The sequence below is a fragment of the Cupressus sempervirens genome, chromosome 4 (genome assembly GCF_028749045.1).
Source record: "Cupressus sempervirens isolate cs-2001-9-10 chromosome 4, ASM2874904v1, whole genome shotgun sequence".
NCBI classification, from domain to species: Eukaryota; Viridiplantae; Streptophyta; class Pinopsida; order Cupressales; family Cupressaceae; genus Cupressus; species Cupressus sempervirens.
The window spans coordinates 854,327,716-854,390,914 of NC_143121.1; the positions used below are offsets into that span (position 1 = coordinate 854,327,716).

Genomic DNA, 63,199 nt, shown 5'->3' on the forward strand with positions numbered 1-63,199 from the left:
GCTTCATGCCATTCTTTGTTGATATGCTCGTAGATGATCACAAGCCACTTGTTTTCGTTCATCCAGTAACACAAGCTCTTGAAGCCAAGCTATCCTATAGTCATCATCAGTGATAAGGCCTTTCATGGAGATTCTCAAGGTAGGAATCTCAACCTCTATTGGAAGCACAGCATCCGCCCCATACACCAACGCAAAAGGAGTTGTGCCTGTTGGAGTTCTAATGCTTGTCCTATATGCCCACAGGGCTGGATTGATCTGGAGATGCCAGTCTCTCCTTGACTTACTGACTGTACAATGAAGAATTTTGAGGATCGCCTTATTGGATGCCTCAGCTTGGCCATTACCCTGGGGGTAATAAATGGAAGACCAATGTTGTGTAATCTTGAATTTATTGCATAGTTCCTTGAGGTCTTTATTTTTGAATTGTCCTCCATTGTTAGTAATGATTGAGGATGGTATACCATATCTACAAATGATGTAGTTTGTGATCAAAAGTGCTACAGCTTTGCCATCAGCAATTGTGAGAGGGACTGCCTCTACCCATTTTGTGAAATAATCTATAGCGGTGATAATGAACTTATGTCCATTGGAAGAGGTTGGGTGAATCTTCCCTACCAAGTCAAAGGCCCATTGTTGAAATGGCCATGTTGTAGTAGAGGGAATCAGCTCTTTGGCTGGAGTGTGAATGAGATTCCCATGTAGCTGACACTGCTTGCAGGACCTAGCATATTTAATAGCTTCTTGCTCCATTTTAGGCTAGTAGTAACCAGCACGAAGGAGTTTGTGAGCTAGTGTCAGGCCATTGGAATGAGATCCACATATGCCTTTGTGAATGTCAATTAGTGCGCGTTTGGACTCGTTGGGTTCTAAACACCTAAGGAGTGTTTCGTCGAGACCTCTCCTATATAGATCGTTAGCAATAATGACATAATGTGAAGTGTTACGAATTAGGTAATGTTTCTCATTCTGGGTTAGACCTTCTAGAATGGTTTGATTATGAAGGTAGGAATAGATGTGATGGTAGCAGGATGATTCTTTTCCTATAATAGAATAGATCATCCTGGAATCAAGTGTGTCATAGGCTAGGTAGTGTAACGCTTCCACCAAGAACTCATGTCAGAGATCATTTTCTGGCATTTGTAGTAGGGAGGCCAGAGTGGCCATGGCATCAGTCGCTTTATTATCAGTGCATGGAACTTGTTGGAAGGTGATGTGTGCAAAATACTTTGTCAAGTCATCAACATGAGTTTGTAAAGAATTAGTTTCTCATCCTTTATTTGATACACATCATTTACTTGGTTGATAACAAGTTGAGAGTCACCGAAGATATCCAACTGATCTACTCTCCATTCAGCTGCAATTTTCATACCATTGATCAAAGCTTCATATTCAACAATGTTATTTGTACAAGGAAACAAAATCTTGTATGCTTTGGGAAATGAGTATCTCTGTGGTGTAATGAAAAGTAATCCAGCACCTGATCCTTGTTGTGTGAAGGACCCATCGAAGAACATAACCCATGTATGGTGAGTGAGTGTTAGAATTGACTCATCTGGAAAATCACTGTCTATTGGTAGAAGACTCTGTATGGGTGCCTCGGCCAGCTGGTCTGCAATTGTTTATCCCTTTATAGCTTTGCGTTCAACATATTGGATGTCAAACTCACTTAGTATCATGACCCATTTAGCTAATCTTCCTGTGAGAGATGCCTTATTGAGCAAGTACTTTAATGGATCAATTTTAGCCACAAGCCATGTAGTGTAGGCAAGCATGTAGTATCTCAACTTTTGGGAAGCAAAGACAACTGCCAAGCAAGCTTTCTCAATAATGCTGTAGTTTTTCTCATAAGAGACCAATGTTCGGCTCAAGTAATAAATAGCTCTTTCTTTTTTGTCATTGTCTTCCTGAGCCAACAGGATTCCCAATGATGTTTCAGTGGCTGAAATGTATAAAAGCAAAGGCTTCCCATGCATAGGAGGCATTAGGATTGGTGGATTGACAAGATATTATTTGATCTATGTTAAGCTTTGCTCACAATCTTGGCTCCAATTGATTTTCACACCCTTATGTAAGGTCTTTGTGAAGGGTTGTGATTTATCTGCCAATTGTGAAATAAACCTGCGAATAGATTGAAGCCTTCCCTATAGTCCTCTCATCTTACTAATGTTTTGAGGTGGTGGCATGTCCATTATTGCTTGTACTTTTTTTGGATCTACTTCAATTCCCTTTGCATAAAAAATATATCCTAACAATTCTCCTGATGTGACACCAAATGCACATTTCTTAGGATTGAGCTAAAGACTGAATTTTTCCATACGATCTAGGATGGGACCCAAATCTTGTAGATGAGTATTGCATTTAGCACTTTTGACCAAGGTATCATCAACATAGTCCTCCATGGTTCTATGCATCATGTCATGAAAAATTGTAGTAACAACCCACTGATATGTAGCTCCAGCATTCTTTAAACCAAATGGCATCACATTCCAACAAAAGGTTCCCCATGCACATGTGAAAGCCATTTTCTCTTGATCTTCTGGAGCAATTTTTATCTGATTGTATCCAAAAAAACATCCATAAGTGAGTATATCTCATAGCCAGATGTCATGTCCACGATCATATCAATATTAGGGAGCGAAAAGTCATCTTTAGGACATGCCAAGTTAAGATCACGAAAGTCTATACAAACTCTGATAGATTTATCGTGCTTGGACACAGGGACAATATTGGATATCCATTCAGCATAATCAATTGCACGAATGAAACCAGCCTTCAAAAGTTTCTCCAATTCGATTTTGATGAGAAATGCAACATGAGGATGCATTTTTTGAAGCTTCTATTTAACTAGTTTGATGCTTGGTGCTATGGACAAGTGATGCATGATAAGATTAGGATCCAATCCTAGCATGTTAGAATATGTCTAGGAAAAATTTATTTTCTTTCCCTTGAAAAAGGAAATGAATTGTTCCTTTTCAAGATAGACTAAGATGAGCTCTCAATTGAGAATATGAGCCATTAATGGGCTCTCTCAATGAGAAGCTCTCTTGTTGAGTGGCTTTGTCTAAATAGATAGGATGTATGCTCAATACGCTTCCAAAGGCTTCAATGGATGATTGTGGATTTTTGGTGTGGATAGATGGCTTTAGTATGGATTTGGCTCTCAAAATAGCATTATAACTTTACTTCATGGATTGTGTTATTTTGTAAAGGGGAAGGATCCAATTTATAGGCAAGAGGCTTGAGGGTTTGAGGGCTAAGATGCAAGGATGGGAAAAAGCTTATGGAGGGCTCAGATTGCATGAGAGGAGAGCACATGGATTGTGCTTCCTTACAACCAATCAAGGAGTGACACATGTCACATGGTGAGAGGATGGAGAAAAGGGGAAGGATGAGTCAACAAAGGAGCCTCAAGGGATAAAATCTTCATAAAGACCCTCATAATGACTTGTAAGAGCAATAAAAGGGCTTGTAAGAGTCATTTATGACCTAGTGGACTTCATAAAGTTTTATGGTTGAGATATTTTGAGGGTGATGAGAGCAAATTCGACTTGGACTTGATTAGGAAGGTTTTAAGCTTGCTTAGGCTTGTGCAAATGATTAGAGGATGGATTAGGATGGTTTAGGATTAGCTTAGGGATAGGCAAGTGGATGGCATTTAATGAGGGTGGGTGAAGGAGGAGATATTTGTTAACTTTGGCTTGGGTTAGTAATTCTTAACCCATGTTTAGGGAATGTGACAAGGTTAGGAGGGGATTAGGATTAGGTTTAAAGACATCTTCTAGAAGAGTCTAGACTTTGGATGAGGATAAAGACTTTCTAGAATAGTCTAGAATTTCCTAGGATGAGGATGAAGACTTTCTAGAAGAGTCTAGAACTTCTTAGGGTGAGGATAAATTAGATTTTTAGGAAATAAATAAAGTTTTATTTATTTCAAGGGTTTGGGTTGAGGAGATATTTATTAAAGCTTTTTTAATAAACATGAGGATTAATATTTAACTTTAATTAAATATTTTGAGTTGGGATTAGGGGTAGGAAATGATGGGATTAGCCTTTAATTAAAATTAAAGAAGGATTAGAAGATTTTGGAAGAGGTTATTGGTCATAAGGAAATTGGCCAAGTTTTGGGCAAAAAATAATTTTTTAATTTATTTTAGGATTTTTGGTCAATTTATTAATTAAATAATTAATAAATAAGGAAATAATGTTTAAATAAGATTTAAACATTTTTGGGAGGGATTCCTTAATTAAATATTTTTAATTAAGATAAAGGGATTTAATGGCATAAAAATAAATTAATTAATTAAATAATTAATTAATTAATTAATGATGATGTCATCGGGACTTTTTCAGAAAATAAAAATACTTTATTTTCTAAAGGTTTTTAGGTGTCTACAAGCACAATGTTGCAAAGATGCATTATCCATGTCATTGGAAGTAGGGCCTCTTAAGACAAATGGTGTCTTGGGTTTGTCGTTATCTTGCTTCCCCTTTATGGTAATAATGTCAAAGTATTCAAAATCTACAAGTTCAACCATGTGAATGACATTGTCATCATTGGAATACGTATAGTTGACCTTATTATAGGGTTCTAGTTTCGAAGTCTCTCCTTTTTTATAAGCTGGGAAAGGCTCTTTCAATGCCTTGTGGTCCGAGTTTTTGTTATGTCCATCTACCACAAGTTCACCAGCATCAATCATGTCCTGGACTTTATGACGCAAGCTTATACAGTTGCTGGTTTTGTGTCCCTTGTTTTGGTGATACTCACAAAATGATGTCTCATTCCACCATGGTGGACGTGGTTGTGGATCATAGGGATGAGGGTTATCCATTGGTGAGATAAGCTTGTGTTGTAGCAATGTTTTGTAAACCACATCCAAAGGTTCTCCCAAAGGTGTATACTCTTGCTTGGGTCATGTTGCCCATGAGTTTCTTGATTTGTTTCCAAATGTCTTATTGTCAGGGGGAGGCTTCTCAGCATTTTTGGATGCTTTGAGTCAGTCTGTGAGATTAAATGCTACTTTAGCAGGTTTTGGTGTGACATTATCAACAACCCCATCATGTACAATTTCTCAGTTCTTGTTGACATGTTTGGTTTTATTCATGTTGGAAGTGGAACCTTGTTTTATGTCTCTCTGAAGAGTGAGCTCACCTTTCTTGACCATAAATTCTTCGATACGGATAGCATGTGTAATCATGTCTTCAAAGGTACGTGGACCTTGTAGTTGGACTCTATACTCAAAATCAGGTAAGAGGTTATCAGTGAAAATGTCAAGGTTCTCTGTTTTTGGGATTTTACGGGAATACTTAGTGTAAAGTTGTCTACACTATTGGAGGAAAGTGAGAAAAGGCTCACCAACCTTCTGTTTAAGGTTGCATAGATCTCAAATATTTACAGAATGTTGAATGTTATGAGAATATTGCTAAACAAATGAATTAGCAATTTCGTCAAACATCTTGATACCAGGAGGTAAATGTGAGAACCACTCCAAAGCCTAACCACCTAGGCTTCTAGGGAATAAATGCATGACATACGTTTGATTGTGTATAAACTCCATAGACAAAGCACCAAATTCTCGCAAGTAATCTTGGGGATCAGTAGTACCAAAGTACTTGTCATATTTGGGTAGTTCTATGCCTCGTAGGAAAGGTGGCATGTTTATACTTTTGTCAAATGGGAATGAACAAAGAGAGTCCAATGTGTATGTCTTTGTGGGTTTCTCTTTCTCATGCATCATCTGAGCCAATTGGTCTTGCATAATTTTTAGTTGTTTTTGGAGTTTAGCGGTCTCATTTTCTTCTTCACGTGTGATAAAGGTCTCCACATTGAAATGTGAGGGCAGTTTACCTCCCTCTTGGGCAAGTTTGAGAAAGTACTTTTCTTTCTCTTTGTTGAGTAGGATTCCCATGACCTTCTGAAAGTTTTTATCTCTTCGACATTTTTCTATGTGTTCAGGAAGGATTTCCACCTCTTCCTGTTCCTCATCAGTGTCATATTCTTTCTCTTTCTCCTTAGCATCCCTAGGTTGTTCTTGATATCCAATATGACTACCCTGTTCAAGTTCATGATTAGTCATTATAGGAATGTGTTTAGTTTCTATATGTTGTGTTTCAAAAGGGTCTATGGAGAAAGGATCATACATTGTATTTGGGAATGTAGGACCTCTACCTATTTCAGTATCCTCTTGGTAAAAAGGATTCCTAATTTGTTGCAAATTGGAAAATGTTCGTTGAACTTGAGATGACCTTGCAGGTGAGGAAGACCGTGAAGATGCCTCACTAGCCAAACTGGATATAGATTACATAGCGAAAGGTAAGCTACCTCTACCATGATTATGACCCCTAGCATGATCATGTCTAAGGTTATTGGGATAAAACACATTTCCGCTTCTGGTTGTGACAGTCATAGGCAAGGACAAGAAGCTAGAACTTGGACAAGGACTACACTAAGACTGAGTTTCAAAAAGGACAAGATAATAGCAAGAATGTTGTTCACTAAGGCACAAATGGTGTGATTTGAAGGCTATAATAGTCAGAGATTATGACCACTGCGACACAAAGTATAACAAGCATTAAGACGAGGACCACAATTACTTATGAGACGAGACTAGTCAAGGTATAAGACACAAGTCTTTAGCTAAGTGAAGTGTCATTATTTTAGGACTGTTTGCAAATAGAGAGTGATAAAGGAACGTAGAAAAGGACAACATGTAGGCCACAGATAGCTAGAACAGACCCAAATTGGTAATGCTGATACAAAGTCTTGCGCAAAAAACCTTTACGGGTTGCACGAAGAATTTTTGTAGGTCGCATGAAGAAGTTTTTGTCTCGCGTGAAGGTCAGTAATAGTGTTTTAATTTTGCATGAAAATGTTCATAGGATCGCACGAAGATGCACAATAGCAATTTAATTTCGTGTGAGGACAATATGGCTTCACGCGAGTGTCAAATGATTTCGCGCGAAAGGGTAGAATAATTTCACAACAACAACAGATTTTGACAAAATTTTTGATCATTCCAATAACCAGGCAGATAAACAGGCACGTAGAACAACAAGCAAGTGATTTCAAGAACATCTAAAAATAATGAGCAAGGGAAAAAGCAACCTTGCGCATGAACAATCAAGTGACTTAGTTTGTGCTAATCCCTAAGAGAGCTATTTGTGTATGTTTTCAAATATTTTTGCAATCAAACATACATCCCTAGAAAATAAAAGGTTGCCTCTCTAAGGTTTTTAGTAATGGTTTGACTCTACAACTTTTATGACTCATAGGGGTGACCTCCAATCCCGGTGCACCGAGGTTTTGACATAGTCTGAGAACTTAATCTTCAAGAGCTGCTAGGGAGATCTGACAACCCACAATGAACCACACCCGTGGAGATTTCTTCCACAAGGACATTTATATAGTGGTTGTCACTACCATGGCAAAAATGGCTATTACCGCTCGAGGTTCCATCATCATAGTTTCCCCTGTAGAGGGATTTTTTGCTATGGTTAACCCTCTCTAAAGGTGAGCAACTAACAACAATGTACCACAAGGGGACTTAGCTTCCAAATTCAAGGTTTTGACACCTTTTCACCTTTAGCCCAATCAAAGCAGATAGATTAATTTGACATGCTAAACTAAGATTATCTCTTAAAGGATCTATGATATCAACTCCCAGTGATCTATCAACCTCTCTGTAGAAAGGATGCCTTAATCAAGAAGTTGAAGATTCATCTATCTGTGAGATGCTCAAAGTATCCTCCCCACAAGGAATCCGTCTTAGAGAGGAGTTTCACTAGGAACCCACTCCCTCAAGATCCACGAATAGTGTTCATGGGAGCTTAATTACTATGTGTGTACAAAATGTTAATTCCTGAAAGAAAATCTATCCAAAAGTAATCAAAGAGCACAAGGTGGTATACTTAAAACTTTAACTGATGTGAGGTGAGTCCAAAGATGTGGAACATTTAACCCCTCACACAAGCCAAAATGAGTCCACAACTTAGAAACTAGTGAGTTCTAGAAAGCACAAAAGGGTTGCCTTGTGGAGCATTTAATGCTTATGTCCTGTAGATCCCTCCCCTTTAATGTGGTGTTGATCTTGTAACCACAGGGTGGAACGAGGGGCCGGTGGATTAGCGAGTCCAATAACCCAAGATAGTTAATTAGATCTATCACTAATAACTAAGCCTGCTAGATGAAACTAATAGAGATCACAACCTAGTATCAAATTATGCATGTGTTATAAAATGAGAACATGGAAGGAAATACACACAAGCTTGACACAAGAGATGTTCATTTTAGCTCCAAATGAGTTGTTATCAGTCAAAGAGAATTACTTGGTAATCCTCACAACGTGCTTAGTAGATGTATTACCTGTTCTTAGCAACTTTATCACGCTTTTCCAATTGTCTTGCAAACTGTTGTTGTGTTGTTCCAAAAAAATTAGAAAACACAAAAACACTAGAAACCGTGAACAGTCAGCAAATAAACCGGAAAACACAAAAATCGATGCAAAAAGTTGCCTCTGTCAGCAGAATTTTGTGCAAAATTCTTGACAGTCCATGCAAAGAAGTTTTATGCCCTACGCGAAATTATATTCGACTCGCACAAAGAAATAGGTTCCGCGTGAAGTTTCGCATGCCCAAGAAAGAATCTCCGCGTGAAGATTTTGGATCCTCACACGAAAATGAGCAGTCTCGCATGAAGATTCCTAAATCTGTACAGAACAGTATGAATAGAGAACAAAAAAATGATTTAAAAAAAATAGAAAAAGGCTAGAAAAACTAATTTTTGGGCCCCACAATGGGCACCAGAGATGTATGCATGAATATGTGGCCTCTGCTAACACACACACTTCAACACGGTCTTTGTATGCAGATTCATCCTGGAATGAACATTGGATTGTTCATCTAAAAATTAGCCTACAAAGTGACCTATTGCCTTCTATCTAAAGGGAATTGCTTGTTAAATATCTTTAGATTCGAGGTGTTTTAGCAACAGACCCTGTAAGAACAAAGGATTTGAATGCAATTTAAGCTATATGAATGTGCAAGTAATCTAGATGAAGTACAAGCAATTAATCTAAGAAATAAAAGACATTAAACTAAAAATGTATGTATTATTAAGCTAGATGAATTTAAACTAAGAATGCAAGATGTATGTAAAAATATGAGCAAATGTGAGTATGAATTCGAGTAGCAATTTGATGCAAATTCTCTAAATTCATCATCCCAAAATGAAGAGATGAGGGTCTCTTAAATAGACTTTCCTGGAATCCATCAACGATTGAGATCGATTTCAATCAACGGTCTGGATTAAAGGTGAAGTTCAGTCATAAAGGGAGATTCCCAAATTAAAGGGAGTTAACAAATTTAATTTGAGTAAAATAAGGAGTTAACTGATTCAATTTGAGTAGAAAAAGGAGTTAACTCATTTAACTCATTTTTGGTCAATAGTGAACTGGAAATTTCCCTTTTTGAATTGAAGAGAGATTTTGGTGAAATATTTAATTTAATAAAATGAGATATGCTCTCATAATTACCTTTTCTATTTAGTTAAATAATCTTTTAATTAATTTAGAGGCACTTTTCTTATTTAATTAAATAACTTCATTTAATTAATTAGGAATGGCTTCCCATTTAATTAAATAATTTTGTTTAATTAATATGAAGTAAGTTCTCCATTTAATTAAATAATTTTGTTTAATTAATTAAAAATACCTTTCCCATTTAATTAAATAATTACATTTAATTAATCAAGATAGGCGTATTTATTAAATTAAATAAATTTAATTCCATAGTACATTAGCCTTAGGAGATAATTTAATTTAATAAAGTATAAATAGTTTAAATTAAATTATAATTAAATCAAGTAGGTTTAATGCGACTAATATGAGTACGTACTATAGGAATTAAATAATAAGCATGATGAATGCAGATTAGGGTTTTCTGCATCTGAGAATTAAGTCAAGTAGCGAATAGCAGAATAAGAATTGCCTATTAGAATAGGACTTTAGGATTGATCAAAAATAGACCAGAATTGGTTGAGATGGCAATGAGCCAATTTTGGGATATTACAATGGGTAATAGACATGAAGAAATGATATTAGATGTGCATAAGCTCACAAACACTCAATTGGACATGATGAGTCAACTAATACTTGCAAATCAGGAATTGAATCAGAAGGATGTGGAAATTGCAAATCTAAAATCATAGAAGGACATTCTAAACATAGATGAAGAAGACATGTCTATGGATGAAGAGAAAAGGGTAATGGCTACTAGACATGAAGAAAGGATATTAGATGTGCATAATCTCACAAACACTCAACTGGACATGATGAGTCAACTAATACATGCAAATCAGGAATTGAATCAGAAGGATGTGGAAATTACAAATCTAAAATCATAGAAGGACATTATGAACAATGAATTGAAAAATGAGAGAGAATCCATGGAGAGATTCAACAAACCAAAATAAGAAATGAAGTACTTTAAAGAACTTATGAAGTCATCAAGTTGTTTTGATGGGTCAAGACATTCATACATTGAGAAAGAAGAATCATCCATGAATGGAGAACTGAGGAATGCAAAGTCAAAACCAACATGCTATCACTATCGAAAACTTGGTCATATTATAAATATTTATAGAAGAAAACAAGGTATGCAAAATTCTAAACCTAAGTTTACTACTTCTACTACAAGAAAAAAGGGCATCAAATACATGAGTGTAAGTCAAGATTGAGGAATACATCTACTACACCTAAATTTGGAGGATATTTCTACAACTATCAGAAATATGGGCATATAGCATATGAATTCATATCAAAGACAAAAAATTAGTGAACAAATAAGAGGAAGAATTATGAACCTAATGATGCATGTTCCAAATGTCACAAGTCTTGACATCTAAGAAAGAATTGTAGGACTTTAGTACATTCAAAAAATTAGACAAAAGACAAAGACAAAGATGAAGTTTACATTGAGAAAGTGAAGAATGAAATGAACAAGAAATGGAAAAAGAGAGCAGAAGATGGAAATAGCGGAGAAAATAGAGTTGAGATTGCCCAATCCAATGGAGAAGGTGATCATGTCATCTCAAAGTAACAAAGAAAGGTATCTATGCAACTATATACTTAATTGATATATCATACATGAGTTCCTTACATGTAAATGTGTCAAAAGTTCATATCTACATATACAAGATGCATAAGAACAAATTTGTGAGAGGCTGTCAAGTTTAGTAAAATTGTCGAAGTTGATCAAGCATTGCAACATAGACCAATCATTTCAAAAACGATATGGTAGAGACCAAATGACATGGAAGAGATCAAGTTGTAGAAATAATTTCACAATATTAATGGAGACCCTAAATCGATCGAAAGAATGTATATAATGAATTTTAAAGACATTATTATGTACCTTGCATAGAAATTTTTGAGAGCACAGAGTGATTTGGAAATTTTAGCAACTAGCAAACAATTTGAGAGTGATTTGGATGAAGAAGCTTGAATGAGTGAAGATCTAAACTGTACTAAGTATCTTGAGAAGAAAGAACTTCAAAAGCTAAATATGATCATGGAAGCTTCATCAACCACTAGAATGATCCAAGAGGTTAGTAAAATCCAACTAGTGAATAATGACACTTGTCCTCAACCTAAGCTTTGTGCTATTCCAAAGATTTCTATGAAAGGAGACTCTATGGGTACACTATCTTTGATACCACCTAAATTCATTATGATCCATGATGTCAGAAGTTGTTATATGTGAAAATTTGGAGAGGTGGGAGATTATGAAATTAGAGAACTTTATGAAAAGTTGTGTAATGAAGGAATTTTGAAGGATAAATTTTAAATTGTTGAGAGAAAAGGGTTAACTTGTGTCGTAGAATTCCCAAAAAAATTTCAAAGTTGAATGGATAAAAATTATTTTGAGCAAAATTTATGAAATGAGGTATTGTTTACAAAATGGACCAATGTAGATCTCAAAGAAAATAACTCACAGGGTTACAAGTTATCCAACCCTAGACAAAAAGAAAACCATGTGACATTTAAGCCATGAAGAAGTTGAGGCTAACATGTGAGCCATGTTGAATGGATGAGGTTTGTCCATTACAAACATTTTTGATCCACTAATTAAATTTTTAGTGAGATTTATTGCTCAAAAATTCTATCAATCAAGCATATTGAATAGTGTGCCTTGTATGGTTGTGGATCAAGTGTAGAAGATTGTAATGAAAGATCATGAGTATGATCTTGCAAAGCTATAGAAGTCATAAATTGTACAAAATATGACATCAATAAGAAAAGAAAATAATTTAGTGTGTAAGTTTGGATCCTTGATTGTTTGTATTTTCTTTTACGTCCAAAAGTATTTTCCTAGTATTTGCGATGTTGTATGGGAGCAAGACAAACTAGTGACAAGAAAGGTAAATGAGTATGTTACTCAAGTAGGAGAAAATTTTAAAAATATAATCAATGAGTACTTTGATGAGCTTAAGAAAGGGATGAAAAGGAGAATGAGGATTCCTGAAGAATTGGTCACAAAATATTATAGTGACATATGTTTTCTTGTCGATATGGACAACAATTTTGTATAGGTAGTTAAGCTGAGGAAGGCTTGGTTACAAAGTTTTGAATGTGAGATAAATAATGATGTAGTGAGTGAAAAAATTGATGTACTACTAAAAGAAGAGATAGATATTGAGGTTGAACCTTTTGGGAGATATGAAGAAGAAAAAGAAAGAATAACAATAAATATCAAGATATCTTCAAAGGAGAACAAAGGGGAAAAAAATGATTGAAGATATAAAAGCTAAACTAGGCACACTAGGCAAGGGAAAAGAACCATTACAATTGACACAAGGTCTTGGTTAAGACAAAGAAAAAGACAACGGTGATGAGGAAGAGGAGGAAGAAGAAGATGAAAAGGGGGAAAGCATTTCCATTGTAATGCCACCAAGAAAGAAGGGTCAAAGAAGAAAGAAGAATCTGATAGTGACATCTCCACCATGAAATAATCTAAGGACTAGGGCAGCTTCTAGTGTTGAGCAGTCTATAAATAAGAATGTAGCATATGCTATAGAACCTAGTGCCCCTAGAACCAAAAGATGGAGATTGTTTAAATCCTAAGATTATTAATGAGGTATGTGTAGACTTAAGGAGATCACTAGGTTTATCTTGTTTCATATTTGTAAAATATGATGCACTAGATAATGATGATAAAAAAAAAATTAAGGAGGCTATGGTAGAAATGATCTCAAATTTCAAGTTATCTCCTAGTGAAATAGATAAGAATATACCTCAAGATCTATATGATAGATTAAACATAAGATAGGAATAGATAGAGGAGGAAGAGAAAAATATAAGAATAGACGCATTAGTGAGAGAAATGTGTGACTTATCCTAGGAGAAAAATGACACATTTTTGAAGCAACATAGGAGTAGATTTGTTCCTACCTATAGAAAAATTTTGATATTACTAAATAAAGAGGAAGTTGTACAATATAAAAGTGAGATTCTGTGGAAGAGCATTTTTGGGTTATCAAAAAAGAAAGTAGAGATGGACAGTGTAAACATCAAAGATGATTACAGTAGTGGAGAAAGTTCAAGTTTGCTAAGTCCACAATGTAGCATGTCCCCTATACATGTTGACACCTCTCACACTCTAGAGGTCGACTAGTCAAGGCTCATAGCTATAGAGGAAATCCGTGAAGAGAAGGAAATAAGTGTAAATGATAAGATTGGTTCAATATCTCATATTGAGGAAGGAAAATAATCAAATAAAGCTTAATAGAGTGTGACTATTGTTGTCTTGTGCATAGATGCATAAGCAAGACGGAGTGGTGACACCCCTTCATCAACTGAAAAGGTAGTGTTGAGAAACAACACTCCTTCACCTAGGAAAAAAGGAAAGCAATAAAAGATGTTTCACTAGATATTGAGGTTATTCTAGATGAAATCATTGAGATGCCACAATTGGACTTGGCAAATCTCACCCAAGATAAAACTATTTTGTTGCAAGAAGTTTTGGAGAAGAAAAAAGGACAAGAAGAGATGAGAAAAGAGCTAAAATATAAATATGCATTGTATGATGTGAAGCATAGTTTTTTTTATGCTTTTGATATTTAGAATTTGGAAGAAGATGCACCAATCATGAACCAAATTGTAAATATAGTTGATCAAGTGAATGCTAGAAGTATGGAATCAAATAAAACTTTAATGAATTTGTCTAGTAGAAGATTTGAAACCAAGGTTGTGGAAAAAGTCTTCATAACCATTGTTGAGCAAAAAGTAAAGGTTATGATTGAATTAATAAAAAAAGGTAAAACATTTGTACACAATTTTGTCAGATGTGCCAAGATTTACTAATAATATTCAAACAAAAATAAAATACAATTTAGGCTAAGATGAAGAGATCCAACAACATTATTTCTAAGTTAGTAGGATCAAGTATTGATTATCACAATAATCTACTGAATTCTCAAGGTACATTGTTCAAGCTTTAGAAAGTTGACAGTGATATGAGATCCAAATTGATCTCTACTCAGGTGATGATGATACCTCATTTAGAGCTCATGTAGAGAGAACTAAAAATAGCCTAGGATCTTATTATAGAAGATCATAATCTCTCATTGGCTGATAGTTTAATTTATTTGGTTACAAGAATTTAGTTGTAGAATAAAATTTTGGAGGTAATGCGAACCACATTGGATCATGCATTGACCATGATTACCCAAGTTCACAAGGAATTCATTGAAAAATATGGATTATTTCCACCTATTCAACCCCATTAGTAGTGACATATAGTGTTTAGAAAAAAGGAGAAAATAGAGTTGATAAGGGGGAGACACAATTGATAAAGAGAATGTGATGTGAATGACAAGTCAAATAAAGGTGAAATGGATTTTTCATTCATTTTTGCATGGATAAATTAATGGAATAAGTCATAAGACATAGGGGGGATCTTATTTATCAGATTATATTGTAATGATGTAAATATGAAAAAATGTTTTCTTTTCCACTAATGTCAAAGGGGCAGATTGTTGGTATCTCTACCCATTGATGTCTATTATAGTCAACCACTCAGTCATTTACAAGGAAGAGTCAGACAATCATCACTATGACTAAGGTACTCTATATAGGCCAAGTCATATACATAAGCAAGTATGTACCAAGCTCTATAGGACTCGGGTAAGTGTTTGGTCACAGAGTATTTTCTATCGAATCAAGCTCATCAATGACTAAGGAAATTCCAAGTATACAAGTGCCAACTTACATAGTGTGTGTCAAACACAACAATTTTTTAGCATCAAAAGGGTAATATAAATCGAGCAACAACAATACTGAGCATCCAAAAATAATAAAGAACTAAGAAAAGCACAATTCACATAAAGTTCGTGAATGGAACATAGTTTGAGGCAAAATGGCTATTAGGCTGACTTGGAAGGAATATTTAATTTTTCAAGGTTATTATAGAAAATTTACATGATGTGGATTATAGATCTCTATGTTGTGTATTTAGTGATCAATATGAAGAGGCCATTGTGATATAGAAGTTGGCTAGAATGATTTACATAAGTGTTTGTGCCATTACAAACACATGTGTCGAAACTAGTTTACTTGGCAATTGAATGTCCTGATACTTGATCATAACTAACATTCATGTTGCCTCTCAGCTTCTATAGGCTCGACATCTACTAACTCACTTTGAATAAGTTATCCATACATCACTCAGTCTTCATAAGTTTTTCTTAGCATATTTTGTAGCTCAGTCTCTACTGGGGTGGTTAGCAACCTTTGACTTGCTTGACATATAGTGAAATAAAAAAAAGGTTCATATAGCCCGGCCTTCTCTAGACGGCTCGATCACAGTGATGACTATCCAACACTGCCTAGAAAATAACTAAGTGTCAAAAACTAATAGGCAAGAAGGCTTAGAGATCAACAACCTCTCCTTTTGATATTAGTGGTAAAAACACTTTGTCATGAACTAGAAATCCATTCAAAATTACAAAAAAAACAAAAATAGCACTCCCCTTGAGACTATGATTCGGTCTTGAAAATCTTAACTCTGTTATACACAATATATACATGTCTATGAATTTTTGATGCTGACTCATCTAATTTTGACCATTCTGATCTAATCTTTTGACGTATGATTGAATGTCATGAATGATTTTCCCTTTCATGATAATTTCCTCCTTGTTTCTTTTCACTTTAAGGTTTGGGGTTTGCAGAGGTCAATTGGTATTTATCCAAATATGTCTTATGATGATCTAAAATCACCTCCAAACCTAAATTCCATTTAGTTCCTACTAAGTTTAGAACCTGAATATGAATTTATAGCTAGGTAGCTAGATCAATTAAGCTCTTTTTTGTTGAGAGGTGTAGATTTCTCTTTATTGAATGTTGTGCTATAGATAGCTCTTTGAATTATTTGCAAATGGGGTAGTAGCATGAATTGAATGGAAATCAATTTATTTTTAATGCTATTGTCTCTAGCCATCAACTCATCTAATCTTCCCTAGTCAAATATCAATTTATTATGTGAATGCGAGCTTGAACTTGCATTCTTGCTCAATGAAATTTTGCAAGCCTTCATCTATGCCTAAATTCAATCAATAGAGTGTTGATTTTCCATGGTGAAGAAACCAACATCAAAAATTTTTATATACAAAGAGTTAATAATTGTTAAAGTTCCTTCTGAACTTGTTATAAGGTTAGAAATCTCAACTTGTCTGATTGCAAGTGCTGATGAGATTTTCACCAAAACTTTGTGCTCAAATCTCTTCTTAGCAATTTGTCATAGGTCTCTATATCTTCATTGTGTACTTTATCAACTTTATACAATAATTGATCCAAAATTGGATGTTTCACATTTACATCATGAATATCAAAAGCATCAGCAAAAATGTCCTTAATGTCATGAAGTACTTGATTTTGCCTCAACTCCCTTCTTAGTTTCTCTTACTTTGTCTTGTGACTTAACAAAGCCTTTGAATTTTGAATTTTTTCTAGCATCATTTTATAAAGGTCATGTTTGGGTAGTGTGATGACCTCATTAAAGGTGACTAATATCTCAAGTGTGTCAACCTTTTGTGCTAATGGTTGTGACTGAGGGGTGTTTTCACTAGGTAGTGATATATGTTATTGTTTCCCCTTTGTACTTGGTTTAGGTGTAGTTGATTTAACCTTTTGAATAGGTGTAATAGTTAGTATATCATAAGTAATAGAACTTGATAGCTTAATAAGAGCTTGGACAACCTCTTGTTCTTTAGGTTTCTCAAGTTCTGCCGACTCTTTCTTCTTTTTTTCTTCTTTGGTGACTTGTGTAGATTGATTTTCTTCACCTTTTTCATCTTCTTGACCATCTATGACATGAGTGAACTGTGAAAGAACAATGATGGAATTTTCCTATTTCTTGACACTCATGTTAGGAATAAATGTAACTGATGTAACTTGAAAATCATTAGTTGGTGGACTATCAATCCATGGATACTCTTGTATTTGTAACAAAACTAGATTGGTGCATGGAAGAGAGGTGTCTAAGGTGTTTGATTCAACATTTTTCAAGTCTCTTTAGTTAATATATTTTTGATTCAATGGTGATGAATCTAGAATATCCTTTATAGTGACAACATCCAATTGTTCACTTCCTTCTACCAACTTTCCCACTTCTTCTTCTTCTAATTTTGCAAGTTCATCATCATCTTGTAATTTTGCAACATATCTACCATCTTCCTCTTGTTTTTCATTGGCTGATGGAACTAGAATCCAAATTCTTTCTTTCATATTAAAATAATCTCCTTCTCAATTGCATCAACTTTATTTTTCAAAATTTTATATGCCCTTTCTTTACATACAAATTTCTTTACATATTATTTTAGGGCTATAGACATATGTGTCTTCCTTAAATAAGATATTGTTTGGATTAGCGTTGTCTCCCTTATTTGTCTCTCGGTAGATTATTCCCACTTCCATTTAACATCTAGTTTATTATGCAAGTCTTCAAGAATTCCTTCACCTAATTCTATAGGTGTATGTCTAAATTTTATCATCATATCCATTATTACTTTTTCAATCTTTCTTGATCATCTTTATTTAAAGAATCATAGTTAATTTTCTCAAATACATCCATGCTATCTGAATTTATAATCTTTTCACATATCATCAACGGTAATTGGAGATAGTTTGTGTACAATTTTAAGTTTACTTAGAGCATCAGACTCAATTTCTTCTTCATCTTTCTCCTCCTCATCAAGTGTAACAACTAGTTTTCTTCTTGGCCTCTTGGGTAGGCTTCACTTAGCTCCTTTAGCTTGTTTCCTCTTTGTTGGGCCTCTTTTTGTCTTAGTAATCAAAGAATGAGGTTTTTGGGATCTAGTAATTATTCTCCTCTTTGGCTCAGTATCAAGAGGTGTGACTTCCTTATTCACATTTATCTTTAGGTATTCATTCACCTTAGGATCAATAAAAACAAGTTTGTTTTTTTTAGTTTCCTTGGGCTCAAAAATAACTAACTCTTTACCTTTTTATTCTTTTTCTTCTACTTCTTCACCAGATTCTTTAGTTATCTAGAGTTGTCCTATGCCAAGCTTTCCCTCAAGATCTTTGATCATCTTCTTTCATTTTTTATCCATCTTAGGCACTTTTATTTGCATTAGCAATTTAACCTTGGATGACTCATAATTTTTGAAGGGCTCAACATTCTTGTCTATCTCCTTAGATAACAATGTAGTGATAGTTGTAGTGACTTCATCTACATTGACTTCATATTGCATTGTCCTTAGACATACAATCCTTGGTAACACTACCTAGGCATAGGTGAAATCTATGTCTACCATAAAGCATATATCATCAAAATAGTGATCTACCATTGATTTTGGAATCCTCATCAGATTCATCATTTTGTTCTTGAACTCATCAAAATATTTATCCATAATGGCCTCAAAATCTTCTTTGAATTATTCAATAAGAACATTTATATGTTCTATGGATAGTGTATTCCTATCCCATGCTACTATGCCAACATTAGGAAATGAATTTTGTACATTGAAAAAAATAAAAATTTAGAATGATGTGAAGTTACAAGAAGTTTTCTTCACCTTCCTAATTGCTTCAATATTTTTTGATAGTTGTTATAGCAACAACTCGGCTAGGACATAATTATGATCTTTCTTTACTATCTTATAACCTTGCTCAACTACAATGCAAGGAATATTTTTTAGTTAGCTTAACTGATATAGTTTGTGCATAATTACACATATAAAAAAACTCAATAATTGGATAACAAATTCCATCTATGGGCATTCATTGGTCATTCAAGTTGGCCTTTTTCTATTGCTCGACAACATATTTTGTGGCACATCTCATTATCTTTTCTATGTCTAAGGTAGGATGACCAGTAACTCAGTGAATGATTTCTATTTTTATCTTTACTAGTCCACCTTCCAACCATATTTTCATGTTATGTACTCAACTAAGTACAATATTTCTCCATTCAAATTAGAATACTTTTAGAAATGCTAGGGAATGAGATAATCCTTTCTTGGAAGCAATCTTATTCTTATTTTTTAGAACTCCATTATCACATAGTTTTTCATAAGCTTCTCACAATTCATAATCTCCAGTATTTTCAACTTTGCACATATATCATAATCAAACATCATGAACCATCAATACTCTTGGTGGAATTGACGAGAGGGCACCAGATGCATCTCTTGTCATCATAACGTTAAGGTGTACCATGAATTTGGGTGGTGTACATTGATCATTCCTCACAATCTATGCATTACTCTCCTTCAATATTTTTTTCTTGGATACAAATGTAGTGGATGATATTTTTGAAACTTGGGTTTAATTAACTTCACTTTAAAAAATTTGAAATCAACTTACATTGGCACTATAAAACCTTACTCAATTCTTCAAATCTTGTTGACAACACATTGTGATTCATTTATTCTTTCACTAAAATTTCTTTGATCTCCTTTGAATTGTAATGTAAATGATTTTTTTTTTCAAAATTCAATATATACCTTCAATCTACCATTTTTAGGTACACTAAATGCATTGTATAAAGTAGGTGCATAACAACTATCTCAGCCTTCACATGTTGTCTTTAAATACTCGGTCACTGCTACTTAGGTTGGACAATATCATCTTGCTCAGCCAATACATCAATTCGGTCATTGTAAATTTTTGGTCTCTATTGCAATGCTCAATCAATATAGATAGTATTATTGATGCTCAATACTTGATAGTGTAATTGATTCTATTGCCTAATTCTTCTCTCAAATTTTTCCTAGTGCATCTTGATTCATATTGATATGGACTTTTAATCACATTTTCTTGTTAGAAATTGTGTATAATATTTCATTCAAGTGAACAGTTCCTTACATACCTCTTTTACTTAGTCGGATGCGGTGTTATCGCTTAATCCATTGGATTGGGTGATCACAACTTCACTCTTTCCACTACCTCTAGCTTCTTCTAACTTTTTCAAGGTTGGATTCATATCAACCTTGCATTTTTCTTTATTGTGTTGATTGTTTGGTGTTGGTGCAAGGGTCCTATAATTCTTACTAACATGTCCAACCTTGAGACAACTAAAGAAAACTAGGCTTCCATTCAACCATTTCTTATAATTATCTCTGAAATGTTTCTTAATGCAATTTTTTGGAGTCTATCCATACTTTCCATGATAATGAAAACTATACCATGTTTTATAATCCCAATTTTAAGAGTTACCTTGCTTAGGCGAATGTGCTTGCCTTTTAGATGTCTATTTGGATTTTTCTTTGAATTTGCATTCTTGAGCTCCATGTCAATATTTCTTAAAAATGTAGCAATGTCCTTCAAATCTAGGTATAGTAGGTGTATCACTTGACTTTGAACTACATTCATGTGCATGGTGTCCTTGTTTCTTCCAATTAAAACAATTCCCAAGAAACTTAGGTTTAGGATTTTGCATACCATTTTTTCTTTTGCAAATATTTGTTGTGTGTCCTACTTTGCAAAAAAAATGACATGTAGGTTTTCTTTTAGGTTTTTTATTTCTTTTCTCTCCACTCTTAGATGACTCTCCTTCCTCAGTAGATGAAGACTATTTTATATGTTGTAGACTGAATGTATCACTAGATGACCTTGATGATCTCATTAGTTCTTCAAAGTATCTGATAGCTTCACTTGATTTATTCATTCTTTTCAAAAGTTCTTTCTTGGATCTCAACTAATTCCTTAGTTGATCACTCTATGATCTCAATTTTTTAACTCCTATTACTTTCTACTTAACTCTTGATTTGCGAGTAATAATTGATTCCTCATGTATATCTAATTATTTTCAATCTTCTGCACATCATATGACCTTTCTTCAAGTCTAGTAGAAAATATTATTTTTGTCTTCTTGAACTTTCTTCTTTTGTTCAGTCACTTCACATAGCCTCAATTTTATTCCATGTTCTATCTTCAATCATCAAACTTATTCATTCAAAATATTGTTCTTCTCCAATAGGTCATCTATTGCTGCATGACTTTCATTGGTGTTCCCACTACTAATAAATCCTTTGGTATCTACTTCTTTATATAGTGTATCATTTTTCCAAATGGCCACATCTTTCCTTTTCTTTAAGGATTAATTTAACTCTTCTTTTGCTACTTCAAGTTGTTGCAGTATGATATGGATTTCAATCATCTAAGTCTTGATAATACTTCCCAATTTGTAAGCCTCCATCTTCAAGATCTAGACTCTCATGTTGTTAGACTTCTTACAAGAGATTGAATCTTCATTACCAATTGTTGGAAGTCTTATTGGGAAACAAGATACTGAGGGGGGAATCAAGATCTATAAAACTTTAACTTTTTGAACACTCTATAAACAAAATAATAGATTAACTACATTCAATCCTAATCCATCTCATATCTCATACCAGATATCATATACTTATTTTCTATAAAACTAAATTGAAATCTATCTAAGCATAACATCCATCAACATGAAAATGTAAACTCATAACATAGAGATTTTGGTAACCCAACAACCCTCCAAGGTGAAGGTAAAATTGAGTTGGGGATAACATCCAAAAATCTTTAATACTAGAACAATAAATTTTTCCTGGTAGGGCTAAAATTTGATCACTTTTGATGATCTATCCTATTTGGGGTCTGCTAGGTTAAAATCATCACAATATTATTAAGTATACCTTGATTAAAGGATTTAAACTCATAATGAAGTAAGGACTCTGTTAGGATATTTAACAAGGTCTATTAAAACCACTTTGTTAAGAGATTTTCCCTTATTCACTAGTTAGAATGTATCAATGCTTGATCCTTATATTTTCTCTCACAAAGCTAATTATGGATCTCCTCTCTTCAATATCTAAATCTGATCTCTTTATTTGATATGCTATGTTCTTCCCTTTACTGTTAGGTTTCTTGGTTTGATATCCTTATCAACTTAACCTTCCTTGCTTTGTCCTTAACTTGTTTGCACATTCATGATCTTCCTTCCTATTCCTTTAGACTCCTTCACTCTCATTTCTCTCTCATAATTATTTAGGGTTAGATCCCTTCTAAAATAGACAATCATGAAAGGTTATAGATCATAATTAATGATCTAGAATGCATTTTTTTTGTTTAACTCTTCTAATTTTCTGATTGGTTAATCTTTCTTTCTATGCAGTAATGCCTTCTAACAAGATGTTTAATTTTCTCTCTATCTCTTCAATCCATAAATTTCATATAGAAGTCAGCTAGAATTATTTACATAAGTGTTTGCGCCATTGCAAACACATATGCCAAAGCTTATTTACTTGGCAATTGAATGTCCTCACACTCAGTCATAACTAACATTCATGTTGTCTCTTAATTTCTAAAGGCTCAACATATACTGACTCACTTGACATAAGTTATATATACATTGCTCAAGCTTCATAAGTTTTTGTTGGCATGTGTTGTAGTGCGTTCTCTACTAGGGTGGTTGACAAACTTTGCCTTGCTTGACATATAGTGAAATATAAGTAAGTTCATGTAGCTCAACCTTCTCTGGAAGGCTTGATCATAATGATTAACGACCAACACTCCCTAAAAAATGACTAAGTGTTGGACACTAATAGGAAACATGAATAAAAGATTAACAACATAGTTCATTTGAAAAGTGTTAGTGTAGTTTTTTATTTTTCCTATTTTGATAGGTTCTTCCTACACTTTTAATAATCTCGCTTAGGTTAATAAAGCATGTCTTATTAGGTGAATGGTTGTGAGGTGTCACCTTCCTACATGTGAGCATCCATTAGCTATCTTGGGAAGATACTTTGCTATCTTTAGTCCAATAGATGGTTGTTCCTCATTGGTTGGTGTTGCCACCTCCTCCCTCTTCCTAGCCTATATAAGCATGCTACCTGGCTTGTATTTGTATCTCTTGTTTTTGCATCCTCTTAATGCTATTTTGCTTCCAGCATTTGTATTACTCTCTTGGAGACTAACTCTATGATGCTATTTTGATTTTGTATCATTTGCATTCATAGTTTAGATATTTACTCTTTGCACTAGTTTTCTGGGTTATTAATCTTATCAGATTCTAACAAAAAGGATAAAGTTTCTATGGAGTTCCTTGCAAAGGTTTCTTGTCTTACATTTTATGTGTTATCTCTTTTAGGATACATGCTTATTGGATCAATGTGTTGAAGTTGTTGCACTTTACTTTGTCTAAGGTGGAATGGCTATTGGTAGTTATCTTGAGATGTAAACATGGGTTGATATTGATTTTTTCCATTTGGATACTTGAGATTTTGTGAAAATTTGCATGATGTCTAAGTAGGCTAATGCACTTTGTGTTTTTTTTTGGGTTTTTTTGATTTATGAAGCTATAGAATGAAATATTATTTTTTGCATATTTTATTTAAGGAATTCGCATGCAAACTAAGGTATAATAGTAGAAAAGTTCTCAATGTATGGAGAATGAATGCAAGTGTTGTTTGGATTTTGACTAAGGTATGAAAATGAAATGAGGGTATGTTTTTTGGATTTTTGGAATATTGGACTATCAAAACTAAGGGTATGTATGCAAAATTTTTTTAGGATTATTGGACTTTGAACTATAAAAGTACAAAAAAGGACATGTACATGCAAGGTTTTCATACATTTTTGAATTTTTGGTTGTGAAGAATGCAAGTAACGGTTTATGTGTGCAAGTATGAAAAAATGGTAATGATGTTTAAGATATGCAAGTTGAAGTGTAATATGGGATTATGAAAATATTTGGACAAGATTGATGTTTGTAAGTTCTCCTTGGAATTTGGAGGCTTTTGTGACATTTGGAAAATATTTTTGGATATCATATGAAAATGCTTTGGACTTGAAAATGATAATGCAAAAGGAAGCTATCTTTTTTGGATTCTTGGGATAAGTAAATGAATAATATGCAAAGTAAGGGATATGCAAACCAATTTATATGAATATTAAGGCTTATGCAACCTAGGACCATGCAAAATGAGGACAAGTTTATATAACCTAATTAGGTTATGTAAAATGAGAATTATGACAACTAGGTATATGCAAACTATGGTTAAGAAAAAATGGGGTTTATGCTAAGTGCAAAGTAGGGTTATGAAAAGTAAGGTTTTAATTTTGAGGAAAATATTTAGAAAACATGAAGCTAAGATTCTAACCTTACAAGGATGGATATTGAATCTTGACCAAGAAATAAAATGACAAAATTAAAAGGAAGAAGTTGACAAAAATAAAAAACAAAGCCAAATCCATCAAGATATAGATAATATTTGACCCAAAGAAAAATGATAAAAGGACAAATGAAAAAAAGAACAAGGTCAAGATCCTTTATTCATAATCATAAGGGGATATTCTAAGAGTCATATTATGTTTGGATTTTTGACTAAACTCAAATGTTCTAGGTTTAAAATGAGGGATATGTAAAAAATAAAGGTTATAATAGGATAAAAATGATGACTACTAAGAGTATGCAATAATGAAGATGAGGACTAGAATATGTAAAATGAAAGGTACCCTAATTGCAAAATGAAGATAATGTAAGTATCAAAATGAGGACTATGCAATATGAAAAGGAATATGATAATGAAAAGTGGAAATTATGAAAGGATATTGATAATGATATGATAATTTAAAATACAAGGATGCAAAAATTGAATTTAAAGAGTCATGCCATAAGATCCTAAGGCTAAAAGTTTAAGTTTCCATGTATTTAAATGTGTATACCAATGTTCTCAATGTTTGCAACTATTTGAAAGTTTTCAATGTGTTAGTGAGAGTTTATACATTTTTCAATTATGTTGATTAATGTTTTTGAACTTATGCAAGACACAAAAAACATAATGTCTATTTTTAAGTGAAAATACACACCACAACCAAGGCTAAGAGGACTATATCCAATGAATTTTCTCTTGAACCAAAGTTAAACCACACATAGCTAGAGTGAACAACCTAGGATCTTGATAGCGCAAGCTCCCCCATATAATGCACTCACTTCTTGGTATACCAAGATCCACTTTCCAAAGATCATTTCTTCACAAGGGATTATTGTCTCTACTAAGGACTATGAGTGTGGGATATCTTCAAAGTCATGGGTGAACCCTTGAGGCATTGGATAGAATAATTTTGACTAGTACAAGAAATGTGTTTAGTTTGGGACACTTTTTTTATTAGGTGGATAATAAACTCCCAAAGGAGATCTCCTAACCTTGAGAACTAAGGTTTGACACACCTAATGGAGAATATCTATCACCCAACCACATCACTTATTAGATGTTAATCATAATTTAGCCTTTATATAGTGGTTGGAGTGGAGACTTGGCTTTGTCTTGTTACTACGCAGGATTTGACTGCTAGGACATCCGAAGTTGAATGTCTTGGTTCTAAGACAAGATTCTCTAAAAGAACCAAGATCTATAAAGGTGGGGGGGGATATCCCTTTGGGTTCTAGACAATGTTAAATGCCAAGTAGAATATAAAAAGTTTGTTTTAGTGCTTCATGTTAGATAATTTGGGGGGTGGGGGAAGTGAATCAGTTATCCTCAGGCCCTTTTAAACAATTAACCACATTTACAAAAACTTAAAATTATTAGAAATTCCATTAGGTGAACATGGTAAAGTTAATCAACCTTATTCCAGTAAGTAGATTTTTACTTCCTACTAAGTATCAACTTCATTAACTAAATTACAATGAAAGTGACAATTTTAACATGTTAAAAAATTAGCACGTAAAACATTCATGCACAATTTAACACCAATATTTTTAATGTGGAAATTCAGTTAGGGTAAAAACCACTTGGGAATTTTCACCCAAATATAATTCACTCCTCTAAAGTAAGCTTAGTTAGGAGATAACCCTATCAAAGGTTACAAAAACACTTTCTAGGCATGACCCTATTAGGGGATTTTCTCCAAAGATCATCAAGACCTTGTCACCCTTCAATGAGTGGCCTATGTAAAGGAATTTCACAAATTTAATGGAATGTCACCTTATAAAAGGATTTACAAATAAATATTGTTAAGCCCACTTGGCTTAGAGATTTTTTTCTATAATGGTTAAAGATTATTAGTAAAATGTCCTGATAAATGTACAGCTCACTTTACTTTTTCATATATCCATTCTTCCCATAACATTCCTTATTAATTGGCCATCACATCAACACTTCTCTACTTCAATCTACACTCTAGATATGTTTGGTATCAAATCCTTTAGCAACTTTACCACCAATTTGACTAGAAGATAGACTAGCAACATTTTCCTTCCTTTTTTTCCCCTTATATAGACATATTTTTATCACTTCATCTCAATCTTCAGTGTTCCCATGAATTCCTCTAATCCACACAATTGTTAAAAAATTCAAATACAATGAATCTAGCAATAGGGAAAACTTTCTTTTTTTTGAATCTTGGCAACTATATTTCCACCTTGGAACTTGAACTTTACTTGGATCTCAAATCTTCATCGTCTGATCTTTCCTTATTTATTTCAATCATTGATCTTTCTAACTGACTTCATCCTTATCATAGAATATTCTATAATAGTCAAGATATTTACTTGATGTCATCCTTTACATGATCTTTTGACAAACTATTCTTCCTTTACCGAATTTTTTTCTTCCTTCACCAAATACCTCAATCACTTAATTAACACTATGCTTAGCTTAACAGTAAACACACTCATTAATCATTCTTTCTCAGTTACAAGTTCTTCTCAATTAATAATTTACTTTCTTTCACCTTCCTTTCCCTTCATTTATTTATCACCATCTCTAGCTCAGTGCAATTCACCAATTCCTTATCTTTTCACTTGTTAACTTCATTCCTTCCTTTATTTACCAAAAAAAATTCTTGTACATCATCTTAACACTTCATGAAATCATGTAAAGTAATTAAACCACTATTAAATTATCATAGAACAATTCATCATTTGCCCAATTATGTTCACAAACTCAATATCACTTCTACATCTCATCTTCTAACCTTATCTCCCACTTCTTTATTCAGAATCACATTCTTTAGATGATTTGAAACTTATATGAATTAGTATTTTCAATTAGCTTGAAATTAATGACAATGCAACAACTTATCTAACTCTTCTACACACAACTCATATCTCAATTCTAACATTGTTCCTTACTAGTACAAATTATAGCTGACAATCATCTCTTTCTCTCATCAACATCATTTGTGTCCAACAATCTCCCCCTTCAGCATTGATCAAAACACATTATGAAATATATCATCCAATATCAAACTTGATCATTTTCTCAGAAATACATCTCTCTTATCATCAAGTTTCCCCACTTAGTCATGCATTCTTATCCTTCTTCATCTTTGCTCATCTTCTCATTCTTTTGTGTTCTTCTAAAATGGAATACCTCCTCAATCATAAATGAATCTCTGCATAGTTTTATTTCTCCTTTGGATGTTCAAAATTATCTCCCCAATATAATACTCTTCCCCTTAGGATATATATTCATTCACTCCCTCTTTTCTCATCAATATAATCTTTCCCCCTTTGACAAAAATTCCAAAGACATCAACAAAATTGTGCTAAAATTTTCTTTTCCATGTAGTTGTATGTTGTAGCTTGCATGTACTTATCACTTATTCTCCTTCACATCATTTTCACAAATCTAGGACTACCTAACGAGAGAATTCCTATGTCAAATCACAAATAGATATTCTGATAAAGCATGAATTAATGCAATCCCAAACCTTCTTCTAGTGAGCAATGGATAGGGGTATGACTCCTAATTTACCTCTTAGATATTAAAAGGTATCCTTAGCTAATGGCTTAGTAAAGATATTTGTAATTTGTTCCTTTGACTTGAAATACTCTAACCTAACATAATTATCCTAAACTTTCTCTCTCAAATAGTAATACTTGATAGATATATGTTTTATTTTTGTGTACATTATCGGATTCTTTGAAATATTTATAGAAATTTTTTTTTCATGGTAGATTGTGATGTAGAACCTCACCTTGGAAAACATAGGAGGAGATCAATCACTCAACTAAGTTACTTCAAGGGGCACATACACCTTCTACGATCGGTTCTAACTTGTCTCAGATTGTTACGAAATTGGTTCTTTTATTAACAACTCATAACCCTAACATGTGAGAGGAGCTTTCTTCACCTCCTATAGAAACATTTGTTTTCTACCTCAAATTAACCTAGGCTGGCCCCAATTTTCCATAATGTTATTGTAAAAAATAGATGGACTTAACACCTTCGAAAGTAAAATTGTTTATATTGGAAAGAATACAAATTATCTTCTTAATCAATGATAACTATGTTCAACTCCTCTCCACATGTCTATATATGCAATTAAAATCTGAAACCAAGTCAACTAGCAAAGACAACCTCTTTAATATGACTCAAAATTGCAATCTCATGCTTCAATTTGATACTTATCTCCATCACATACAATCAGAAGATTTAACATATTGGTGAATAGATGAACACATTCACCTAATTTAAAGTCTAGATTTCACATGGCTATCAATGAAAGTAAAAGAAACAAGGAAACAAAAGAAAAACCAAGGCATATTATACATAACTTCCCTGTGATCTTAGAATATAGATCGCAGAGAGTGTAAAAGACTCCCATGGAATATTATGACCCCCAAAAAAATATGCAATCACATTCACCAATATAGTAAATTGACTACTCTGTAATTAAATAAAAACCAAAACTTAGATGGGATTCAAACTAAAAAAAATTATGTATTGTTATGTAGGAATTAACATCAATGTATTCTCCAAAAGTAGACTCCCAAATTCTGGAAAGAAAACAAAAATCTCACATCCAACTCAAAAATCATTAAACAAACCAAAACTTCAAACTTTCTATTCTTTTTTCATGCATTCAATAACATCTTATATTCTATGGTGTTCTTCATTTCATGATGAGATTTTGGTGTATTGTGGTTATTTTTGTGGGTAAATATCTTGTTTGTGTGTTGCATGTGAGAGTTGGTGTGAATCTTTCTTGATCTTGCTTGTTTCATGTTATTTGTGTGTTGTGAAAAGGGTGTGAAGCATCACTCACCCTTGGGAGGGAAGAGATGCTTGGGTGAAGGGATTAGTTGGGCTCACACATGTAGTTGAGGAACACTCCCATGTGTGGAGATGATTGTATATGTTCAATGGAATGAGTTTATCTTGCCACTTGTATTTTGGAAGTATAAGGAGGTAGTGTGGAAGGGAAGATATTGTTTTCCCCAAAAGGGTATGTTGATATTGAGAAGATGTGCATATTATGAATCAAAGCCTTGTAAATCCTCCTCATGGTGAGAGCCCACTTTCACCCTCGGCTAGATTCATTTGTTGAATCTTTGTGCAAAGCCTTGGGATGGGACATGTTGTATTTGCATGGTGTTAAATCTTAGCATTTTCTTGTGACTATGCATGGCATGTGAGTATGTAGAATGCAACTATTTATGCCTTGTTTTCCCAAGCTTGGTGGGTGACCTCTTTGAGGCCTAGGTTGGGAGGTGAGCCTCCATGGTTCCATTTTGTCTCTCTTCTTTTTTTTGCAGGTATTCACTTGAAGAGTTGGGAAGCTTGATGTTCATGAAAATCATTATTTTCATAGAAGAAGACCTTTATTGTTGTGTTGAAATGGAGTAATGAACTCCACCTTATTATGAGAATTCATCATGATGTAGTGTGTTGCTATTGGTCTCATGTAATTGCCAAAAAGTGTGATTGTGTGATCTCTTGTTGTAATCTTCTCTATCATGTTATGCCTTGAAAGAAAGGACTAAACATAAACATTTGACACCTCTATTTTCTCAAATTCTAGGGAAATTATTCAGTTGTTTGGTGATCAGTATTGAATTAAAAAATTTTGTAAGGTATGCAATTGATAACAATGGATTTGGAAGATAGCTTAAAATATGAAGTTGGATGTCACTAGAATTTATTGAATAATGAAGTTAAGGAAATTTAGTTGTAAGGATTCCATAGAGTTTCATATTAGAATTGGATAGAAAAATGATAGTTTTTAAATGTTATAGTTGCTTCCTTGAAAATGAAATTTTAACTCATAATGGTATAGTAGATCATCTCTAATGCATTTTAAATTATCATAGAAATTGTATGGAAAGAACTAGTCTAATTAGTTAAGCTTAAATAAGTCATGTAGGAGCATAAAACTCTCTGGAAAATGTATGTATAAAAAAAAATCAAAATTTCCCAAATCATAGGCATTAAAATAATAAATAAATAGAATCAATGCTAGATATCATTATGTCATCAAATATAATTTATAAGCATTAGTCACACTAAGTAGTGACAAGAAAGTAATATAAATATATTATATTAATCAATTACCCTTTCCATATGGGCGACCAGGGCATTTAAGGGATGTCAAGTTATAGTTTTTTTTTTAAAAAAGAAACCAATAAAATCCAAGTTGGGATGGTCACATCCCCACCCACTCCCTTATGTCGAATGGTGGAGGGTTGTCATGTTGAATTCCTCCTTCCTTCCTCATACCACCAAGTCAATGCAAGAAAACTTGGGCATCAAGAAAGAGGATAGGTGACCATGTAGGAGGGTAGGTGAAGGTTATAAGGTTCAAAAAACAAAGATTTCAACACCCTTCCATTATTCAAAAAAAGAAAATAACCCTTCTTCCTCCTAGGTGCCTAACCCTAGGCATGGGAATTAATAACAACTGAATCCTCCTCCCACTCACGCCTAGGAAGATATAGCATGCACGTGGCAGCAAGGAATTTAAAATATAAAATTTAGATGCATCCAATATATGGATGGAAGGTTTAGTATAGATAGTTTTATTTTGAAGTTTATGAATAATATATAAATAAGGATGAAATTTGGGCTTAAATTAGTTATCTTAAATGTGAATTTAAGATTGTGGTCTAAGTTAATGGTTAAAAGAAATTAAGGAGAAAATTTATGCTTCAAAGACTTTTATTTAGTTGCTTTTGAATTGTAGATATTTGGATTCATTTTAGAAATCAATGAATGTTTATCTTTTAGATTATAGTAAAGTAATAATGATAATAATAATAATAAATTAAAAAATATGTTGTGTTTTGTTATGTAAAATATTGGCATGACATTTTGGTATCAGAGCTTTAGGTTCAACACTAGGAACCTAACCCATTCCATCTAACTTATGAATTGCAACTTGTGTAGGATGCCCATAGTCACCCGTAATGGTCGTCGAAGGGCCAGGGGTCCTAGAGTAAACCTCGTAGGCCAAGAGGGGGTAGGACAAGATGTAGGAGGGCCCCCATCGAGGCAACCTCCAAATCTTGATCAAGTTTTGAATGCTATCAATAACTTTATTGGGGTAGTATAGCAAAGATTACCACCACCAAGATAGCAAGGTGCAGGGGGCCATGGGGCCAACATCAAGGAAAGAAGTAGAAGTCCCCCACCAAGAATTGTAGAGGGTCAGGGGGAAGCACCAGTACATCAGGTTGAGCCACCCCCTATATTAGAGCAAGCACCAGTGAGAGCACCCCATGATATTGGGGATGAGATTAGTGATCTTCTACGACTCAAGCCACCCCTATTCACTGGTACCATAGATGGCACATGAGTGAAGGCATGGCTACAGAGCTTATAGAGATGCTTTGGATTGCATACCCATGGGAACAATCTGAAAGCACAATTGGCCATACACCTTCTACAAGATGATGCCTCCACGTGGTGGTAGTAGGAGGAGACTGTAAGGAGAGTCAACATTGAGACACTCACATGGGAGTCTTTTGTAGACCGTTTTAGGGTTAGATACATGTCAGAACACTTTAGACAGAGGCGGGTTGAAGAGTTCCATCATCTTTAGCAGAGGGGTCTATAGTGGCCTAGTATGAGAGTAGGTTCTTAGAGTTACTCCCTCAAATTTAGTGATGTTAGGAAAATAATGAAGTAAACAAAGCATTCACAAAACCAAACTAACAAAATATATAAAGAGAGACAATGTGAGGTCCTCAAATGAGAATATGAGCCATGGATAGGCTCTCTCAATGAGGAGGATCACTTGATGTATGGATGTGTCTATTTGATAGGTCTTGTATGCTCAATTGCTTCAATGTAGGAGATGGAAAATGGAAAATGGGTAGCCTTGTGAGCTCTCAATTTGGCATTATGAGGGTATGGTTGATGGCTTTGTTTCTCAAACTAGCATGATAACTTTACTAAAATGGGTTGTGATAAAATGGCTTGGGAGGGGATCTAATTTATAGGCAAAGGGCTTGAGGGATGGAGGGGTAAGATGCAAGGATGGCAAGATGGTGAGGGAGGGCTAGAATGCACTCAAAGGGGAGCACATGGATTGTGCTTGTTTAGCACCAATAGGGAAGTGACACTTGTCACAAGGAGGATAAGTGTGAGAGGATAGGGAATGGGTTGGTCAAGGGCTTGATGAGGGTGGTTGTGTTAGATTGTGGTGACTGATCAGGAAAGTACTGTACATACTTCATAAATAGTTATAACCCTAAAGCGGTTTAATACTTGTATAAAAGGGCTTAGGGTTGGGTATTTTTCATTATGTTGTGATGCAAAATTGGTTCTTGTGGTGGTATTGAGCTGTAAGGGATTATGGATTGTAATCAGGTTGTAATCACTGGATTGTAATAAGATCGAACTTGTTGTTTGGTGGACGTAGCCTAGGGATTGGGTGAACCACGTTAAATCTTGGTGCCTTGTGTTCATTACTGTGTGTTCTATTTTTTTTTTTTATTGGTTATATTTGCATGTAGTTTTTATTTCTGTCTATGGTTTATCCTAACAAGTGGTATCAAAGCAAGGTTGTCTTTCAGTTATCCTCTGCAGGAAAGTCTCACGGTTAAGTGGGAGTCTCACGGTTGAGTGGGAGCGATGGCAGATGAGGGTAAGTTGAGGGTTGATAGGTTTAATGGGCAGAACTTCTAGTTATGGAAGATGCAAATGGAAGACTATCTATATCAGAAGGATTTATGGAAGTTGTTGGAAGGAAAAGCCAAGAATCAGGGAACTATGTCAGAGGCTGAATGGGATCTTTTGGATAGAAAGGCACTCGAAAGCATTCGGTTATGCTTGGCACCATTGGTGGAATTTAATATTACAAAAGCAAAGATGATAGAAGATTTGATGAAAACCCTAGCGACACTGTATGAAAAGCCCTCCGCTTCAAACAAGGTATTTCTCATGAAGCGTTTATTTAATATGAAAATGGCAGAAGGTGGATCTGTTGCAGATCATTTAAATGAGTTTAATACTATTACTAGTCAATTATCTTCTGTGGGTATCAATTTTGATGAAGAAATTAGGGCTCTCTTGATTTTGTGTTCTTTGCCTAAAAGTTGGAATGGCTTGGTAATGGTGGTGAGTAATTCTGTTCCTGGATCTAGTACCCTAAAATATGATGATGTGATTGGTGTTATTTTAAGTGAGGAAACTCATAGAAAATCCTCAGGTGGATCTACATCAGGAAGTGCTTTAAATGCACAAAGTAGAGGCAGAACGACTGAAAGAGGAAGTAACTCTGGAAATCATGGGAAATCAAGAGGAAAGTCAAAGGGGAGGAGGTCTCAATCGAGAGGACCAAATGATTGCTGGTACTGTGGGAAACCAGGGCACAAAAAGAAAGATTACTAGAATCGAAAGAAAAATGAAGGAGATAAATCAGATGGAGACAAGGAGGCAAATGTGGTAAGTAACAAATTCGAAGAGGATGCTTTGCTTCTGTCTTTAGAGAGTGTTGATGATTCATGGGTTTTAGATTCTGGTGCTTCATTTCATGCTACACCTCATAGAGGTTATTTCATTGATTATGTCCAAGGGGATTTTGGGCTTGTTTATTTGGGGGATAATGAACCCTGTCAAATTGTTGGAAAGGGAAAAATTAAGATTAAGTTGCAGAATGGGAATCATTGGCTACTACATGAGGTAAGACATGTTCCAAAACTAAGTAGAAATTTAATTTCAGCAGGGCAACTCGGTGATGAGGGTTGTGTAGTTACTTTTAATGATAAAAATTGGAAGGTTTCAAAAGGTTCCCTTGTAGTAGAAAAAGGTGTGAAAGTAGGCACCTTATATCTTTGTACAGGTCATATTATTCCTTCTACTTTGATTGTTTCAGAGAAAAATGAATATTCAGGAACAATTACTGCAGTTGAGCAGGGAGAACAAATAGCTGATGTAGATTCTGATAAAGTGCTATAGCACAATAGACTTGGGCACATGAGTGAGAAAGGTATGAAAGTACTTCATTCAAGGAAAGTTTTACCAAGTCTGAAATGTGTGAATATGGATTTTTGTGAAAGTTGTGTGTATGGAAAACAAAAGAGAGTGAGTTTTGTAAAGACAGGGAAGGAAAACAAAAAGGAGAAATTAGAGCTTGTGCATACATATGTATGGGGACCAACCCAGGTATCTTCCCTTGGTGGCTCTCATTATTATGTTACATTTATTGATGATGCAACTAGAAAAGTATGGGTTTATTTCCTTAGATAGAAATATGAATTATTTCAAACTTTTAAGAAATGGAAATGCTTGGTTGAAAATGAGACTGGTAAGAAATTAAAATATCTCAGATCTAATAATGGTGGTGAGTATTGCAGTCATGAATTTGAAGATTATTGCTCCACTAATGGTATTCGTAGACAAAAAAATATTCCAAGGACTCCATAGGAAAATGGAGTGGCTGAACGCATGAACAGGACTATAATGGAGTGTGCAAGGAGCATGAGGTTGCATGCTGGGTTGCCTTTACACATGTGGGCGGAGGCTATCAATACTACAGTATATTTGATTAATAGAGGTCCCTCTACTCCTTTGGGTTGTGGTATTCCAGAGGAAGCATGAACTGGTAAGAAGGTGAGTTATTCTTTTCTCAAGACCTTCGGTTGTGAAGCTTTTGCTCATATAGACTCTGAAAATAGAACCAAGCTAGAAGCTAAATCAAAGAAATGTGTCTTTGTTGGATATGGCATTAATGAATTTGGTTATAGGCTTTGGGATTTTGAAAATCTTAAAATTGTTAGAAGTCGGGATGTCATATTCAATAAGAAAGTGTTGTACAAAGATCTGTTGCAGCAACATGAGAAGAAAGAAGATGATTATGTAGTGCTGGATGATACTCCAAAAGCTGATGTTCCAACCATTCCTCATGATGTGCAACAACTGCAACAACAAATACCACACACACCAGTGAATGTTAGACGGTCAATAAGGCAAATTAGACCTCCACAAAGGTTTTCTCCCTCTTTGTATTCTATTTTTCTTACTGATGCTGGTGAACCTGAAAGTTATGATGAAGTTGTTCAGGTGGATACTAAGATTCAGTGGGAGTCTGCAATGAAAGATGAAATGGACTCTTTGCTGAAAAATAAGACATGGGATTTGTGCAAGTTGCCTGCAGGTAAAAAGGCTTTACAGAATAAATGGGTTTACAAGTTGAAAGAAGAGGAAGGAGGTAAGAAAAGATTTAAGGCCAGGTTAGTTGTAAAAGGATTTGCACAGAAAAAGGGAATTGATTTTGATGAGATGTTTTCTCCTGTTGTTAAAATGACTTCTATTTGTACTATTTTAAGTCTTGTGGCTACTGAAGATTTGCATTTAGAGTAGATGGATGTTAAAACAACCTTTCTTCATGGTGATTTGGATGAAGAAATATATATGGCTTAGCCACAGGGTTTTGAGGTCAAAGGTAAGGAGAACTTAGTGTGCAAATTGAAGAAAAGTTTATATGGCTTGAAGCAAGCACCTTGGCAATGGTATCTGAAATTTGATAGTTTTATGCATGAGCATGGATATAATAGGTGTCATTCAGATTACTGTGTTTATTTTAAGAGGTTGGATGATGATAGCTACATTATTTTATGTTTGTATGTTGATGATATGCTTGTAGCTGGGTCTAACAGGGATCATATTAAGGGCCTGAAACGCCAATTAGCACATGCATTTGCTATGAAGGATTTGGGGGCTGCAAAACAAATCCTTGGTATGAAGATTTGTAGAGATAGGAAGAACAGAACATTTACGCTATCTCAAGCTGATTATGTTGAGAAGGTGTTGCAACGTTTCTCTATGGAGAATGCTAAAGCTGTCAGCACACCTTTACCCAGTCATTTGAAATTGACTAAGGAAATGTGTCCCAAGAAACAAGAAGAGGAGGATAAGATGTCCAAGGTACCCTATGCTTCAGCTGTAGGAAGCTTGATGTATGCTATGGTATGCACTAGGCCAGATATTGCACATGCAATGGGAGTCGTTAGCAGGTATATGAGTCATCCAGGATTCAAGCATTGGAATGTTGTCAAGTGGATTCTCAGATATTTGAGAGGAACATCCAATAAGTGTTTACACTTTGGGGGCTCTACTACTGATTTATAGGGCTATGTTGACTCAGATTTGGCTGGGGATATTGATACCAGGTGGAGTACTACAGGTTATGTCTTTACTGTTGGTGGGGCAGTCGTGAGCTAGGTTTCTAGGTTACTGAAGATTAATGCTCTCTCCACTACAGAGGCAGAGTATGTTGCTACTACAAAGGCAACTAAGGAGATGATATGGCTTCAGTTCTTCTTGGAAGAATTGGGACATCCTCAGAAGGATAATTATTTATTTACAGATAGTCAAAGTGTCATTCATCTTGCTAAGAATTCAGCTCTGCATTCTAAGACCAAACACATACAGTTGCGGTACCATTTCATTCGGTCAGTTTTGGAGGATGGACAGTTAAAGCTGGAGAAGATACATACCAATTACAATCTAGTAGATATGTTGACAAAGTTTGTAACAAGGGAGAAGCTAAACTCCTCTTCAACTTCAGTTGGTCTTTTAGGCTAAACATGAATAAAAGAACAGCAGAGTCCAGGGTGGTTTGATCCAGTGAGAGCCCCATGTGGTAGTTGTATTGCTACAGGATCAGTCTCCAAGTGGGAGATTGTTGTTTAGTGTGGAGCCTAATCAGTCCCCAAGTGGGAGATTGTTAGATTGTGGTGACTGATCAAGAAAGTACTAACCGACATATGGACGACATGTTATAACTCTAAAGTGGTTTAATACTTGTATAAAAGGGCTTAGGGTTGGGTATTTTTCATTATGTTGTGATGCAAAATTGGTTCTTGCGGCAGTATTGAGCTGTAAGGGATTATGGATTGTAATCAGGTTGTAATCACTGGATTGTAATAAGATCGGACTTGTTGTTTGGTGGACATAGCCCAGGGATTGGGTGAACCATGTTAAATCTGGGTGCCTTGTGTTCATTTTTGTGTGTTCTATTATTTTCTGTTATTGGTTATATTTGCATGTAGTTTTTATTTCTGTTTGTGGTTTATCCTAACAGGTTGAGCATGTAAGAGTCATGAGTGAGGATGTAAGAGCCATTTATGGCTTGGTGGTTGGGATATTTTGAGGGGAGACTTTAGCTTGGTTTAGGAAAGTCTTAATCTCATTTAGGATTGTGCAAATGATTAGGGGATGGGTTAGGCTTGGGTTAGGATTAGATTAGGGATGTTAGAGATGTGCAAGTGGATGGCATTCATGAAGGTGAGTGAGTTAGTGGCTAAGCTTAGTTAGTATGGGTGGATGGGGTGGATTAGGCTAAATGAGGGTTTTAGGATAGTTTAGGGGTTATTAGATTATGAGGGTTTTATTTATTAAAGTGATTTTAATAAATTTGGGATTTGGAATTAGATAGGAGAATAGGATTTAATTGATAAATGATGGGTTATTTGATTTATCAATTAGGACTATAGATGATTAATTAAATTAACCAGCTAGGGGATGGCAAAGGATTAAATAAATAGGAATTTAATTAATGATGCCTTTTAGAGATTGCTAAATAGGATTACCAAAGTGATGTAATCAAATTTAGGTGTCTACAATGTGGAGTACATGAGAGACGAGAAGCTTCACATCCATCAGTTCATTAAGGTCCTTAACTTATCACTCCAGGAACCAGTGCGGTTGGCTTTTCCTACTACTTTTAGAGAGGCAATTGAGATGGCTTTGGTTGCCAAGGACATTTTTTCTAGATAGGAATCTCGGGATAGATCCCATAAATAAAATCCCTCTCAGCAGCTCGCTCAATAGAAAGCCTCTTGGAAGGGTAATCAAATTCATACAGTGGGGCGCTCAAAGGGGCCATAGACATAGTAGAGGGGGTAGCAGGACACTAGGCAAGAGAACATCACAGGGTTACTAGGGCTCAAAGCCCAAATAGTGGCAGTCACAGGGCCCTAGATAGGATCAGAGGCCACAGAGCCAATATACATAGCCAGATAGGACTCAATAGTCCTCTTGGGGAGGCTTTAGTGGATCTAGTAGAACTAGGTGTCAATAGCAGTCTAGGCCACAAGGAGTACAGATTCAGACTCGTGGCCCATGTTATGATTGTGGTGGTATGGGTCATATTGTGAGAGAGTATCTACAGGGTCCATGGTAGGCGATCAGTGAGGAGCTACTTCAGAGCCTATAGTAGGTGACATGGATAGGTCCCATAGGGTCTTTGCAGCAGTTGATAATCGCCAGGTTGACCATCAGGCTACAGTGATTGAGGACATAGGTATGATTAGAGGTTTTGAGGTTAGTATACTATTTGACTCCAGAGCTATTGACTCTTTTATCTCCCCACCTATAGTGGAGCATTGCAAGCTAGTGGCAGCTAGACAAGATGTTAACTGGGAGGTTGAGATAGCCTTAGAGGCTAGGGTGTCAGTTGATTCTTTGATCTATAAGTGCCCAATTCAGATTGGAGATGTGATCATCACTTCAAATTTACATATTAACCCATTGGGATCCTATGATGTAGTCCTTGGTATGGATTGGCTTAGCGCCCACGGCACCAAGGTGGATTATAGATGGAAAAAGATTGAGTATGTAGATGATCATGATACATCTAGGGTGATTTCAGGAGTTCAGAGACCAGTATCCCTCTATATGATTTTTGCCATGCAGCTTAAGCGGTGCATGCAAAGGTGATGTCAATTGTTTTCCATCACTATCAGTGATAGAGAGGAAGATGTAGGAGAGGAACCTTCACTCAATGACTATCCAATATTACAAGAGTATGTAGATGTGTTTCCATCAGAGCTTCTTGGTATACCACCACCAAGGGCAATTGATTTCCATATTAATCTTGTACCAGGAGCTAAACCTATATCTAGAGCACCCTATAGGATGACCATCCATGAGCTCAATGAGCTTAAGATTTAGCTAGAGGAATTTTTTGAGAAGGGTCATATTTGACCTAGTGTATCACCTTGGGGAGCACCGATGATTTTTGTAAAGAAGAAGGATGGATCACTCAGGTTGTGCATTGATTACCAGTAGCTGAATAAGGTGACTATTAAGAATTGATACCCATTTCCTAGGATTGATGATTTATTTGATCAGTTACAGGGTGCCTGAATATTCTCCAAAATGGACTTGAAGTTAGGGTACCATCAATTGCACATCATGGAAAGTGATATCCACAAGACTGCATTTCACACGAGATATGGTCACTATGAGTTCATAGTAGTACCTTTTGCTCTCATGAATGCCCCTACTATATTTATGAGTCTCATGAATGGGGTATTTCACACCTTCCTAGACAAGTTTTTAGTAGTGTTCCTTATGATATATTGGTCTATTCTCGTGATGAGAAGCAACACAAAGAGCACCTATGATAGGTATTCTAGTGGTTGAGGGAGAATCAGCTCTATGGTAGCTTGTCAAAGTGTGCCTTTTTCAAATGAGAAGTGCATTATTTGGGTCACGTAATATCAGGGGATGGGATCTCAGTAGACCCATCCAAAATTAGAGCCATCATGGATTGGCCAACACCTACCAATGTCACAGAAGTTAGAAGTTTCATGGGATTAGTAGGATATTATAGGCAATTTGTGGTAGGTTTCTCTAAGGTAGCTCACCCTATTACCTCTCTTCAAAGAAAGGGGAAAAAGTTTGAGTGGACAGAAAAGTGTGAAGAAGCCTTTCATAAGCTCAAGAGAGCACTCACTAGTGCACCCATTTTAGCAGTACCTGACCCCTTAAAGGATTTTGTTGTATGCACAGATGATTCCTTGGATGGAATTGGAGCAGTCCTTATGCAAGAGGGTCAAGCCATAGCTTATGAGTCGAGGAAACTCAAGGAGCATGAGCTTAATTACCCTACTCATGATCTTGAGCTTACAACAGTGGTCCATGCTTTAGCACGATAGTGCCATTTCCTTCTAGGGTGACTATTTGAACTTCATTCAGATCATCAAAGCCTGCAGTATATTTTTACTCAGCCAAATCTTAATGCTAGGCAAAGGAGATGGATGGATTTCTTATGCGAGTATGATTTTGATGTACATTACATTAAGGGTAAGGAGAACGTGGTGGCAGATGCTTTGAGTAGAAGACACCATGAGCTCACTTCAATGGTTATTGGTATAGATTTAAGGGAGCAAATTATGCATCACCTACCAAAGGATGAGTTTTATGTAAACTTTTTCCAGATAGTCCAATCTCAGAGACCTCTTGAGGGTAAATTTTTGGATTATTCATTAGATTTTGAGGGTCTAATACAACATAAGGGGCGCATCTATGTACCCTCCATAGGAGACTTACAGGAGTTCATCATCTTGGAAGCTCATAGAGTACCCTATGCAGCACATCCAGGTGTTAAGAAGCTTCATGTAGATTTGAGGTAGTTATATCACTGGCCAGAGATGAGAATGCAGATTGCAAACATCATTGCAAGGTGCCTAGAGTTTTAGAGAGTTAAGGCAGAACACAGTCATCCAGGTGGACTTTTACAACCACATGAGATACCCAAGTGGAAGTGGGACACTATCTCCATGGATTTCATTGTGGGTCTTCCAATTTCTTCTCATCGTCATAATGCCATCATGGTGATAGTTGACACTTTGACCAAAGTTGCTCACTTTTCACCAGTTCGTACCACTTTCACAGCACCTGCAGTGGCACAGGTATTCTTGTGAGATATTGTTAGACTCCATGGCATTCCTCATAAGATAATATCTGATAAAGACTCCTTATTTACATCTTCCTTTTGGAAGGAGTTGCAAACAACACTAGGTACCAAGCTCAACTTTAGCACTACCTATCATCCTCAAATGGATGGGCAAATAGAAAGGGTTAACCAGATCCTAGAAGATATGTTACGAATGTACGTGATGGATCACTAGTCCAAGTGGGAAGAGTACCTCCATCTTATAGAATTTTCCTATAACAACAGGCATCAAACTTCTATAGGCATGCCACCTTATCAAGCCTTGTATGGTAGGCCTTGCAGGACACCCTTGAGTTGGAATAGGATAGAAGACAGGGTATCTATAGGGCCATAGTTAGTCAAGGACATGGAGCAGCAGATAGTTTTGATCAATCAACGTCTCAGAGAAGCCCAAGATAGACAAAAGAAATATGCAGATGCAAAGAGAATGGATAGAGAGTACATGGTTGGAGATAAAGTCTTTCTAAGGGTGTGACCACATAAGAGTCCAATCCATTTTGGAAAGGACTCTAAGTTAGCACCTCATTTTGTGGGGCCCTTTGAGATCTTGGAGCAGATAGGACCAGTTGCTTATCATTTAGCCCTACCACCTAGCCTATCATGCATTCATGATGTATTTCATGTATCTATATTGAGGAATTATGTATATGATGAGTCTCACATCATAGATTGGGATGCTTTGCAAGTGGAGTCAGACGGACATATGACATTGGAGCCCATTCACATTTTGGCTTGACAGACCCTCACACTTCGAGGCAGAGAGCTGGACCAAGTTAGGGTCTAGTGGGATTGTTGTGATGAGGTCCCAACTACGTGGGAGGATACAACTCAGATGAAAGCACAGTACCCATATCTTTTTGATGAACTCTAGGAGGAAGTTCATGCCTAGGGGGAAGGATGTGAGGCCTCACCTCGACCTTTTATAGCCTAGATATTTTATTTACATTTTGATATTTGAGACCTTGATATTTTGACAGATTTAGATGGATAGTGGATTTTCCTTATCTATGGATTTGATACTATAGTAGTGTCTTACATTGTTATACACATAAACAACCTATTATTGTATAGGAAATGTTCAAATATATTTGGGTGCAGTTTTATGACATGATATTATCAGATTTTGATGCAATGCAAGATGTTAATTTGTTTCTAAAGATTTTCAGTAAATGGATGAATATTAATTTGATTATGATGCTTATGGCATGCAAATTTTGATATCTTAACATTTCAAGTGGAACAATCGAAGGATTAGGAAAGGATATTTAATTTGAATTATGTTAATATGGATATTATTATTATTATGTGCACTAATGTTGTATATGCTTATTAACTCCTTGGACTACTAATGCTCAAGTTTGATGTGCAGGAAGAGGAACCATGGAATTTAACGGGGAAACAAGGTATAGACACATGTTAAATGACTCTGCCAAGGTGAATCTTTGTAAGATTCACAAACCTTGTTCTGATGTGCTTATTTCATAAACATGAGATGTATGTGTGTTGTATGTGTTTCATGCATAGATTTTGAATGTGTCATGTGTAATGTTTTAGTACATTTTGTGTGTGTCACTTGACACTTGTACTCGTTATGTGAAATGATATGTTCTTCGATGATGGATCATGTCACTACCTTATTCTGTGTTAAATGCCTCAATTTAGAGTTTGATTTATTGCCTTAGTTAGTAAAAGGACAATGTTATCACCTTGTGAAAAACTTGAAAATTGAATTACCTAGCATTAGGAGGGCCATAAAGCATCTCTAGGGGGGAATTGTGACAAAATTAACCCTACCCATGTTAGTCCTATAGGATAGGGGGCTATTAATGACCTCTATGATGTCTAGTAGACCTAGGAGACCCCATGAGAATGACATTCTTTATTGAATTTGAAAATGAGAAGGATATATAGAGGCATGACTAAATGGGAAACTCACTTGGCCACTCTCTATCTTTAGATACAAATAGGGTTTTAAGGGAGAGGAAGGAGCTCTTCAATAACCATTCATTTCCTTTTCTTGGATGGAGGTTGGTACCCATGATCCATGAAGTTCTTCATTTTTTATGTAGAATAGATATGGTGTTCTTCATTTCATGATGAGATTTTGGTGTATTGTAGTTGTGTTTGTGGGTAAAGATCTTGTTTTTGTGTTGCATGTGAGAGTTGGTGTGAATCTTTCTTGATCTTTCTTGTTTCATCTTATGTGTGTGTTGTGAAATGGGTGTGAAGCATCACTCACCCTTGGGAGGGAAGAGATGCTTGGGTGAAGGGGTTCGTTGGGCTCACACATGTAGTTGAGAAACACTCCCATGTGTGGAGATGATTGTATATGTTCAATGGAATTAGTTTATCTTGCCACTTGTATGTTGGAAGTATGAGGAGATAGTGTGGAAGGGAAGATATTGTTTGCCCCAAAAGGGTATGTTGATATTGAGAAGATGTGTATATTATGAATCAAAGCCTTGTAAATCCTCCTCATGGTGAGAGCCCACCTTCACCCTAGACTAGATTCATTTGTTGAATCTTTGTGCAAAGCCTTGGGATGCGATGTGTTGTATTTGCATGGTGTTAAATCTTGGCATTTTGTTGTGATTATGCATGGCATGTGAGTGTATAGAATGCAACTATTTATGCCTTGTTTCCCCAAGCTTAGTGGGTGGCCTCTTTGAGGCTCAGGTTGGGAGGTGAGCCTCCATGGTTCCATTTTGTCTCTCTTCTTTTTTTTGCAGGTATTCACTTGAAGATTTGGGAAGCTTGATGTTCATGAAATTCATTCTTTGCATAGAAGAAGATCTTTATTGTTGTGTTGAAATGGAGTAATGAACTCCACCTTATTATGAGAATTCATCATGATGTAGCGTGTTGCTATTGGTCTCATGTAATTGTCAACAAGTGTGATTGTGTGATCTCTTGTTGTAAGCTTCTCTATCTTGTTATGCCTTAAAAGAAAGGACTGAACATAAACATTTGAAACCTCTATTTTCTCAAATTCTAGGGAAATTATTCAATTTTTTGGTGATCAGTATTGAATTTAAAATTGTTGTAAGGTATGTAATTGATAACAATGGATTTGGAAGATATCTTAAAATATGAAGTTGGATGTCACTAGAATTTATTGACTAGTGAAGTTAAGGAAATTTAGTTGTAAGGATTCCATTGAGTTTCATATTAGTGTTTTCTTGCAATTAGAATTGGATAGAAAAATGATAGTTGTTAAATGTTATAGTTGCTTCCTTGAAAATGAAATTTCAACTCATAATGGTATAGTAGATCATCTCTAATGCATTTTAAATGATCATATAAATTGTATGGAAAGAACTAGTCTAATTAGTTAAGCTTAAAGAAGTCCTGTAGGAGCATAAAACTCTTTGGAAAATGTATGTATAACAAAAAATCAAAGTTTCCCAAATTATAGGCATTAAAATAATAAATAAATAGAATCAATGCTAGATATCATTATGTCATCAAATATAATTTATAAGCATTAGTCACACTAAGTAGAGACAAGAAAGTACTATAAATATATTATATTAATCAAATACCCTTTCCATATAGGCGACCAGGGCATTTAAGGGATGTCAAGTTATAGTTTTTTTTTAAAAAAAAGAAACCAATAAAATCCAAGTTGGGATTGTCACATCCCCACCCATTCCCCTATGCCGAATGGTGGAGGGTTGTCATGTCGAATTCTTCCTTCCTTCCTCATACCACCAAGTCAACACAAGAAAACATGGGCAGCAAGAAAGAGGATAGGCAACCATGTAGGAGGATAGGTGAAGGTTATAAGGTTCAAAAAACAAAGATTTCAACACCCTTCCATTATTAAAAAAAAACATACCCCTTCTTCCTCCTAGGCGCCTAACCCTAGGCATGGGAATTAATAACACCTGAATCCTCCTCCCACTCATGCCTAGGAAGATATAGAATGCACGTGGCAACAAGGAATTTAAAGTATAAAATTTAGATGCATCCAATATATTGATGGAAGGTTTAGTATAGATAGTTTTATTTTGAAGTTTATGAATAATATATAAATAAGGATGAAATTTGGGCTTAAATTAGTTATCTTAAATGTGAATTTAAGATTGTGGTCTAAGTTAATGGTTAAAAGAAATTAAGGAGAAAATTTATGCTTCAGAGACTTTGATTTATTTGCTTTTCAATTGTAGATATTTTGAGTCATTTTAGAAATAAATGAATATTTATCTTTTCGATTATAGTAAACTAATAATGATAATAATAATAATAATAATAATTAATTAAAAAATTTGTTGTGTTTTTCCATGTAAAATGTTGGCATGACATTGATGCGAATCTATTTTTAGTGAATCATCATGTGTTGATTGTATTTCAAAACCTCTGTATGGTGTGAGATCACAAACATTAAATATGGGTGAAATACCAATATCTATAGGTAACTAAATCTTGTGTGCATTGTATCCATACTTTTCCAAAATTTGACAGGGACCAACCTGCTTAGGTACTATCTTTGTATGCTTTGTTTGGGGTAATCAATTTTTCTTCAGATATGCCCATACTAAATCACCAACCTTTAATTGTACTTCTCTTCTTTTTTTATTAGAAACCTCTTTGTATTTATGATTTGAATTCTATAGTTGCAACTTGACTTGATCATGGACCCCTTTAATTGCTTCAGCAAATTCTTCACCATATGAACTACTCAGAAAAGTATTTGGAAGTTCTCTCAGCTCAATAATTCCTCTTGTGTGTGTACCATACACAATATGAAATGGAGATTTTTGTGTACTTTTATTCATTGTATCATTGTATGAGAATTCAACTTGAGAAAGTATAGAATTGTAGGAGTTGATGAAATCTAACTCCGCAGTTGCCAAGATCACCTGCAGTGCAAATAGCTTGCTGAAGAGAAACCTAAGGAGCAAGAGCTTGAAGGAAACAAAGCAAGAGAAAATATTTCACAATAGTAAAAATGAAATTGCTATGTGAATGGATGAATTTACAATGAGAGAGAGACCAAATATAAAGGCCTCATGGAAGCTTGTAGAACAAGTTGGAAGCAGGTAGCAGATAAGGTTGACAACTAAGCACACTTCCACAAAAAAGGTGGAACATGCTAAAGGGAACAAACTCTTGTGTTGTCAACAACTAACCAATAAAAAAATTAAATTTTAAATATTAAATAAATGCATTAACCTAAGTAAGCTTAAGTAAATAGAATAAATAATTAACTATTAATTATTTACTCTAAAACCCCCCCTTAAGTGCAACTTAGGTGAATGCCTTAAGCTCACAAAAACTAAGATGGAATGTAGAATGGGTCCCAGCAACAAGGCCATGTTAGGTACCCATGTATAATGCAAATAAATGAAACCTCTGAAAATGGGGAAAGAGGGAAAACCTCATGGGAAAAACTCTCCCCCAAAAAGAGGTAAGTACAAACATACAAAAAAAAAATGAAGTGAAGGAAGGAAGGAAGGCCTCAACAACACCCCCCAAGGACAACTTCCACCAGAAATGTTTCAAGAGACTCTCTCAAAACCATAAGTACAACCAACCCCCCCATGAGAGATAGAAAAGGCACCAAAGCCCCCCCAGAATAATGGAGCCCCCGAAGAAAGAATCGAACCAATGAAACTCCAATGTGGAGTAAATAAGGGGACAAAATAAGGGAACCCTTGAATGAGAGGAAAAATTGGAAGGCCTATCTGATGGTCAAAGGAGAAAATATGAGAATCCTGAAAGGGAATCCCCAAAGTAGGTGTGATGACTCCATCATGAATGTCCACTGTAGAATCCACAATACGTGCACCTGGAGGCTCGATGAATGGAGCTAGAGTATTAGGCAAAGTTGAAGAAGAAGAATCCTGTTGAAGAGAAAAGTCCTCAACTAGAATAAGGATCTCAGGAATAATACAAAGGTTCAATTATCCTAACTACACCACATGATGCTCCTACAAAAGAGAAGTAGTGTGCTCCAAAAATGGAGATGGTGGACAAAATTTTGAGATGTAGAGACAAGTGGAAGGATCAACTACCCCTATAGCAATAGGAACTCCTATTACATGATCTCAAGTGAAGACTAAATTAGCAATGAACTCAACTATCTTCCCTAATCCACTACATGTAATCTAAAACATTGAGAGAAGGTTGGCAGACAAAGATGGAACATACAATACATCATTGGTATTGTAGTGTTATTCCCCATGAGAATATGAGGAATAGGAGAAGCCTCAAGAGTAAAGAAGACACCTTGAGAAGATGTCATATGGTGAGAAGCACCTGAATCCAGTATCCAAGGAACTTGTGAAGGAGATGCAATGGTAGCCTGTAATGCATGACCCTTTCCAAGATCTAATGTAGATGGAGAAGATGTGGAAGAAGACTGAAAGGTAGACCCTTGTGAGGTAGAAGACAATGAAGAAGAAACAATGTTCTTCTGAAGAAGGGCTTGCAAATATGCAATTTGTTTCTCATAGCCATCAAATCTCTTCTTAAAATAATGTGCCTCATCATGAGATCCTTTCTAACAATAGGAACAAGGAGGAGTCTCAGTCTTCTTTTTCTCCTTCTTAAAATATGATGAACTAGTAGAAGAGGGATTTGATATCAACTTCAACTTCTGCTCCTATCTATCCTTGACAAGTAATGCCTACGATTGTGAACCTGAAAGTGAATCCATCTGATTAATCTTGGATTGTTCACGAGTTAACTGATCACAAAATATCTCAAATGAAGGCATCTTGTGTTTGTCACCCAAGGGATCCATAGTGGAGTAGAAAGTAGAAGAGAAGATTTGATACTGTCCCCTCAACTTTGAGAGTATCAAAAAGATACACTCATTATCTGTCTTGGTTTTCCCACATCCCTGCAAAAGTGTACGCAAAGATTTGAATTTAATCAAGAAGTCCTCAATGGTGGGAAAGTTGTCAAGTGTCAAAGAAGTCAACTCTGCATCAAGCTGCAATGCCCATAATTCATTCACTATGCCAAAAAAAGTCTGAAATTTGAGCCAATAAGCCCGAGGAGTGGTCAAACCATCCAAGTGAAATAGTAGACTATTTGAAATATTCAGTGCAATCAATCCCATAGCCTCATACATTTTGTTTCTATGCTAAAAAACCTCAAAAGGGTGTGTGAGAACAAGTTGATTCTCATCTAGACATGACCATAAGCCTCTTGACATGAGAAGCCTTATCATTTGTACCTTCTAGGTGTGCTAGTTGTGAGGCATGATATGGGTCACAGATGGATCCACCATTGAGAGAGAAGAATACTGAAGTAGAAGGGTCTTATTCTGAATTAAATTATAGAAAAGAAAATACTCCCCCCTACAATGTATAAATTGGGCACTCTTTACTTAGTGTAATTACAATAGCCAATTTAGGGCCTATTTTTGAAAGTAGTATTTCTGTCTATAGAACTTCTAATCTAATTGCAGATCTAGAAAGTAGACAAAAATATATACACTTTCAAAAAAAAGTAGAACCTGATCATGTGTCCAGATGATCCTGTACTAAGCATTTAAAGTGGCAAAAATTGAGAATTGTGAGTTGTAGAAAAATTCAAGAACAATGATCTCAAACCATCCACACCAATGTGTAGATAACAAAATCCTACCCCAAAACAAAAAAAAATTGCTCGAAAAAATGAGTCTATATGAGGGAGATATCATTGTTTGAAAATCACCTTTGTAGTTAGTTTTTTTTGAATCACCATTGTCGCACCTCCAAAAAAATATCAAATTTTTTATGTCAAAACATCTTTCTCCTTTTTCTCCAAATACTAAAAAAATGCTCTTCCTCCCGATTGAAGAAAAAATCACAAAAAAACTAGGGTTTGTGTCTCTAAATCACGGCTTCAAAAAAATCATTCGAACAAGAAGTAGCAAGGAGGCTCTAATACCATGTAGGATTTGATGAAATCTAACTCCACAGTTGCCAAGATCACTTGCAGTGCAAATAGCTTGTCAAAGAGAAACCTAAGGAGCAAGAGCTTGAAGGAAACAAAGCAAGAGAAAATATTTCACAATAGGAAAAATGAAATTTCTATGTGAATGGATGAATTTACAATGAGAGAGAGAAAAAATATAAAGGCCTCATGGAAGCTTGTAGAACAAGCTAGAAGGAGGTAGCAAATAAGGTTGACAACTAAGCACACTTCCACACAAAGGTGGAACATGCTAGAAGGGAACAAACTCTTGTGTTGTAAACAACTAACCACTAAAACTATTAAATACTAAATATTAAATAAATGCATTAACCTAAGTAAGCTTAAGTAAATAGAATAAATTATTAATTATTAATTATTTACTCTAACAAGAATCCCATTTTTCTTCATGCTATTTTGTAAGACATCTTAATAAATTTCCAAAAGATCTATTGACAACATCCATTTGACCATTAGTTTGTGGGTGATATGTAATGAAAAAGATAAATTTTTGCCAAGTTTCTTCCAAATGGGTCCTCCAAAAATGACCTACAAATCTGCCATCTCTATCTGAAATAATATTTAATAGTAATCCATGAATTCAAACTATCTCTTTGAAGAATAAATCTACAATGTATGATGCATCTTTAGTGGATTTACATGGTAAGAAATGTGTCATTTTACTAAACCTATCCACAACAACAAAACGCTATCATACCCTTTTTGAGTTCTTGGTAATCCCATATCAAAATCCATACTAATACTTTCCCATGGTTTTGAAGGAATAGTTAGGGGCTGATATAATCCAACATCAGTACTTTTACCTTTGCTTTTCTAACAAATGGTACATTCTTCAACAAATTTTCTCACATCTTTCTACAACTTTGGCCAAAAATAATTTCTCTAAACTAACACCAAAGTCTTATCTAGTCCAAAGTCACTGGATAATGCTCCACTATATTTATTTTGTATGATGTTATCTCTCATTGAATATTTTGGTATGAAAAGTTGTTCTCCTTTGAACAATAATCGTTCTTGAATTAGAAAATCAGCATACTCATGATTGTATCTATCATCCATATTAGTACGTGATTTATAAATCTCTTGAAAATCAACATTATTAACATACATATCTTTTACATTTGAAAGTCTTGTAGTTTTCAATTGAATTTGTGATGCAGTCAAAGTTCTTCTATTCAATGAATCAACAACCTTATTTGCAACTCCCTTTTTGTGCTTAATAGAAAATGTGAATGCTTGCAATGTCTCCACCCATTTCATATGCCTATGATTTAGTTTCTCTTGATTGTTTATGAAACTAAAGGATTGGTTATCTATGTATATAATGAATTCTTTGGGCAGCAAATAGTGTCTCCATTTCTTAAGAGATTTGACAAGGGCATACATTTCTAAACCATATGAAAGGTACTTTTATTCAACTTCATTGAGTTTCTCACTAAAAAAAGCTATAGGTCTCCCCTCTTGACTAAGTACCTATCGCTATGTTTCTGACATCACATTCTATTGGAAAGACTTATGTTTGATAGTAGCCAGTTTTGCACTTATCCTCTACTAAAATCAGGAAATGCAAGGACTAGTTGTTGGGCTACTTTTTTCTTAAGAAGTTCAAAGGCTTCAATAACATTTCTACCCTCCTTTTTATGGTATTCAAAATAGGTGCACAAATCAAACTAAAATTTCTAATGAACTTTTTGTAGCAAGTGGCTAAACCATTGAAAACTTCTAATTGCTATAATAGTTTTAGGAATTGGCCATGAAAGAATTGTAGTTACCTTATCTTGTTCCATCTTGAGTGTTCACTTTGAGATTACAAATCCAAAGTATGTCATCTCCTCATGCATAAAACTACATTTCTTCAAATTAGTCATCAACTTTTCTTCTTGTAGCCTCCTCAATACCAAATCTATATGTTTCAAATGCTCCTCTTTTGTGTCGATGAAAACTAAAATGTCATCTAGATATACTACCACAAACTTTCCTGTAAAACTTTTAAAAACTTCATAAGTCTCATAAATGTACTGGGAGCTTTAGATAATCCAAATATCATTACCTTCCATTCATATAATCCCTCATTTTTCTTGAATGTTGTTTTCCATTCATTGTCTAGCCTAATGCTTATTTGATGATATTCACTTTTTAAATCACTTTTTGAAAAATATCTTGCCTTACCCAATCAACCAAGTAAATCTTATATTCTAGGCATTGGAAATCTGTACATTATAGTGATCTTGTTCAATGTTGTTGAACTTGTGCATAGTTTCCATGTTCCTTCTTTCTTTGGTGTTAGGATTCCAGGTACTATACATGGGCTTCAATTTTTTTCAATCAAATTAGTTTCAAGCAATTCTTCAATTTACCTTCTCATTTCTTCATTTTGTTGTCGTGTTAGCTTGTATGTAGCCTTGTTGGGTAATGTTGAACCTAGTATGAGATCAATGCAATGACTAATTTCTCTCATAGGTGGGAGAATTCTTGGTATTCCATTGGCTATGATTTCCTTGTACTTGTCCAAAACTGGTTTAACTTCTTCCACTACCTTTTATTTCTTCTTTTCTATCACTTCCACCTTCAAGTTTGAATGTTCCATTTCTGATTTTTCTTCCTCCATCTAATTTTCAGCATCATTCTATACTTTATCCTTGAGTATTAGAATTAATGCAAAGAGTGGGCACTTCTTTCCTTTCACTTCTTTCAAAAATTCTTTCTTACCCATTACCATGATCTTAGCTTCTGTAGCTTTTGTTTCTTCTTGAGTTGGTTTAGCAATAGGTATTAATTCAATAACCTTTCCATTTTTTTTAATGGTGTATGTATTCTTCACTCTATCATGTTGTGCCTTGAGATCATATTGCCATGGTCTACCAAAAATTAAATGGCATGCATCCATATTAACAATATCAAACAATAATCTATCTTTGTATGCTCGAATTTGAAATTCAACCCAAGTTTGTTCTTCCACTATAGTCTATTTTCCTTTATTCAACCAAGACACTTTGTAAGGATATGGATGTGGTGTTCTTGGTAACTTTAACTTCTCCACCATTTCAAGAGCTACAAAATTCTTTATAGAACTAGAGTCTACCAATACCTTGCAAACCTTTCCTCCAAACTAATAGGTAGTTCTAAAAATAGATTTCCTCTATGGCGATTTTTCTTTTATAGGCATCTTCAATAGTGTTCTTCTCATCATAAGTGCTTCTACCCTTTCTGGATAACCATAAGTTTTTGAATCATTTAGTAAATTAGCTTCTTGTGTCAAGTGTATTCTTCTTTCTCTATGAGTACTAGAGCTTTCCTTTGTTGGATATTTGTGTGCCATATGACCTTCTTGGTTACAATTGTAACACTTTATTATTCCATCTGTTCTTCCTGGTGATCTTCCTCTAAAATTTGGCCTTCTAACTCTAAAAATTCCTCTAAAATTATCAAACTTGTTCACTTCATTATATGTCTTTTTTTGTGGCTAAAAATTTTGGCTTCTTCCTCTAAATGTTCCTCTTCCTTTGAATGACTATCTTCCACTACCTCTGTTGTTATTCTCTTTTCTCCTCTTGATTTTCTTCTGCACTTTCAAAGCTAGTTGATAACACTTATCTACTATGTTAGGACTCAATAACTACAACTCCTCTTGTATATTCATTCTCAACCCATTTAGGTATCTTTTAACACAATCAAATTTCCACAATCTATAATAGTTATGATACTTAGTTTCTAGATTAGATCATGTAAAGATTTAGGTATCTTACTACCTTGATGCTCTTAGGTTTTGTAAATTTTGATCTTAGAGTCAACTTCTGAAATTCCTCTGTATAAGTGAAAATATCCATATCTCTTTGTCTAATATTTTTCCATTTCTAATGTAATTGTACTTCATAATCTTTAGGGAGATACATCTCTCTTATCATAGATATCATCTTCTTCCATGAACAAAGTTTCCTCTTCTCTTCCTTTACTCTTTCTTCTTGCACAAAATTCCACCATGTAAGGGTTGCTCCTTTCATTCTAGACTCATCCAACTTAATTTATTGTGATTCTAAAATCTTCTCACATTCAAAGTGATTCTCTAGAGCTTTAATCCATTCCAACACTAATTCAACATCCATATTTCCTGTAAACATAGGTAACTCAGTGGGTTTTCCTCCCAAAGCCATCAAAGCTTTAAAAAATAGTTTCTTAGTCTCAGATACTTCATCCTCATCATCATTTGGTACTTCTTCTTATTCTTCTTTTTCTTCTACTTTCATTTCTTTCTTCTGAACTACATTCTTCATGTGTTCCAACTTATTGGCTAATTCTTGCTAATATCCCCTTCATTTCTCTATTCTCTTTCTAAAGAATTTCTTCTTACTCCTCATGCTTCTTAGCTAACTCTACATTAGTCATCATCTTTCTTGACCCTACTAAAGAATCTTGATTAGGAACATACAACGTGGAAGTTCACACAATCGGCAAACTCTTTACTTTGATGCCAAATCTATTGCAAAGCCTCACCTTGGAAAAATTAGGAGGAAATCAATCACTTGACTAAGTTACTTGAAGGGGCACATACACCTTCTAGGATTGGTTCTAACTTGTCTCAAATTGTTATGAAACTAATTCTCTTATTAAAAAATCATAACCCTCACATGTGACAGGAGCTTTCTTGACCTCCTGTAGAAACATTTGTTTTCTACCTCAAATTAACCTAGGCTAACTTAAATTTTCCATAATGTTATTGTAAAACATAGATGGACTTAATACCTTCAAAAGTAAAATTGAATATCTAAAAGAATACAAACTATCTTCTTAATCAACGATAACTATGTTCAACTCCTCTCCCCATGTCTATACATGAAATTAAAATCTAAACCCAAGACGACCGACAAAGATAACCTCTTTAATATATGAGTCAAAATCACAATCTCATGCTTCAATTCAATACTTATCTCCATCACATACATTCATAAGATTTAACACATCGGTGAATAGATGAACACATTCACCCAATTTAAAGGCTAGATTCCTCACAGCTATGAACAAGAGTAAAATAAACAAGGAAACAAAAGAAAAACTAAGGCATATTATACATAACTCCTCTACAATCCTAGAAAATAGATTGTAGAGAGTCTAAAAGACTCCCATAAAATATTATGACCATCAAAATAGTATGCAATCACATTCACCAATACAGTAAATCGACTACTCTATAATTAAATAAAAAAAATTGAAACTTAGATGATATTCAAAATAAAATAAATTACATATTGTTATGAAGGAACTATAATATTAGTGTATTCTCTGAATATAGACTCCCAAATTCTTGAAAGAAAACAAAAATATCACATCCAACTCAAAAATCATCAAAGAAATAGAAACTTCAAACTTCCTATTCCTCTTTCTTACATTCGATAATTTCTTTTACATTCAAAAATCTGCCTTTTCAATTACTTTCCATCTCTGATGTAGGAAGATGAAACATCATCTAAAAATCAAGAATAGAGATTCATTTTACAAATCTTGAGTAATCCAAAACTACCATCAACTTTCTGAAGTTGTCCAATGCTTAGTTGGCTTAATTATTAAACACTCAAAAACTCTAACTTAAGGAAAACTAACTCAACTAGAAAAAACAAACTCACATTTTCCTAAGTGTCTATAGGTAGAGAGCTCATTGAATTATGAATCCATTTATGCCACCACACATAGGACTTTATTACAAACATTAAAAATTGAAAACACACATAAACCATTTCATTAACTTCCTATAGCATTTGTCTAATCTACCACTGCTGTAGATTGTTATGGGACTAGTCACTTCCTCTCACATACCTTCTAGTAAATGTTTGATCCAAACTATATTAGATCAATTGATTGTATATGCTAAATACTTTGTATTAACAGTAGATTCTAATATAAAAATTTGTTTCTTACTTATCCATGTCACTACTCCTTCTCCTAAAAATATAAGTCCACCACTTTTACTCTTTCTTTCATCCACATTGCCTTATTGGTCAACATCAGTATAGACTATTAGCTCAAAAGCTCTATCTTTCTTGTACCATAAACCATAGTCCTCTGTCTCTTTCAAATATCTAAAGATTCTCTTCACAAAAGTCATATGCATTTATTTTGTATTAGAATAAAATATTACCACAATGCTAACAACATGACCAATATATGGTTAGCTATTAATAACATACTATAGCTTACAAATAATAGATATGTAAAGTGTTTCATTTATCTTGGTAGTTTTGTCTTTTGTTGATAGTTTAAAACATGTGTTCATTGGTGTGCCAATTGGTCTTGACTCTTTGATGCCTAATCTATTCAAGATCTCCTTGATATACTTGGATTGAATTATGTATATACCATTCTTTATTTGTTAACCTTTTAATCCAATGAATAATTTGATTTCTCCAAACATAGATAATTCAATATCTTTCCTCATTTCATCAGAAAATGATCTACACATGAGTTCATGTCCTCCGAAAATGATATCATTGACAAATATTTCACAATCAAGATCTTATCTTCAGATTCATTTCTTAGGTATAGATTAGTTTTATCACTATTTTTCAAAAAAATCATTTCTCATCAAATATGAATTAAGAATTTCATACCATGCTTAGGATTCCTTCTTTAATCCATATAAATCCTTGTGCAACTTCCAAACCATGTTGTTCCAATTTGGGTCCACAAATCCTTTAGGTTGCTTAATGAAGACTTCCTCTTCTACATTTCTCTTCTAAAATACCAATTTGACATGAATTTAGAAAACTTGGAATCCTTTATAGCACCATATGTAAGTAAAATTCTTACACCTTCTACTCTAAATAGGAGGAAATTTTTGACCATAGTCAATTCCTTCTTCTTATGCATATCCTTTACAAACTAATATTTATTTGTTTCTTGTTACTTCCCCATTTCCATTCACATTATTTCTAAAAATCCACTTTGTACCAATAACATTCTTGCCCATGGGTGTTGGCAGTAGTGTCCATGTATAGTTCTTCTCAATTTTCTCATTTTATTCATTCATTGCATTAATCCAATCTTCATTCTCTAGTGCATCGTTAATTGTTCTAGGCTCAATTTCAAAAATTAAACATGATTTCTCTCTCAACTTACTTCTTGTCATGATTCTTACATCATTATCTCTAATTATCTATTTTATTCAGTGATTCCTTTAACAAACTTTGCTAATATAGGCTTGGTTCTCTATTATTCAATATTTTCTACACTTGACGGGGGTTCAATAGATTGCTCAATTGTCACTTCTTGTTGCTCGGGTATTATTTTTTGTCACTCGGGTAGGGTATTCAAGGATCTCTCTTGTATATAGACTTTGATAATCCTTAGGTTCTTTCTTGTTCTCTTTATCATTCTTTTCTATAAACTCATTAATTATCACATTTTCACTTTCCACCTTGTTGTTAGTAACCTTATTCAAATGTTTATAAGTCTTGCTTCCAATGGAACAACCTAGGATTATACCTTCATCTCCCTTAGAATTAGAATTTTCCATTCCTATCATCTTTAAAAATATATCATCTACTTCTATAGATTTTAAAGTAGCCAACATTCAATATATGTCCATATCAGAGCTCATAAGGTGTTTTATTTGTGTCTTTCTACAACTATACTTAGTTAAGGGTATAGATAGAAGTGTTAATTTCCTCTCTCTAGTATATATGTGCAACCTCCTTAATAAATAGTGTTATAATACAATCAATAACAGATTGATTCCTTCTTTTAACTATATCATTTTGTTTTAATGTCCTTGGTGCAGATAGTTGTCTCTTAATTAAATTATCATTGAAAAAAATAATAAACTCAATAGAAATTAATTCGTCTCCTCTATTGGATCTTAAGAATTTCATTTTATCTCAACTCTTTCCTTATACCATTTGAACATTAAAAATGCATCACACTTTTCTTTCACAAATATCATAGACATCATTATTGAGAAATCATCAACAAATAAAATTAAATATCTATCATCGTAGTACATTTGCACTTTTTTAGGACCATATGGATCAATATGAACCAATTCCAACACATAATTAGATGAGTAATACTTACTTTTGAAACTTGACTTAGTCATTTTCTCAATCTAATATTTCTTGCACATCACTTTATCAAGTTTTCTTAAGCTCAATAAACCTCTCACTCTTTTCTTTCTACTAACCTTGATTATGTTGTCAAATTTTACATATCATAACCTCTTGTGCTACAACCAAACATCTTTATTCCTTGTAATCAAATATGTATTCTCAATGAAATCTAGATAGAATAGACTAGCTCTTTTTTGTTCTCTAGTACCAATCATATTTCCAACATCATCATATAATTCACCTTTGTATTTTTGAACTCCAGTCAATGACCCGTGTTATTCAATTATGCCACACTAAATAAATTATATTTTAGTCCTTGTATGCAATATGTATTATCACATATCATATTATTATTTAAAATAATATAACATTTCCTTTCACAGGACATGGGGCATCATTTCTAAATTTAAAAAATACTCCATCATAATAATCTAGATTATTAGATTTTCCAATCTCACCAGTCATGTGATGAAATAAAAAAAAACTAACCATAATCCATATATCATTCTTACTAACTTGAGAAATGGGAGATTTTTCTTCTTCATACATTTCTTTTCCTCTAGATTCATCCTTCATTTCAACATATACAACTCCCTCACCTTATTCTTGATCACAAGTTTCATACTCTGTGTACCTCACCTACTAGGTAACACAACTTCTTTCCCTTGTACTTGTAGTCTCTATTTATTCTCTATTTATTCTCCCTTTTGTCATTCATTTCATTATTATTCATGTCAAGACATTTAAATGCAGTATGACTAAACTTGTTACATTTGAAAATTTTTGAAGGTAGTTTAGCTTTATGCTTTATGTTTCCTCCATGTGGCCTTTTTGCCAGCAATACTTCAAGTTCTTTTTGATCATTATCTTCTAGCTTATAGTCATTGTCATATTTTTTGCAATGTGATATATTTTCTCTCCTTTAACTTCTAATGGTTAGTGATGACTTGAAATAACTTTCAAGCTTAGGCATACATTTATCAAAATTATTTAGCTCAAGAGAAGTCAACCTATCAACCAAAGCATAAACAGTAATATAATTTCTAAGTATAGATCTCAACTCTTGAATAATAGAAACTCTAATAGTATAGATAGGTCATCAAATTCTAAATAAAATTCTTACCACAACTTCTTCACTTATGATTCCTCTAGATCCTTTGATAGCATTAACCTCTTACTTGATTCAGTTACAGTATTACACAACATTTTGACCATCATTCATTCTCATTTCATCAAACTTAGCTCTTTAACTTTCATCCTTCACCCTCAACACATTCTAATCTCCCCCACGAACAAGTGTGAGTTTGTCTCACACCTCCTTAGTAGTAGAAAAAACTTTGATATCATCAAATTGAACATTAGTTAGGGAAGAAACAATCTCTATTGTCAAAGAGTTATGTTATTTCTTTTCTCTCATCTATACAACTAACATAGGTCTAGGGGGTTGCAATGTGTATTGATTCTCTAGGTACTATAATGCAAAGTCTCTAATTCCAAATAGATACAACCTCATTCTTCTTTTCAATGATGGAAAGTCTTCCTTGCTCAAATCCAATACTTCTCTCTTATACATCTTCTTCTTATCTTTATCTTTTTTATTTCAAATTTCTTCCTTCAAGCACCTTTTCTCTTATACTAATCATTAGATAACTAGGAGGGGGGAGGGTGAATCAATTATCCTTAGGCTCTTTTAAAGAATTCACCACACTTACAAAAACTTAAACTAATCAATGATTCCACTCGATAAACAAAAAAATCTTAATAAACCTTATTCTAGTAAACATATTTGTACTTCCTACTAAGTATCAACTTCATTAAATGAATTACAATACTAATGAAAATTTTAACATGTAAACAAAAATAATAAAATGTCAAAAATTCACGTACACATCAATGCCAATATTTTTAACATGGAAATCTAGTTAGGTTAAAATAAACTTGATAATTTTCACCCAAAAATAATCAATCTTCGTAAATGAGCTCAATTAAGAGCCAATTGTATCATATTTTACAAGCACACTTTCTTGGTGTAACCCTATTAGGTGATTTTCACAAAAGATCATCTAGACCTTGCCATCCTTCAATGAGTGGCCTATCTAAAGGACTTACAAATATTCAATGGAATGTCACCTTACAAAAGGATTTACAAATAAAGACTATTAAGTCCACTCGGTTAATAAAAATTCTTCTTCCTATACAATTAGAGAGTAACAATGAAATGATCTAATAAATATGCAACACACATTGCTTTCTCAGATATCCATTTTGCTCATAAAATTCCTTATTGACTTGCCATCATATCAACACTTCTTTCCACTTTAATTTTCACTTAGGATACGCTCGATATCAACTTGTTCAACGACTTTACCACCAAGTTGACTATCAAATAGACCCACAACAGTTTCCTTCTTGTTTCTTCCTTATATAGACATATTTTTGCACCTTCATCTCACTCATTAGGGTTTTTATGAATACCTATCATCCACATGACTATTAAACAACTCAAATACAATGAATTTGGTGCTAGGTAAACCATTTTTAAAAATCTTGCTAGCTATATTTCTACCTTGCAACTTGAAATTTTCTTAAATCTCAAAAAATGTCTCAAATCTTTACCATCTATCTTTCCTTATTTATTTCAATTGTTGATTTTTCTAACTGACTTTGTTCTTACCTTAAAATTTTCTAGAGTAGTACATAACTTTTCTTCATGTCATGCTTTACATAATCTTTCACAAACTATTCTTCTTTTATCAAAATGTGTTCTTCCCTCATCAAACACTTCCATTACTTGGTTAACAACATGCTTAGTTAATACTAAACTCACTTGATAATCATCCTTAATTAGTTGCAACTTTATCTTAGCTAATAATTGACTTTATTTTACCCTCCTTTCTCTTCATTTACCAATCACCATCTTTAGCTTGGTGCAACTCACTGATTCTTGATCTTTTCACTTGCCAACTTCATTCCTTCATTTACTGACCAAAAAAAATTTCTTGTACATCATCTTAACACTTCATGAAATCATGTAAAATAATAAAACCACTATTATAATGCCATAGAAAAAATCATCAATTTCCCAATTAGGTTCACAAACTCAACATCACTTCTACATATCAACTTCTTACGTTATCTTCCACTTCTCTATTCAACATCACATCCTTTAGACAATTTGCAACTTATATGAATTAGTACTATCAATCAACTTAACATCAATAAAAACATGACAACTAAGATAACTCTTCTACAAAAAAATCATAGGTTGGTTCTAACCTTTTTCCTTATTAGTAGCACTTATATCCAACAACCTCCTATTTCTTTCATCAACATTAGTTGTCCAACACACCAGACCAAGTGTTTTCCGATCTAATAACAACTACAAACACAAAGTTTTGACAAACACATAAGGTCTTCATAAAAAATCCAACATCAAAATCATTAGTGCATTTTAACATCAATTCTTCATCCTAAAATTGCCAAAAGCTATAAATAGATCATCAGTAACACAAAATCCACCAATCTAAGTGCAAAGATATGAAATCAAATCCTAATATTTAGATCACCAATGAAAATGTACTTTCTGTTAGCCAATTGCATATAAATAGTACCAATTGTGCAAAGGGATGCCAAAAATGAAGTATGAATCCTAAGATGCAAACCAAAAATTCTTGATATGTAATCTGATCAACCTAGTGCACAAATTTACTAATCAAGTACATAGGTTGCACAATTAGTCAATAAAACTTAAAAACTGGGACCTTGGAACAAAAAACTGTCATACTGTGATGCAAAAAAATTGAAACTGAATGTCAAAAAATCTCATACACTGACCAAGTGTACAAATTTACTAATCAAGTTCCTAGGATACACAGTTGGTAAACAAAGTTGAATAGTTGGGGCCCTAGAGCATCATAATTCTAAACTAGAATGTCTAGATTGAAATTGATATACTAGAAACTGTGTGTGCAAGCTACATAGTTGGTCACCAAAATTGCACAAATTGTTATAATAATAATAATAAACTTTATCTTATTCCTTATATAGTATGTGAAGGCCCCCCAATATCCCATGTGCACAATTACAATACCAATTAAGTGTGTACCTAAGTCTAGGAGCTACAAAAATATATGTAGAATATACAATACTTTTTTCTTTCCCTTCCTAACTAGGTCTAAGTGAGAATTTGAGAATTCTTTGATCCTCCTACTTAAACTATATGACAATTTTTGTTTATTTGCATCCTAATTAGGCCATATAAGAGGTTTTTGTTCATTTTAAATCCAAAAACCAATAAAAATTATAAGTAAAAGGGTTAAATTCTAATGTGCTCCAAGCTCTTGCTCTATACTTACAAAACAAAAAGAAGTAAATTAGAAATACTTGTTCACAAAATGTAAGACTAGAAAAAGGCATTTTTGTATATTAGAGACAACCATAAATCTCAAAAAAACATTCAACCTAATTATTCCTTTCATAAAAGAAACTTGAACAAAAGGAATTCAAAATTATCAAATCCCCTTCAAGTTGAGCTCTTAGGTTCTCCTTTCTTATCCTTAATGTTGATATTCATGTTGCTCTTTGCCTTGCCAAACCACTCTTATAATTGATAGAAAAATGATAGTGATAGTGATAGTGAGAATACTAGGAGTTTGGTTTGCCAAAAAAGTGCATAAAGGCTCAATTTATAGGATTTTCGGGACAAAATGCAAAAAAAAAAAAAAATGAGTTGTGCAAATCACAATGATTGTCATAATAATGAAAAGATAAATGCACAAATTGGAAGGCACAATTAGTGCAATAACTAAGGACAAATTAGTGGGAGAAGGGAAGATAAAAGAATAAGAAAATTAATACGAAACTAGGAGGTAAAATTTGTGGAGAAAATGGAGGGAAATGGTGAAACAAATTATTAGCAAATCAAGAAACATGATTCAAGGAAGTGCAAAAGAACAATTAAAGGAGGGTGTAAGAGATATAATTTTGAACTCAAAAAATCATAAATTCCCTCAAAATTAGAAATTAAAATTTAGAAATTAATTAAATCCCCAAATTCATGGAAAATAGACAAGTAATTAATAAATATCAATTAATTTGGAAAAGTTAGTAAAAAGGGGAAATTAATTAGATGAAAAGGATTGAATAACTAGGGCATATGAATAGACCATGTGTTCTCTACTCCTATATGGAGAATTAACAAATTGATAATTATCCAAATGGTGAAATAAATGTAGGAATAACCTCATTGAGTAATCATAATAAAAATGCAAATCAAATATTATGAAATTGATATGGTTAATGTCATGATTGAATTAATTAAACAAATCATGCTATGTTGATCAATGTTAATTGATGACATGTAAAGGAAACATGACAAGGATTGATGGAAAATGACATTAATAGACTCTGTAATACCATAGGATTAATCAAAATTGGTCAATAGAGTTCGTTAAAATAATAGCAGTGGACTCTATCAATGTTATTAAATTGATTAGACAAGGACACAATCAAACACTGAGGGATTTGTACACTAGAAATGTGCACCACACTAACCCTTCTATCCAAGTTATTCCATGACTTGGAATGCTTGAATGTCATCTTAGAGCTCCCTATCCATTGCATGCAAAGAAGTGTTTTAAGAAATGTGAATAACTCTTAGCTAAGCTTTAGAGACACAACTCTTTCTAGCAAACCATGAAATGGGTGGTTCTTGAG

The 63,199-nt window shown here is 34.2% G+C and overlaps 1 protein-coding gene across 1 annotated transcript; it reads left to right on the forward strand.

Moving 5' to 3' along the window:
* Window positions 1-38,944: 38,944 nt before the first annotated feature.
* LOC149564075 (uncharacterized) lies at window positions 38,945-39,439 on the forward strand. The gene has a single exon (XM_089828295.1). It carries the CDS (start codon window positions 38,945-38,947, stop codon window positions 39,437-39,439), a length of 495 nt encoding a protein of 164 aa, XP_089684421.1.
* The last annotated feature ends 23,760 nt before the right edge of the window (window positions 39,440-63,199 follow it).

Excerpts from the sequence above, each read along its gene's own strand:
- LOC149564075 (XM_089828295.1), top strand. The coding sequence starts at position 38,945 with ATGGATAGGTCCCATAGGGTCTTTGCAGCAGTTGATAATCGCCAGGTT.